We start from the raw sequence: 72,089 nt of genomic DNA, 5'->3' as shown, positions 1-72,089 counted from the left end.
AAATCTCCTATTCTAGTGGCATCTGAAGCTCCCTCTCAAGAAATCACCGCATGGATTTCTCCTCATAAAATTTTACATCCATTCGCACAAATATCATTCTAAGGGATTGTAAATACACACGATAATTGTGGGGATTTTCTTTGTAACCCACAAATACCCCCAACTCTGTTGTATGCTCTAGCTTCTTCCTTGATTCTTTGGAGACATGGTAGTAAATAGAGATTCCAATGATCCAAGTGGATCTTGGTGGCCACCCGCCTATCCCACTTGGACCCCCACTAGTGTCTCTTTCTGTTTTTCCGTTTCCTTAATTGTAGCATAATTTACTATTTTTGGCAGTTATTCGGGTCCTGAACTTCTAGAGTCGTTTTGAGGCCCTAAACGAAATTTTTTTGGTAAAATTCATCTAGTGATTTCTATGGAAATTGCATCAACAGTTGTATTCCTTGCAGAGATATTTCTAACGAGGTATCATACATGTCAAACGAAGATAATATGGCCAAGTTATGACCTCGAGAAGTTGGCTACCCAACTAACCCCAACGAGGCCCATAAATTTTTTGTGTTACATCTCCTCAGGTTAAGATTTTGGTTGTTTTGGGTTTTCTCTTATTGTTCAATAATAAAAAGGCCCTTGAGCCTAATTGTAACTCAGTTGAGAGGCATGTAGCGGCCACATCTCTTCTCAGAGATAAGATACCATCGCCCGAGCTATCTTATTTCCATTCTGTTTGTAAGCATAGTTCAGTATTTTTCTATTAATGAACTGAAGTGTTTTTCTATTACATCTCTATATTTATGGTTATATATGTAATTTGTTGCGTTTCTATTTAAATTCGGATCACCAAAAATACTGAAGTGAGACACATTCAACTTCCTCCCGGAGAAAGCCTCCTTCGGTGTAATCATGTCCAAAATCCGATGAAGACTCTGATATGCAAATAGATTGTTGTGTTGCATGCCTCAGCCAACCAATGTAAAGGTAGGCATTGGTCATGTAACATCGCCCTCATTTCTCCCACAATTCTACGGTTCTTTCTCTCATCCACCCCATTCTGTTGTGGGTTGTGGGGTGTTGTCAACTCTCATCGAATGCCTTCTTTTGCACAAAATATTTTAAATTCATTCGATATGTACTCACCTCCATTATCTCTCCTAAGATCCTTCACCTTCTTGTCGGTTTCTTTCTCAACCAGTACCTTAAATTCTAGGAACTTGGAGAATGTCTCATCTTTATTCCGCATGAAGAAGATCCAACACTTCCATGAGAATCCATCAATAAAAATGACAAAATATTTGTGTCTTGTAGTGGAAGCTATTGAGAAAGGTCTACAGACATTAGAGTGGGTCCTTTCAAGTACTGCATGCGCATTGTTGTCCCGATCATGGAATGTGGATTTTGTGTACTTGCCCAAAGTACATACTTTGCATACATCATGTTTCTTAAGTGCTCCTTTCGGGAGGCCTGTGGTTATATGCTATATGATCTTCAAGGCACCATGATGCAAATGGTCAAGTCTTATGTGCCAAAGTTCACTAACATCACGGCTTTGCACCTTCTCTTCCTTTGTGCTTAATGCAGCACAACCTTCCACATCTAGCTTATACAGGTTCTTCACATGATCTCCGATCTGCTTCACCTGTCCCGCGACTATGTGTCTCAAGAATTCCTTTCCTTCACTGAAGATCACATCATAACCACAGTTTTCAAAAATTGCAATAGAGACAATATTTTTCTTTAGGCTCGGAACGAACATGACACCCTTGAGCCTAAGGGGGGAGTCTGGCTCCCTCTAAAAGGTGATTGTACCAATCTCGATCATTTTATACCTTTTGTCGTCCTCCATCTCGATGTGCATCTCCAAATTTTTTTCTTCCAAGTCGCTGAAAAAATATCTACACCCTGTCAAGTGGAACGATGAACTAATTCCAAGTAACACATGCTCCCCATTACTGTGATGGTCATGCATGCAATGAGGATAAAGTCAAGCTTGAACTATGAATCCAAGGCTTCACCTGTTGCTCCTCCTAAGGTCTTCTTGTGTGAACACTTCATGGCATAGTGCCTGAATTCATGACAATGGAAGCATTTAATTCTGGACAAATCTTTATTCTTGCTCCCTCGACTGGATTCTGGTTTGGATTGAGATTTCTTCCCTTTTCCCTTCTTTTCCTTTCCATCCAAATAATTTTTCTCTTCATCCTTGCCCTTGGATGAAGTCCCATCTTTGGTATTTCCCCCTGTACCAAATCGTACCATAAGCGCTCTCAATTCAGAAGTTTCTCCCTCCCATTCACCGAATCTTGATAGATATGCTAGCCCTTGGGAAGGCCCAGAAGGACTAGGATTACCAAGTATTATTCATATATTGTTGCACTGACCCCACCAAGTTCATCATGACATTGTGTAAACTTGCTCAGATACTACGAAATTATGTCATTCTTCTACATCTTGATACTTCGCAGTTTATCCTTGAGCATCAACTTCCTGTAGTCACTATTATTCTCAAACAATTATGTCAATGTTTTCCACGTTGCAAATGGAATTTTTTTTCCATGGATATTTGAGACAACGTGATCTCTTACTCCCTCCAAGATTATTCTCCTCACCTTGGCTACATCTTTCTTCCACTGAGCAAGGTTTTAGGCATCCGATGCTTGTGCTTTTGCAACATCTAACTTGATTTATTCTAGCAATCCATTGTCATCCAATACCGCCTCCATGTGATCCTTCCATGAAATAAAATTAGAGATGCCTTCCCAGGCATACTCTAGCCTGAGCCCATTGAAGGCCATCTTCTCATCTTTGAATAAATCCTTCTCACTGAGCTCCAAAATCAAACCTCCTGAGAACAACTTCGAATTCCTGCTCTAATGTGAATCCTCCTTTGGTACCATGTAGAAATTACAATGTAGATTTGCAACTGCTCATGAAGTTTTAATAAAAATCACAAGACACAAACCTACTCTACTGATCTACGGACATCAATTCACAATCGAAAACAAAAAATTTAGACATGAAATAAAAAATAACATGCATGCAAAAATTATTTTTCCTAGGGAAAGAAAATTGCTAAAAACCCCAATGCGTGCTTGCATTAAATCAGAAGAATAGAGATGTATTACAATTCCAAGTGCATAACCTATCTCTCTGCTCACTGGAAAGCTCTGACCCATATTTAGTCAATTTTTTCCTTAGCTTGAGCTCTTATTTCCTTGTGTTATTCCTTGATAAATCAGGCCCCTATTATTTAGGAAATTCCTCAAATTGATTGTGCAAGTCCTCTAGGTTGATCCTTTGACTGCATGCAACACTTGTACACTCAATACTAGTCTACAACTGATGTTACACTACCTTGTAATATCCACCTCAACTGGGTGACTCAAATTCTCTACATGCACTAGCTATTTTGGGATGCTTTATTAGTTAACTGGATGATCACTGAGTTTGACTGAAGTCCCACTGCGTAACTGACCTTCCACTAGTCCCTCCAAAAGTTGGAACTAGTTTAACTGAAAATAACCTAGTATAACTGACCTTGATTGCTACAAATTAGCAATCATACATGTTGAACTGAACTCTAACTCCTCCAACTAGAATTTACTGAGTAAACTAGGTGACACAAGCAATGTCACACAAGTTAACATCATCCAAGTTGTTTTATGATGTGGAAATTCGAATTTTCTCAATTTAATCAAGGCAAAATCAAATTGAGAATTTATTGTTGCATTTTTCAACAAAAATAGTAAAGCACATCCCTAAGTTGATTACATAAGAGCATGATAAGAATTTAAACAAGTCTGTCTCCATGGAAGAGGTGGCCCATGTAGTAAATGAGATGCCCAATGGTAAAGCCCTTGATCTGGATGGATTTACTATTGACTTCTTAAAGCATGCTGGAAAATAGGTAAAAACAACATATATGAGGTGGTCATAGATTCTCAAAATTCAACAACCACCTGAAAGCTCTAAATTCGACTTTTATCACCCTCATACTAAAGGAAGATAGGGAAAGCACTCCAGAGAAATTTAGGTCAATAGCCCTCTATAATGTGTTATACAAGATCATATCCAAAGTAGCAACCAATAAGATGAAAATGGTTCTCCCATTTCTGATCTCAAAATAGTCTGGGTTTGTGGAGGGAAGGCAAATCCTAGATAATGTGATTCATGGGCATGAGATTTCCCACTCTTTGAAGAGCCAGAAAAAGGCAGGGGTGAATATACAGCTAGATTTGTCAAAGGCTTATGATAAGATCAACTAGGAGTAAATGGAAGTAGTGCTAGGGGCGTTTGGCTTCGACAATCAATGGATCAATTATATTATGGATTTGATTTCATCACCCAGTTTCTCAATTCGGTTAAATGGAGCTCCGAGGAAACCTTTTTTTCCCATCTAGAGGAATCTGACAAGGGTACCCTATGTCACTTTTCCTGTTTGTTATAATGATGGAAGACCTAAGGAAAGTGATCTTTGCTACTAACAAAGAAGGTGATATAAGGGGTCTTAATCTACATGAAGAAGGCCAAGCTACAACACATCAATGTTTTTTTATGATACCATGTTGCATTGTATTCCCATTGTAAAAGAGGCTCACACTTTTAAGCTCATCTTGGTCACTTTCGCGTCAACTTCGGGTATGGAGATAAACTGTTCTGATTCAATGATTTTTTTCTTTAACACTCACATTGTTATCCAGAGAAATTTAGCTACTATCTTAACTTTCCAAAGAAATGGAAGGGAAGCCATGTTCTGGGATGATGCGTGGCAAAAAAAATATAAGCTAAACAAGGAGGAATGGCATCCCATCCAAGAAAATATGAAAAATCAAGGTTACAGAGAATTCTACCAATTTTGGGAACGTGGACTAGAAAATAACAAATGGAGACATTGGAACCTTACTATTTTTTAGCAATCAACCTAGAACGACCAGGTTGTTCAACGTTTATCAAAGGAAATGACCAAGCGAAGAATTTTGTTTAATGAGAACCAGGACTAGCTAAAATGGGGGAAAAAGAAGGAGGGAAGTTCAATCTTAAGGAAGCCAAGGTATATCTCAGTGATGGACACACTGGTATAAATGACCCCACATGGAGAAAATTATAGATGTATGCATATTGGCAAAAAATCAAAATTTTCTTGTGTCTGATTTCACACAGGAAGGTTCTAACATGGGACGATCTACTTATTAAGAGAGGATTTATAGGAGCTTCATGGTTTTACCTCTATGAAATTACATAATAGAATCTCAACCATCTATTGAATACCTACAACTATATGGAGGTATTATGGGACTGGATGACTCTCATCTTTAGGCAAACATGTTGGAACAAGGAGAATATACAAGAAACAATAAGGAAATGGAGATCGCAGTGTACAAAAAATGAGGTGGTGAACCTCACCTAGAATTTGGTACCGGGTTTCATCCTTTGGGCAGTGTGGAAGGAGTGCAATCGACGAATATTTCATGATAAGAAGCTCCCTGTTGACAGCCTAGTGGAATAAATAAGGTGTCAGCTAAAAGAAATAGTAATTAGTAGAGGAACTCAACCTTCAGAGGAACAACCATCCCCCCAGGAAGCAAGAATTTTGAAGTACTTTGATCTGGAATATCTGAGTGTGCAGGGGCACGGGCCAAGAGAACGTCATATCCAGTTGGGATCCGCAGTCTGGTTGGATCTCCCTAAAGGTTTCCTTAATTTGAAATTTGATGGAGCGTCTAAAGGGAACCCTGGAAAAACAGGGGATAAAGGAGTTATACGGGACCAGATGGGCAAAATATGTAGATTATATTCATAAACATGGGCCATGCTTCAAACGATGCAAAAAAATTCCAAGCCTTGGAGCACGGGTTGGAATTGTTGGTTCGAGAAGGAATGGTAAACGCCACAGTCTAAGGATACTTATCATTAGCCATCCAAGCAGCATGTAGGCTTCAATGTGGCACATAGATTAGAAAAGTAATACGAAATTGGCGCCTGGTCCAGTTAATTCAACGCATACAAAAACATATGGAGGTGCTGAAAACTACGGAATTCACCCTAGTCTGAAGATCAACGAATACACTAGTGGACAAGCTGGAAAATGAAGTGGTAGAGAGAGTTCATACGCTAATAGACGTGGCATGGGAAGATCTATCAGATGGTTAACTAAAGGATGAAATTCATAAATTGGCGGAGCAAGATAATTCCACGTAACTAAGGTGGGATGATAGAGAGGAGGTGGGCTTGAATCAGGACAGCAACCCACCTGACCATGTGAATGAATAAATCTTAATAATGGAAAGGCAACTAGGGTGTAATTATGATGTGAGAAGGGAGACGTGTAACATAACCAACCCCTTGTTCCAGTTGAAGGAATGGGGTATATAAAAAAAATTCCTCACTTTCTTTCTTTTCTGACTTACTTTCAGCGCTTCCAACGACCATCGGGATCAATCCCAGAGGTGACCTCTGAATCACCGCATGACTGCCGGCGAATCCTATAATCACTTAGCCTGTTTAAGCCCTTCGCTAATGGCTCAACACCATTGGTCCCATTTCTACGTGAAATGACCAAGGACCAAGCACTAAGGCCGGAGCTCCCAAGCCCGACCCTCTTATCTGCGCCTCTTCTTATTCCATTGCACCCCTGGTCAACTTCTACACGAAATGACCGAGGGTCTGGGCTTAGCCCGTAGCCCATCTAGCCTAGCACATTACTTTGTGCCATCTTTATAACCCATCGGGGACCATCTTCTGGGCCGACATGTTCCATGGGGTCCACCACTTGTGCTTTGATTGGTCCTATATGTCCGCCCATCTATCCTCCATGTCTCGGCACTCATTAGTTGACGCTTTCACTTGTGCACCACTAACATCCCGCCAACCTCCAACTAATCAGGATGACGTCGAGCCGATGTCACCTACCACCACCATCCCCTTAGGGCCAACCATATGTCACCACTTGTCATGTTGCCAAAGAGGGGAGACAGGATCGACTGAGACCTTTGGTTTGCGCCAACTTCCTTTGATAATCAGAAACAAAACCATTGGGTTCTCAAATCCGACTCCAACACACTCCTAAGAGGATTGTGATTTTGGGAGGGGTACCCCTCAGAGTTTATCTCCTTCGTTTATCTACATGATCCACTGGGAGGAAACCCACTTCCGGGACCACAGAGCCTAACAATATTGCCATCTCAAGGTCCATCGAAATGTTGTCGCATGGCCCAGTGCCTATCTCTTGGCATTTTCATTTTGTGCCCCCCTTTTTATCATATTGGATGATTACCTCCAAACTAATCTTTTGGGCTTATGGGGATTATAGGCCACCCCTCCAACCAATGGCAAGACTACCAGGCACACGTCATTTTTCCTGCATCATCCTGACGCTTTATTCTGGCACTTCCATCTATTGCTCCTTTTAAATAGCCAGGTGGGGTCACCCCTTCTCACTCCCCCTCGCTTGTGATTGGTGCATGTGAAGGCTCTGCCACATCATCTCGCTCCTTTCTCCATGCTCACTTTTGTCTGCACTCTCATAAATGTTATGGGGTGATCCCAATAGGATGACTTGTTAAGGGGACCACCACCGACCAATAATATGACCGTTGGGCTGGCATGTTAGTCAGCTCATACCAGCTAACATCATCCCAGTGGATGCCTTACTATGTATGTTTGTGCTTCCTCTGAGCTTGAACCTATGGGATGAATTGTCTTATGGTCACCACCTCCAACTAATAGCAGGGCCATCAAGCTTATGTGTCGATCAACTCATCCCACCAACTTTGTCCCGACTAATCCCTTGGGTAATGCAGATAAACTTTAGGGATGGAGGTTTTGGGCTACGTTAGCGCCCCTTATCCATTGGCAATACAAGTGAAATCTCGATGGCCAATATGTGGCAGCGATGACTAGGGTTATGCCTGGTTAACAGATGAAGTTGTTGGCTTCATTATAAAAGTAAGTCTCTGCCCTCTTCCACCGCAATGCTACACATAGTCAACCTCAACCATGTCCTGACCATGGGGACCTTGCCAAGTCTTTTGCAATGCGCCAAATTTGGATTTCATTGAGCATCATAAGAGCTTACTCTAGCGCTTTTTCAAGCACCTTCCACTGGTTATTTCAGCCATGATTATGCCTTAAAGGTCCCGCGGACCTCCAGATTAGTACTACTGTTCAATACTAACATTTAGGGATTATTGAGGTGCCCTAAGGTGCTACCCCTTCTAAGTTTGGGCGAAAGTCACTCCAAGGAGTTCCCTGCCATTTGGCATTCACCACATTGATGTAGGGGATTCCAAACATGTTGACCCAAACGCTCCTAATGCCCTTACCTACCACGGACTTGGTGTGGGTTCCTGAAGGGTTCCCACTTCTCTTGTCGCACACCAAGGGTTATAGACTCCATGCCAATGCTGCAAGAAATTATATGGCACCAGTGAAGGGTTTCTAGGGCATTTGGCTATTGACAAGGACTTATAGTCCTCATCACTAGAGTCCCTGGGGCAATAATGGAGACTACTGAAAATGCAAGTCTAAGAGGCCTCTTATGCAAGGGTAAAATTCGTTAAGATTGTGAAAAGGAATTTCCTTGGCATCAACACATAGCTCACATGCTGGTGCACATTCTAGTAACTATTATAAGTTGTAAATGTGCATAAACTTCTACAAATGTAGACCATGCCCACAAGCATCCTCTATGTAACTATTATTCATTAATAAAAGAGGTTATCATGCCAGTCTATCTACAAGCATCCTCTATGTAACTATTATTCATTAATAAAAGAGGTTATCATGCCAGTCTATCTACAAGCATCCTCTATGTAACTATTATTCATTAATAAAAGACGTTATCATGCCAGTCTATCATATTTTAGTTTAAATCGTTGTAGATCTTTTCTTGTCTATCATATTTTAGTTTAGATCGTTGTAGATCTTTTCTTATCTATCATATTTTAGTTTAGATCATTGTAGATCTTTTCTTGTGCCCTGAAGGCTTTACTATATATATTATTTATTCAGCGACAATATATCACATTCATGACTTTATTGGCACACCAATCTAACCCAGAAATGTAACCTAGCCTTGTTTATTAACTGGAGACATTGCATCTTATATCATATAGGAGCTTAAGGAAAAATGTAGTCATATATTGTCCTCCGCAATACCATGCCCAAAACAGGAAATGAAACAAACATTCAATTTTAGTTACACATGTCATTTCAATCCAGAAGGGAAAACATATATTTATGTATATTAAGTATGGGGGTTTACGCAGTGCATTATATTAGATATCATTTTGGGATTCAACTGCGTTAAGTAAGTCATTCACGTATGACCATTTCCATGAGAGGTAGTCGTAACTGACTAATTTCTCATGATTTTTGAATAGTTCACTTAGCACTCATTGCATCGGGTGATGCTCACAGGGGTGAAGAAGTGGGATTGAAACTAGTGAAATGTGGAGAACGAATCACATAGCATCAATCATCACTTCCGGGGCTTGCCCCCGGTAACCAGGACTTCCCAGGAGGTCACCCATCCCAGATCTCCTCTGGCTCAAGCGCACTTAACTGTGGAGTTTTTCCCCACAATCAAGCCCACTTAGCTTGCTACCCCATTTGCAAAACCTTAGCAAGTATTGTGCCTCATGAACCATTCAAGTAGAGATCCCTTGACTCTTTTTGAATTTAAGTATGGGGGTTTACGCAGTGCATTATATTAGATATCATTTTGGGATTCAACTGCGTTAAGTAAGTCATTCACGTATGACCATTTCCATGAGAGGTAGTCGTAACTGACTAATTTCTCATGATTTTTGAATAGTTCACTTAGCACTCATTGCATCGGGTGATGCTCACAGGGGTGAAGAAGTGGGATTGAAACTAGTGAAATGTGGAGAACGAATCACATAGCATCAATCATCACTTCCGGGGCTTGCACCCAGTAACCAGGACTTCCCAGGAGGTCACCCATCCCAGATCTCCTCTGGCTCAAGCGCGCTTAACTGTGGAGTTTTTCCCCACAATCAAGCCCACTTAGCTTGCTACCCCATTTGCAAAACCTTAGCAAGTATTGTGCCTCATGAACCATTCAAGTAGAGATCCCTTGACTCTTTTTGAATTTAAGTATGGGGGTTTACGCAGTGCATTATATTAGATATCATTTTGGGATTCAACTGCGTTAAGTAAGTCATTCACGTATGACCATTTCCATGAGAGGTAGTCGTAACTGACTAATTTCTCATGATTTTTGAATAGTTCACTTAGCACTCATTGCATCGGGTGATGCTCACAGGGATGAAGAAGTGGGATTGAAACTAGTGAAATGTGGAGAACGAATCACATAGCATCAATCATCACTTCCGGGGCTTGCACCCGATAACCAGGACTTCCCAAGAGGTCACCCATCCCAGATCTCCTCTGGCTCAAGCGCGCTTAACTGTGGAGTTTTTCCCCACAATCAAGCCCACTTAGCTTGCTACCCCATTTGCAAAACCTTAGCAAGTATTGTGCCTCATGAACCATTCAAGTAGAGATCCCTTGACTCTTTTTGAATTTAAGTATGGGGGTTTACGCAGTGCATTATATTAGATATCATTTTGGGATTCAACTGCGTTAAGTAAGTCATTCACGTATGACCATTTCCATGAGAGGTAGTCGTAACTGACTAATTTCTCATGATTTTTGAATAGTTCACTTAGCACTCATTGCATCGGGTGATGCTCACAGGGGTGAAGAAGTGGGATTGAAACTAGTGAAATGTGGAGAACAAATCACATAGCATCAATCATCACTTCCGGGGCTTGCACCCGGGCTTGTAGATGCATGAGAGTACTTATCTTGTGATGTTTGGGCAGCTAAGCTTATTTATCAAGATTACCAACCCTAAGTACGCAGTGAAACTCCCAAGGAAGTAAGTTGAAATTCCCGAGCGACTGACCTCCTCAGACCTATTCGAATCAGTGTCCCTCACTCAGCCCATTTAATTTTTTAATAATTCAATTACATGATGAGATAAGATGGCCAAATAGAGCCATTCATGGTTTGGTTGTTACAAGATGTATCTGCACCGCAAGGACAAAATGACGGTTGATGATGGGGAGGAAGGGATTCCCATCGTAATTGCTCATCATGCAGATCGGCTTATTAATAAGAGAGAGCGGCGAGAGGAGTGGGAAGGTACATTGTCAAAAGGGGTGGCATACAGGAGCAGGGTAATGGTGATTATTACTTTGTAAAGACCGCAAGGAGGGGCGAAGATAGAGAGAGTGCCTACAGGTACACACGAATGAACAGTAACTTCGCTAGCAGGTCGGAGATACAGAAAATGGAGAGGGAAAGTACTCAAACTTCGGTAAGGCAAGGCAAATCATTGACATTTCCTTTAAATCATAGTTGGGGGACAAGCATTTTTTACCTAAGGCAGAATGTTGAAAGGTGGTGGGGCTGTGAGCTTGAGATAGTAGTTCCAGCGAGAGAAATCAAGTTTTCAGGGAGTGCAATGGGAAAGGTTCGAAGTGTGGGGGGTAGGTCAAGGGGCAGACCCTGAGATGATGCACAGGGCATTGGTTCCAGCAAGAGGTCGTGCATGGAGGCGGCAGCAAGGGTTTTTGTTGTTAATTACCATGTGATAGTGTCGCAAAATGAAAAGATAGTTGAATTCTGGGAGAATGAGGTTCGAAGGCAACGAAGGGTTGTCCCGGATAGCAAAAACGAGGAGAAGTTGGACTGGATTATCAATACCGGGAAATCTGGACCGCAGACGACTATGTATCATAAAACTTAGATACTGTGTGGCACGTCAAGACTCTGGTGCGGAAGCTGCAAGTGGAGGCAGCAGAGAAGAGGGCCAAAAGGCAGCTTGAGACAGAGATTCAATTAAAGGATATAAACCAGCACCTAAGTGGAATTGAAGAATTTTTTAAGGGTTTGACGAATATAGAAAAACTGCATGCTAGTAGAATCGGGGACGTGAATATTATGTTTGCAATATATCTTAAGTATATTTGCAATGTGGATATCACGTTGGGGGAAGAAAAATGGGCTTCGGCCCGTCTGAGGAAATACAAAGTTCGTGAGGCCAGCGAAATAGGAGCCCATCCACCGCTTGCTCCATTAGCTCCAACAGCGGCTCCTGTGGCGGATCCGAACGCGGGATTAGAGACAACCTCAACCCCAGTCAAATGAGGTTTGAGCATGGGGAAACCTTCTTTCAGTTGATCATGGTGGAGACTAGTTTTATTGTTAATACTGTCTTTTGATTTTATAGGCAATATAGTAGTTCTTTGGTAAAGGCTATGTCTACAAAACAAACCTGGCAAGATACTCAGATAGGGAGACCTGCCAATTGTAGTAGGAAAAGTCAATTTTTTGAACTGTATAAGAGATATTAGAGATAGAAAAATCTGATGGTATGTCTGGATAAGAGTGTGATCAAGACAATTTTTTTTGTAGCTGGTCTAGTTTCCAATCTGGCAAACCATCTGCCATTTTTGTACTCTATGTTTATTTAGTAATATAATGAATCTTTGCCGACTTACCAAAAAAATAGTTGATAATTAATATGCTTAATTAATATATTCACTTAATATAAGTAATTAATTAATATAGTTATAATATATTAATATATGACTTTAAAAAATTTATTAAAAATAATATTAATTAAAATTTAAAATAAAATTAAGGAATTTAGTACTTAAAATAAATCGAAAAATGTCTTCGGTCACCAAGGCAATGACGATGAGCAAGTCTAGTAAGAAGTTGGCCCAGATGGAAGAACAACATGATGCACTTGAGAAGAAATTAAGGGAGAAGCATGCATAGTTAGAAGCATAGATCAATCAAAATCACAATGTTATACAACTGGATCAAGCAATGTTTAAGACATTGGTTGGCAAATATAATGCTAGATTACACGTTTTTCTCCGTCAAAAAAACACATCCAATCTAGAACAAAATGTTTATGAAACCTCCAATTCACCTAACTCGCCTCACATACCAGACCCACCTAAATGTACCTCAAACTCCGCCTAACATCCCACCTCCCCAAGCAAAACTCGAATTGTTAAAATTCAAGAGGAACAAAAACAAGGCTTGGTTCAACAAAGCAGAAGAATATTTCAAGGTTTGTGACATTTATAATGACGATTATAAGATTAGATATGCATCCATCCAACTGGAAGGAGATGCTGCAATTGACGATTATAAGATTAGATATGCATCCATCCAACTGGAAGGAGATGCTGCAATTGGTACATGTGGTGGAAAAACAGCAGTATATGCAACAAATTTAAGGATGAATTCTTCAAATGATTTCATGGCATGAAAGAAGAGGACTTTTTCACAAAATTCACCAGGTTGCAGCAATAAGAAAATGTGGATGAATTCACACGTGAATGGGAAGCAATAGATACAAGAGTATTTGGATTCTCAATAGAACGTTGGGTTGATCTTATATTACCAAACTCAAACCATATCTAGAACAAGTTGAAGAAAAAGTTGTAGAGAAGAAATATGAAAGACAATTCTTACCAAAATTTGATAAGACCTATTCACAACAAAAAGAAAGCCATTGTCGATTTTGTGGAGACAAATGGACATTGGGACACAAATGCATGGCCCAATATCGAAAAAGACTATTACTCTTCTGGCAGCAACTCTGAGGGGGAAATGAAAAGAAAGAAAACAGTTTCCACAAATGTGGAAAAAGATGGGCAAAAAGCTATTAATGTGTAACCAACCACACATATCACTATAAAATTATAGATGGGAAGGAAGTGCAAATTGTCACTGAAAAAGACATGGTGGAGACTGATAAAGATGAAAACTCACCAAAAATGTCATTAGAGTCAATCACCTACATAACACAAACTCCTAAGATAACTCAAAAGGAATTATTACAAGAGACCCAACCCCCTATAATAACTCGTTATATTATATTACATGAATCCACTAACCCTAAAGACTTGTATAACCCAATAAAAGAATTCATCTTTTATCTAATACAAGTTATACATGTATAAAGGGCGCATCTTTTTTAACTAATTTTATGAAACTCATCTTGGTCATCATCAACCTTATTTTAGTCTGAATGAGATTATACTCATGTTGGTCTGCTCTAGATTCAGTGTAGATTTCAATTCGCCATTTGATATATCTATTACACGTGTCTTAGCCTTGTACGCAGATGAGTTCATTATTGCAAGAAATCTCACAGTTCATGATGTGGTGTGAGAAGATTTTGACCCGTGAAGATGGCATGATATATTAAGGAGATTCGCAGACTGTTGATGCAGTATTCCTTATACAAAAGGTTTTCACCTTGAAGGTCCTAAAAAGGGTTCAAAGCACAAAAGGAAGCAGTTATCCAAATTCATTGGCTATTTAGGTTTGTGGATCAACTGTTTGAACAGGCCTTTGGCAAAGGGGAGATTCCAAGTGCAGGAGTATCTTGTGTTTGGTAGATAACACTTTCCTCGATAAGTGAAAGTGTCTAGAAAATCACCATTAATGGCTACAGCCAGCTAAGACGAACCAATTGCATGCAAAGAATGTAGGGTGGTATGGGCTCGTAGAGATTCGATATAGAAATCTGCACAACAGCATTAATGATGGAATAAGTACAAATTGTAGGCATAGCCACAAAGAGGGTACATTCAATATCTCCCTCCAACAATAATGATCCAGTTTAATGAGGGTGCAATGGAGGAAAGCCTTAGGACCAAATTGCTATTGAAACTATCCACACTAAATATTTGCACCCTAGGTCTAGTTTATTGTTGTTCTGAACTTCGGAAGTTTCAGTTTTTAGTTCTAGTTCACTGCAATTTTATTTTAGTTGAAGTGCTTTGCATTTGGGAAGATTCCAACAATAGATAAGGCATAAATCCCTAGAAGAGAGATGCATGCAACCATACTTACACTCTCCTTGGGTGGGCACACTTTCCTAGGAATAGTTCTTGCATGTTAAGGACTTTAACCCCAGGGCCAGGAATAGACCTAGAGTTTCAGTGTATTTGAAAATTGATCCGGTCTTAGATGAAGGCTATTTTTACCTAGAGACAATTTTTCAGTTATATGGAGTAAGCGTGTAGGCTTCATTCATTCAGTTTTTCAAATTGAAGTAGTGGGTGAATGATAGTTTGAAGATTTCAGCGTGCTTCCTATTTTAACAAGTAATACACAATGATGTGATTTGAGTTTTAGATCCATAAACTACTTGTTACTTTCTTCAAGGGGATGCATTTCAATACCTAGTAGATTTCAAATTGCACCTTTGTTAGATATATTGGTTTTCTGTTGATCCTACGTAGGTGGGTTGGATAAGATCACTAGCTCTATTACCATGTGCTAAAGAATTTCAGCACTTTCTTTGTGCAATTAACCATTAGATGACTTGTCTCCTCAGATTTTTTTAATTTCAAAACAATGCTTCCATAATCTGACCATTGGATTCATTTGAACCCCTTGATTGTTATGATGATGCTCTCAAACCCTTGCTCAAGTCTCTCTCTATGCTCTCTAAGCCACAAGTATATCTCACATTATTTTCCTTGCTTTAATTGAAAGAGATAATTTATCTAATGTACCAATCTGTGTAATGACTTGTTCCCAAAGATGTAACGGGAGATTCATAAATCTCATCCACATAGATGATGATGTTAAATTCATTGTAGCTAGACTAATTCGTGATACCATGGCTTCATAAACAGAGTGGCTCTTCCCAGAAAAAGGTCCTTTCTCCTAAAATACACTGCTTATTTTAAAAGTTCATTGAAAAAAACTGTGAAGAAGCCTCTAGTCAGAAACTTGCTGGTATCCCTTCATCCAATCTGTCGATTCTTATCTACCAAATTGCAGCTATTTGGTCGCAAACCTTTAAATCTGCACACCAAATCTCTTTTTTGGAAAAACTGGATGCTTGATTCAGACCTCCTTGAAGGAAATCCTTAGGACCAAGGTGCTATCCTGAGTAACCACAATACAAATACTTGCCATGCCCTGACTCTTGACAATGTCTTTGTAATTCTTGGCTTTGATGGGAATTCAAAGCAAGGAAACAAATTTCAAGGGCTAGTGGTCTGAGGCAACCTTAATCCAAATCCTGTGACAATATCAACTATCACACTTTGTAACTGCCCTAAGCCTACTACAGCAGATAGAACGCCAGTAACACCATATCAGGCCTATTCAACACCTTTGTTGTTTCGGAGCTTACACAAGCTGAGACGACTCAAGGATTTCTTAACAACCACAAGGATCAAGCCCTATTTATTTGTGCATGACTTTACTATGAAAGAAATGTGAAAGTTGTAACATTCCTCAATAGGGAAGGGGTTCTAAAATACATGGAAGCCCTCAATTCTAACTCAGTCACTATCCAATGTCTCAATCATGAACTTAGTCCTCTCTACTAGGGGAAATTACCACTCAAATAGAATAAACCCCAAAAAAGAGGAAAGAAAAAATATGCAATCCATGCTCAGCAAAGGCATTATCAAAAAAATTGCAAATCCTCATCTAATGTGATAGCTTGCTTCTTTATTTACAAATTTATTTAAACAAAAAACTGGAAGTTGAAAGGAGAAGCCGTTCACAGGTTAAGATTTCACTGGAGCTAGCCATTTTCAAATTCATTTAAACACTTCACAGTTATTTCATACTTAAGGTCCTTGTGTGGTACAGGATAAATTAAAATGGCGGATACTTTGAATCAAACATAAACAAGACAACTTTATGTTATTGCAATGTTCTCTTGACATATATATTGACATTGCAGGTACAAAAAAATGTTGTCATATCTTGATTGTTCATATAGCATCCAGAGGTAGATATAAAAAGCTGCCCTTCATGGGTTTTGGGTATCTGCCAGGGGATTGTCTTTCCATTTATACTGACACTTGTTTAATTAACGTTATTGCTTTCTTGCACATAACTTTTCTAAATTCAAATCTGTTTTGCTTCTCTGAATTTTCTCAGGTACACCCTGTACAATAAGTAATATGAAAGTTTGCATAAAGCAATTACCTAGGTTTTTGTTTTATGTACGGCTTGTAAGTTTATGGCAGCATCTTTTAGAAATTTTCAAAATATCGTGAACAAAAACTGAGAGCTGTTCAAAAAAGTTGGCAGAAACAGAAAGAAGAAATGCCATAAAAAAACGTTCATAACCTGGATCAACAAAACCCTCATAAACTTCATAACCTGGATCAACAAAACCCTCATAAACTTCATGACCTGGATCAACAATCACTCAGGAGAATCCCCCAGAATAAGCAGCCATTATGGGTTTTTCGAAAGTTGTTATCCAATATCTGATACATGTAAAGAGCACCCGTTCAACTAACAGTTCAAAAAGTTAGGTCTTTGTTTCTCTCCCTTCTAAAGATTTGAAAGACAAATAGATCCAAGCTGCTTGATCACTAGTTCCTATTGGATCGTCACTTCTCTACTTATTCAGCCAAATTTCAGTTAAATTTTTCATCAAGTTCATTGAAATTGGCCACCACAATAAAAGTTTGGTACCAAAGGAGACTTTCTCCGCTCCCTTCATGTTCTTATCACTCGTTACAAATCATTTTTTCCAGCCAAATATTTCTTCCATATATGTACAGGTAATTAAAATATTAAAAGGTCAAATGTTTCAATAAGTTAACATCAACTTTATTTGTAATAGTAGATTTAATTAGGCATCCAGTTTACATATAATCAATTTTTCCTTTTCCTTCCATCATTCTAAAAATAAGAATCCAGGGGATGAACGGCAGCCCATGTAATTTATGGACAAAATACACAAGCCCACAAAAATTGCTCCGTGCCTATTATTTATGAATCATGAACCAAAAGAAAGTAGACTGAAAAGCAAAGTAGAATATTTAACAGATATGCACGTTCATAATTCAGGCTCTATTTATTGTCATAAATTAATCCATGCATCTTCTTACATTGATTGCTCAATTCAGTAGCCACTTCATAATTTCTTCACAAGAAATCTTTACAAGCAGAGAATATTTTCCAACAGAATATAGAATAATATAAAATACATCAATTCTACATTGTTAACAGCTTACTAGCAGGATCTAGAGTTCCCAGCAGAGAGGATCAAGTATTGATGCCAAGTCAATATTTAACTCAGTGGAACAACAATAAGAAAATCTCGCTGATCTCTTTTAAAATTTGAAGACCCTAAGATAAATCACAAAATGAGACCCACAAAAGTTTCTAGCTACAACAGCCGCCTTTCTGTGGAAGGGGCTGTCCTTTCATTTCAACAGTGTTTGCTTTCCTGTTGCCCTCTGTCAGTTGACTTGCCATCCTGTAAAAAGCCAATCAGGGTGAGATGCCAGAGATTGTTTGTCAGTCAAACATTCAGAAGGCCGCATTTATTTCCAAATAAGCTTCCTAGTGCAATAAAGAAAGCATTTTCACATATTAACACACATCTAATTAATCGCAATCAAAATCTGACGGATTCTAAGACTAGACTAAAATTACAGCACCTATACCTCCTCTTTACTTCCCCAGCCATGGTAAGAAATGCTTGTTCTACATTAGATGCATCTTTCGCACTTGTTTCTAGAAATGGAATCCCCAGTTCATCTGCAAAGGACTGCAACCTCCGAAGGCATCAGTAGAGAGATTACTATTAGAAAAATTATTCAAATGGATATGAACAGGAACAATGCCAGACAACCTCAACCAATAAAAGTGTCCATCAAGCACTGCTGAAGGATACCACTATGACAAATTAATTTTAATCTTTACAAAACATCAAAAAACATGCTTAAACAAACCAGAGAAAAAATATGTATATGTATTAAAAAGGTTTTTATCCTAAAATCATTTGCATCCGTATACCTTTGCCATTTGCTGATCAACAGCTCGTTTCTCTGTCAAGTCACATTTGTTTCCTACTAGAAGTTTGCTCACATTGTCACTTGCATATTTATCAATCTCACTAAGCCATTGCTTGACATTATTGAAACTGTCCATATCTGTCACATCATAAACAATCTGTGATAGCCAAAGGTTAAATATCTATTAGCGTCAAATAATATATTAGAGAGGTACAGGATATACACCATTTCAGTTAAGCATAATGATCGCACTCCATGGAACTCGTTTGTAGCTTTTTACACTGGATCCAAAGGCATATTTTTTGTTTATAACTTTATACATGATTGCAGTGTCTAAAAGATCTAATACCAAATACAGTTCACTGTTGCTTACAATGATTCCGTGAGCTCCACGGTAATAGCTGCTTGTTATGGTCCTGAATCGCTCCTGTCCTGCAGTATCCCACTAAATAACCAATGAAATCAGCAGGTTAGCAAGTGGTCAGTGTCAAAAACATATCAGGCTCAAGAAACAGCCATATAACAAAGCAGATTTTGTTAATTAATGGGCCTGTAAAAGGTATGGTCCATTGAGCTTGACAAATACAAAAATTTAATCTCGATAAATTGGGCACATCAAGATCAGCTTATCAACAAGGTAGACCCTAGCAAAGGCGGAAGAGAGCGAAAATGGGTTCGTCACAGACATCGCAGCTGGTTATGGACAACATTCTTTCACAGTCTCTGAACAAACAAGTTAAGCCGGAGAAATCATGGCGGGTTAAAGCTGGAAAAAAGGGCAAGAAAAAAGACAAGTACCGTGCTCAGAATGCTGAGGTACAGGCCGCCATGTCAGTGGGAGGAGTGGCCGCGGCCGTGGCCGCTGTAGCGGCTGCAACGGCGCGTTGTCAAGACAATGGGGGACAGTCGAAGACGAGCATGGCCGTGGCATCGGCTGCAGCCCTCGTTGCAGCGCAGTGCGTTGAGAAGGCAGTGTCCATGGGAGCTGATCGCCGGCAACTGGCTTCTCTTCTTATTTCTGCTGTTAATGTCAAGACCCCTGGAGATATCGTCACTTTGACAGCCGGAGCAGCCACAGGGTTCAGTCAGCAAGTTGTTGTGGATCTGCGGTTCAGCGCGAGGAAAGATGGGAATCTGGTGACGTCCGAGATGTGCCGAGGCATCTTGAACACGCTCACATGGAGACTCGATGTTAAATGGGGGAAAATGGAGTTTGCAGACAAAGTGTTTGAGAAAAGTCCTGAACGAAACGCTATTGATTGGAATGCATCGCTTTCTGGTTCTGTGAAGAATGGGAGAGTGGACGATGTACTGGAGTTGTTTTGGGCAAAGACTGAAAGAAATGTGGTCTCATGGACTACCATGAATACAGGACATGCGCAGAAGGACTGTATGGACAAGGCACTTCTGGCCGGAAGCAAGCAGCGAATCTGCTCCTCATTCTCGCCAGACTTGCTTGCAGAGATTCCTCTTTTGATTCAGCCAGATCTGTTGGAAGAATCTCAGGAATTTCAAATCCAAGTCAAACTACTGGGAAAGACAAGGATGCATTGGGTTCGAGCAACAGATCTAGTCCAGGATCTACTGCAAAAACTGGAATGCCAGCTGGGGATCCCCTCCTCCCTCATCAGATTGTTATATAAGGGTAAGCAACTATTGAATCCCCTACCTCTCTCTTTTTACAGCATTCATAAGGACGCCTCCATCGAGGCTTCTTTTCGTTTAAGAGGTGGTTCTTTTGGGCAGACCTCCTCTGCCCCTTTTTTCTCTTACAAAGATGCAGCTAGCAAAGACGCTGCCCAACCTCAGTCTTCTTCGAAAACAGCCCATCCAAACGAGGCTCCAAAGCCTTTTTTGGTAGATAAATCAGAGGAAATTCCCTCCCTCAATTTCACTCATCCTGAGATTGAAAATCGTTTACAGATTTTCGAAGAATCGGCACTCATCTGCAGATTTAATGGGCTTTGGCCTCGCACAGCAGATCTTTACCAATGGATCCACTCCACTTGGACCAAAAAAAGCAAGATTTACTTATGTTCAAAAGGATTCTTCATTGTGGTTTTTGACTCAAATGAAGATTACCAGAAGGCCTTAATGGAAGGCCCTTGGTTCTGGGGTGCGGCTGGGCTCTTTCTCACCCCCTGGTTTCCAGATTTTGACCCTTCTACAGCAGTCATCACCAAGCTTCCCATTTGGGTCAGGCTCCCGAATCTTCTAGCTCATCTATGGCATGCATCTGTTTTCATTGCCATTGCAGAATCTTTGGGACGGTACCTGGCTGTAGACAGCTCAAGAAAGGAAAATGGTCTTTACACCTACGGCAGACTTTGTGCAGAAATAGACATCAGTAAAGGACTACCGGATCAGATTAATCTCAAGATTGGAGATTTCCATTGGACTCAAACCTTAGATTACGAGAACACAGCCTTCAGATGCCGCCATTGCCATCAAACGGGGCACCTCCAAAATACATGTTCTCAGTTCCTCCAAAAAAAGAAGAATCTAAATCGCAAACCCAAATCCAAGCGCTGGAATCCTTGTGAGCCTCCCCGCTCAATGTACGATCTAGATTTCTCTAGCTCGGGGGAGGAGGAAACTGAAGATGTTTTGCAGAATGATGAGGCTACAGTAGCAGATGTGAAGAATGATGTGATTCCGATGGACACTCCCTCGGATGCTCCAGCAGCATCCTCTAACCCACAGCTTTCTCAGAAACGTACTCATTTGTCTTCTTCCTCAGATTCTGACAAGGAGATTCTGCCGCCAATGCAGAATAGTCTTCAGATTGTCATGGCTCAGCCAAACTCCTCGGGGTGGGTCAAAGTAAACAAGAAAAAAGGCAAAAAATATCGTGTGGCTGGAAATGACTCCTCGGGGTAGTTCTCTGAGCCGAGTTCTTTCTTTTTGTTCTCCTTTGTCTACTCAGTCCTTTCATGGAATGTCTCTTAGCGCGAGGTGGTTAGCCTTTCACCGATGGCTCCCTTGCTTTTCTGCTTCGCTTGCTTGCAAGCTTGATTGTACTATACTTTTCTTTTCTTAATAGAATTAGTCTTTATTCAGAAAAAAAAAAAGATCAGCTTATCAACCCAGTGTTTTAATCAGCTTGGCATCGTAAAATTTTCTACGAACAACATGGCCTTTTGCGTAACAAAATTCTTTAGCACCTATGATGTATACCACAACTGGAAGGATACTAAACATTGATCCATCTTAACACAGGACCTGTTAAGTGCAGAGTGGGAAATATTGTAAGCGAGATAATAACACAATGGCTCTTACTTTTAATTTTTCATTTTGAAGTTATGGTCAATAAGAGAAAAAAGACGTTAGCTCTTTTCATCATTTTGTGGCATTACATGACTAACACAGACAAGAACTTTTAACCTTGATACATTGGGCACATCAAGATCAGCTTGTCAATTTGTTTTTTAATCAAATTGGCATCGTGAAATTTTCTCAAGGAAAACAAGGCCTGTTGAGTAAACTAGTTATTTAGCACCTATGATGTATACAATCACTGGAAGAAGACACTAGCATGGATCCATCTTGATTATTAACACCAGATCTATTAGTCATAAAAAGGGAAATATTGTAGGTAAAATAAATAACATACTGGTTTATTTTGAAGGTATCTTCACTAAAATAAAAATTATATCAACTCTTTTTCATTTTGTAGTGTAACATGCACAGACACAAACAGTGTTGAAAATAGCCTCCCAGCCAGGTTGTACAGCTGCCAGCATCTTTCTTCTCTTGGTGCAATATGTATATCTGTGCAGAATGAAAGTTCAAATGATGTATACAATCACTGGAAGAAGACACTAGCATGGATCCATCTTGATTATTAACACCAGATCTATTAGGCATAAAAAGGGAAATATTGTAGGTAAAATAAATAACATACTGGTTTATTTTGAAGGTATCTTCACTAAAATAAAAATTATATCAACTCTTTTTCATTTTGTAGTGTAACATGCACAGACACAAACAGTGTTGAAAATAGCCCCCCAGCCAGGTTGTACAGCTGCCAGCATCTTTCTTCTCTTGGTGCAATATGTATATCTGTGCAGAATGAAAGTTCAAAAGATGTATACCAAAGCTGCTACGAATATATTTGTGTACACAAGATGTATACCAAAGCTGTTATGAATATATTTGTGTACAGGTGTATGTGAACTGAACTGCTGCATATGTAGGAAGTGTGCAACAGATGCAATGAATGCAGATAATGCAGAGAATAGCAGTCACTGACATAAAGCAACTTTCAATCGAAAATTAAGGCCTGCAAAAATAGTAGGGGCATATCACCAGAGGTATATTCACATCAATCCTACATAAAACAGTCACCCGAAAAGAAACACAAGGCACATGTCCTAGAACAACATATTCCCCTTAAATTTTTGCAGCATTGTGTGAAAGCAGTTGATTAATTGTTTATTCTCCATGTAAATATACAATTTGTCGACAGTCACAAGCTTAGGCTAAACAGTGATAGTGCCTTTCAACACAACAGATAAGCTCATACTAACAATTCGAGAATTTTGGGCAGTAGAGATTGGATGAATGGGAGAAAAGAGGAGAAACCCCTGCCTTACTCTCACAGAAGCAGCTCCCGGACCAAAACTTAACTTAGGAGGGAAGAGCAAGGAGGAATTTGCATTGAGGCTGAGGGATTGAGGCTGGGGGCAAGGCCAGACACCTCTGGTGCATCGCAAAGGCAGAGGTTGGATGGATGGTAGAAAAGAGGAGAAATGCCTGCCTTAATCTCACAGAAGCAGCTCCTGGACCAAATCTTAGGAGGGTTTCAAAAGCATGAAGGGAAAGGATGCTAGTGGCACGGAAGAGCAAGGAGGAATTTGCATTGAGGTTGAGGGGCAAGGCCAGACACCTTTGGTGCATCGCAAAGGCAATCTTGTGTAAGGTAGGACATGCAGCAGCAGCAGTTCTTAAGCATGAGCTGGTTTAAGGTGGCAACAAGTCACCTGCTTCTATGTAGATCTTGGCATGAGATGGCAGGCTTCTTCTGTTGCAGGTCACTCCAAAGGGAATGATACTAGAGAAGATGCCTCTAGTCATGTAGTGATGTGGAATGTGATGCCCATTTCTCCTATCTTAGACTGTTCATGTCTACACCACTGGATGCCAGAATTACCCTATTTGTATGCACGCATCAGTGGGGACATGATCTAGGATGCCAGTTCTGTCTTGGTTACTGTAGACACCTGTGGATCTGGTTCAATATCTTTCTCCCTGGTAGCTTAGCTATTGCATTATGCTCTCAGTGTCACGCTGCTCCCTTTCAGGACACCCTGTAATTTTGTAAAGGGAAGTTTAGTTCAGTCTACTAATGTTTGTGTTTGAGGCCATGTTTCTTTGTGGCACGGGCCTCAATCCGTAAGAGCAAGCTTTGCAGTAGATTGGCATATTAGTTCAAAGTTCGTCTTGCAGGATTTGCAGGTCTTGGCTTTGAACCCATAAGCTAGTCGGTAGCGCGTTTGTTACATGCCCATTTTTTTGAAATATGTACCTGTAAATTATTGTTTTATTAATAAACATAAGCATCTTCCAAAAACAATACTTACAATTTGAAGCTTGATTGCCTTGCCATCCAACTCAATTGTTCTGATTTTCTGTTCAGCATAACAAATATTCTACATAAGCTCTAAAACACTATTTGCGGAAAATATTTCTGAGGCATGAAAGGGCCATTTCAAAGCACAAATCCATAGCATAGCCTGATTAAAAAATTTCAGATCTTCAGCTTACAAAATCTACACCAATGGTGCTGATGTAACTGTCCACGTATGAATCATCCTGTAAGAGAAACATATTGCAAAACGGCATGAATCAATAGCCCAGCTATATTTACTGTAGAAAAGCGTAAATTCATGAAAATTACACCATCCTTCAAATCATTTTAGCATTCAATCCGGAGCAGGAAATCTTACCGCAAACCGCAGTAGCAAACATGACTTTCCAACCCCAGAATCACCAATCAGCAAAAGCTTGAACAAGTAGTCGCTACACAGCACAGCCAAGGCACATAAGTTAGTAAGGAGGACACAATGCAATCACGGAATTGAAACCAATTTTGTTTTCTGAAAGACGTGAAATGCATAATCTCATGTTCTGGACTAACTGCCCTTTTTCCAAACACGCTCGACTCAAGTGAGATTAGAAAAAACCTACCCTTGAAGACCAATTTTAAACTTCGGTAATATCTGATAGATCGGTTTGATCTAGGCCAATTTTAAGAAATCTACATTGCATTGCAATAAGAAGACTTTGCAAGCTAAGGCATAACAAAACCCACATTTCTCATGCTGAGAAAGGGCAGACTGATTTCTATAAAATCATCTATAGAATTAAAGCAACATAGAATACACATAAAATAAAAGCATTAATTATGTTGAAAACAGAGATGCAACCCAACAAATGCAAAAGCAGGAAAACATGCATAAACTGATACGACAATACCTGTAAAAACAAAGTCCGGAAATGATGAAACGAGCCATTGGAATGAGAGATCCCCATGGAATCCATCAGGGAAAAAGGCTAGAGGGCAAATACAGCGAGTGCAAAGCACTGAATCCCCAAAAGAACATATAGAAACCCAACAATTGCGAATCCCTAATTTAAATACCCTAAAGCTTCCTTGCAAATTATTTGACTGCAAATGGAACCCCCATAAAAGAGCTGCAAAGTTAAAAAGCGAGAAAGCATGCATTGAAAGAAGGGTATCTTACTATTCCGTAGTCATTTTGAAGCCACTCTTCAGCTGTACACAGATCTGGAAATGGCTGACGAAATGAAATGATTTGCAGACTCGAGGACGAACTTTCCGCCCTCTGAAATCCAAATATAAACAAATAATCAAGAGCGAGAGTCAAAGCATTATTATTAAGCTTCAAAGGATTTTGGCACTAATCAAGGGCTGATGGAGGTCCATGGATTAAATTATATTGCCAGTAGGTTGCTTGCCGACAGATACGATTCTATAAATGGAAGAAGGCTTAATTTATTACAAAGGTCCCACAAACACAATTCCTTTGAGTGTGTTTTATTATTAGGCATGCACATGGAACAAGAACCCTCCATTGGTATTGGAGATTCACTTTCCAGTTGGCCATTGGATTTTATAAACTGTTTGTTGTTATTGATAGGTTAATCTGTTTCTGGTTTTGGTATTATTATGGTTGGTAGATTTGATTTGATGTCTTATGAGTAATGTGAGCAACGTAGGGTTATCATTGCCAGCTTTACTAAAATAAAGGTCGGCAATGTAGATTTATAAGCACAAGTTAGCTTATTATAATGATATTACCTTATCGTATAAATTATTTTTTGTATTTTCATTAGTAAAATTTATGAAAATGATTGTGAAAGTATTAATAAATTATTTAATTTGGTGGGTTATGTTTAATGATGGAGTGCAATTATTTATAAAAGAGAAATTTTGAGGTTAGTTTTTTATTCATTGTTTTTTTTAAATATTGTAAGTTGTTATTTGATGTGTTTTTCTAATATTAAATGCGGGTGATTATTCATTTTATTTATTTTTATTTTTATACTAATTCTATGATGAGGTGTTAATCGAGGAGGATAAGTTTGGGGTTGTTGATTGGGTTGCTTTGGTTATTTTGATAAGACGTTTATATTAAATGTATGCATATGCATGTAAATGAATGGTTTTATTTTTATCATGTTTCACAACATGCAGAGGAGGAATGAGGGTTAGTACATCTGGAGGTGGAGCAGAGCTAAGGGGTAATAGCTCGACCTCCTAGAGAAATTAGATTGTGGGGGAATGTGTCTGAGCATGTTGCAAATTCCTAATGGCATTTGGCACAAGGCGAGAGATATTTATCCACTTTGAGAGAGACTTTGGGGATAACCGAATATAGGGCAGTTCTGAGAGGTGGTGGTTTCGCAAAGAAATTAGTGGCAATTCTGCAAAGCTCGTGTTTAAGGAGATATTCAGGCTGCGATTTCATGGACGCCCCCTCAACTATCACGCATGGACCTTCTTTAGCTTTACACTCTTGGAGTTTAGCGGCTATCACCCACGGGGTAACTCTAAATCCTTTCAATTATCATTGTAAATTAAAATTTTGTATGCAATTTGGGTTTTGGCATTGGTAGTGTTGTATGCTTGCATAGTTTTATAGTGTTTTGTTAAGAGTGGAGTTGTTTAGCAGTTTCAGAGGCTTTAGTAACTAGTTTTGTAGAGGGGGTATAAAAGTGGTCTTGTTGTAACTCTGATATCAATTTTTGTATATCTAACCCGGAATATTATAGATCTGATATAAAAGTATAAAATAATGCAAATAAACCCAGAAATAATATGAAATGATACTTTATTGATTAAAACCCTTAAGGTAGGGCAACACCATACATTCACTCCTTAAGGAAGGAGAGCACTCCACAAGCCATATGCCTGTTCATACAATAATACTTCTCTTCATCTCCCTGTGGAGTCTCTAGCCTTTATATAGGCCTCATACATACAATACCATGCATCATTACCATGGTTCCCTCATACCATCAACTAATACCATGGGCCCATTACATTATTATTAACTACTTGTGGTCCCTTGCATGACATGGGTTAACCACCTTATTTATTACTATGGCCCATCCCATTATTACATTATTACCTTGGGTACCACCCTTGGTACCCCCTATTATCCCCCCTAGGTATATAACATTCCACCCCCTTAAGCATGTTTCGTCCCCGAAACATGGGAAGAACACAAATAATAAGATCTACTCAAAAGAGTAGTCCACTGGTACCATGCACGTGCATCTAGCCATCCAAGAGAAAGGTGAACCCTCGATCTCACTGGTGCCTCGCTCGCTTGAGATGGAAGTTGACCGTGGCAGCTCTTCTGTGTTGATGTGTAGTGGGTGGATCGTCTCTCCTTTCTATCCATCATGTGACTACTTGGTTTCCATGATGGTTGTCTTGCGGGGTGATGTGGGTGATGATATGTTGAAGTTTTAACCCACGATGGCTTTTGCTTGACTTCACCCTGCTGTGGTGCCTGTTGTGGTGTCTTCTTTTTCAATATGACTTCAACTACTGAGCCCTCCTCTGATGTATCATCACCTGTAGCCTCTGTTTGTGTTTGATTGTTGATCATCAAAGGCTCATCATCTGACGTGTCAGTCCCTTGAACATCTTCTGCTTCAGCCTCCTTGGACTCTACCTGCTTGTTAATGGAAATATCCTGTAATGTAATTTTCTTCTTTTTATACCAGAGCTTCAGGAATTTCTTCTGCACATTAATATTGGTAGTACCCACTAATTCCATCCAAGGGTATCCCAAAACAACATCCATGTTATTCATATCTGAAGCATAAAAATCACCATGAAACACATACTTATCCATAGAAAGCTTCAAATCTTTATAGATTTGAACATCCTTATCATCAACCTGTGTATGTTCAATTTGCTTTACTGGGACTTGCAATTTTTGTGCCAAATTAACACTGATAAAATTATGTTGACAACTAGGATTGATAGAAACAATGATCTTCCCTTTCTGAATCAATCCATGAACCTGCAATAAGGATATACCAGTAGAAATAGACCCACATGTTTCTCCTTATCTTGTTTTCTGTCATGAGACCATCTGTCTAAAAGTAATTTTTCAAATTCTTTATCCGACAAGTCGTCCAACTATTTGATGCCAAGTGATCTCCACCATCTGTCAGCCTCTTCTGTCAAATTAAGTAGTACCATACCTTTCCAACATATGCGATATTTGGACTTTATTCTTTGTATGAATTCTTCAATAGTAGGACCATCATCTTTTCCTGTAAACCTTTCCATGAAGAGGGTTTGAAAAATTCGCTTACTTGAAATAGTCACAGTTTATTCAATATTGCTCAGAATCTCTATTATAACCTGTTTTTGGAAATGGAACAACCATTCTGCATCTGCCCATGTGATAGAAATCCTGATTTAGACATTGGAATTTCAGAACTGCGCTGCTACTCTCCCGCCGTCACCCCAAAATTTCTGAAAAAAGAGCTGATTTTAAATCAGCGATATCTTCCTCATCCGGACTCCGATTCGCCTGATTTTTTTTTTGAAATCAGGTGTTTTGTCACAAGGATTCCAGATCTACAATTAGATCTTACAGATCTGGCACCAGGACGTCCAGATCTGCGCCTCAAATTCGCTGGCCCTAAAAATTCTCTGCAACCTACTGATTTTTAGATCAGCGATATCTCCTTCATCCGGACTCCGATTCGACCGATTTTTTTTTTTGAAATCGGCTATTTTTTCACAAGGAATACAGATCTGCAATTAGATTCTGCAGATCTTGAACCAAAACGTACAGATCTGATCTGCAAATTCGCCACCCGAGAAACCCTGCAAAAATGAAAAAAAAAATTCTCCACGGTTTGCCCAAGAAAGAGCTCTGATACCACTTGTTGTAGCTCTGATACCAATTGTTGTAGCTCTGATACCAATTGTTGTGGATCTAACCCGGAAATACTATAGATCTGATATGAAAATATAAGATAATGCAAATAAACCCAGAAATAATATGAAATGATACTTTATTGATCAAAACCCTTAAGGTAGGGCAACACCATACATTCACTCCTTAAGGAAGGAGAGCACTCCACAAGCCATATGCATGTTCATACAATAATACTTCTCTTCATCTTCCTGTGGAGTCTCTAGCCTTTATATAGGCCTCATACATACAATACCATGCATCATTACCATGGTTCCCTCATACCATCAACTAATACCATGGGCCCATTACATTATTATTAACTACTTGTGGTCCCTTACATGACATGGGTTAACCACCTTATTTATTACTATGGCCCATCCCATTATTACATTATTACCTTGGGTACCACCCTTGGTACCCCCTATTATCCCCCCTAGGTATATAACAGTGGTTTTGTTGTGTAATACTAGCATTGAGACCCTACCCCTGCGTTGCACTGGCTTCTCCTTGAATTTTAAATTCTCCTACATTTTTTGTGTTGTCATTACACATGGTGGTGGATGCCCTGTGTGTTAGTTGGTCTTTGGCCCGTTGGTGTTCCCTCAACTCCATCTAACTGTTGTCTCAGGCTTTTTTTTCCCTTTGTCGCTCAACCTTTAATAACAACCTAACTTGTGTAGGAGTCAGGTCACCCAATTTGTTAGTCATTATGTAGAGACAAGGATGCAAAGTCAACATGGGGGGGAGGGAGGAGGCTACGTCCCCCAGGGCTGAAACAGAGCCCAATAGGATGTTGCAACTTTCCATTTGGGTGCCCCCCTAAGGTTAGAAATGAAATTCGACAATTTGAAAATATGGTTGCTAGAGATAGGAAGACTTTCTTTAATCCTGAGATTATAGAAGACGTTGGTCAATGGATTCTTGTCCCTGGTCGTACCAAGGGCAAGAGGAAGCAATATTTTAGTGTTTTTTCTTTATATTGGCAAATAAAAACCTTGTTGGGCAGGGTCCTTATAGAAAAGAAGGCGGATAGATGTAACATTTTTACAAGCCATGAAGATGTCAAATGGGTTTAGAGAAATCAACAGAGTGCCTTGAAAAAATAGATGTTAGGTTGGAACTTATTAAGCACCACATACAGTGTGCCAACACCTCCAGGCTCAAGTGGCAAATACCCAACACATATTACTTCATCATAATCCTAAGTTACATAATGTTTTCTTTTAGTTTTTATTTTGTGAACTTGGCAATAGATACTTTAATTTTGCTCAGATTGTTAATATTGCTAGAATTTTGCACTAATTATTTCATAAGTAGGTGGTTTAAAATATTTGGTTTCACATTGAGCAAATTGAGACTACCTACTGATAATTAACATAGTTAAGATAAATAGCTAACTGATGTATCTAGAATTTATGATTTTGTGATACAATACAATATTAATCTATAATATATATAGATAATAAAATTTATTCTAATATTTTAATATAAAAAAATTAATAAAAAATTTAAATTTATTGAAAATAGTTGTAAAAGTGAGTGATTTGTGACCTTAGTAGGCAAATGATGTTTGTAAATTAATGGTTCATGATTTTGGCATATTCTTGCAACTTGGATTCCATATCTCTATTGAATCCCTTGGTTGTTAAATGTGACATTAACCAATCGAATTGAAAAGGATGTTTTATTGATTGAATTGAAAGGAATGATTTTGTTTTAAAATGGTTTTGTAAAAAGAGGGAAATGGTGTATAATATTTTTTTTTGAAAACATGAGTATTATTATTTTAATAAATATTGGTAAAAAAATAAATAAATGTTGATATATTAAATATGAAAAGAAATTTTAAAAAAATTGAGTTTTAAGTTAGATTTTTATTTTTATTTTATAAATTTATTTAATCATATTGAATTTGTATTTAATATGGGTTTATATTTATACTAGTTATATATAACACTGAATTAAAATTAAGATTCAAAAATATATATTAAGTTGTATATTTGTTTATAAATTTAAATGATTGGTTTAATTAATTAGTGGTATTGTTGTTTGTCGTAGTCTAACTAGACTACGTTTTTCCCCTGAAAATCATAGAAATTCCAGCCATATTTTGATAAAATGGGGCAGGAATTTTCTAAATCCTAGTTATAGTTGTCAATCCACAATATTTTGGGTGCCCTAGAGGTTTTTGATGGCGCTGAATCCATTTCCACCATCAAAAACATGATTTAAACATTGTCACTGCATGGTTTTTTGAAAAAAAATTACCCTGATACCGGCCACTTTTGGCCATTCGGACAATTCCTTCGCCTCTGCAGATGACTCCTTGTTGTTTTAACAAGATCAGCAACACATCAAGGGAACTTTAGAAAAAGGAGCTAGAATTTAGGAAAATTAAAACACACAATGGGAATGATATCCTCTAGTGAGTACATAATCACAAAGGCATGTTTAATTCAAAGGAGGCATACTACATACTTGCAGGGAAAATGGAGCAGAACGAAGAAAACAGATGGAGGAAAATTGTGGAAAGCCCAACTCTGGACCAAAATAATGACCTTCATATGGTTGCTCTTGCAAAATAAAACATTAACCTGGGATAAATTACAAAAAAGAGGATTCCAGGGGTCAGCTCTATGCTACCTATGTGCAACAAACATAAAAACAACTAAACACCATCTAAATGGATGTCAATTCGCTTCGGAACTATGGGACAGGCTAGCAATAATATTCAAGCAAATTGACAAGAAAAAGGATAGCATACACTCCGCAATTGAAGAATGGCAACCAACACCCTTCAAAAATATTATCATAAACAGAGCATGGCAACTCTTCCTAGGATTCATTTCATGGGAAGTATGGAAGGAGTGCAACAGAAGAATATTCAAGAATAAATCTGTGGATTTAAACATTATCTACCACTCGGTTTTGGGAAAAGTAAGGGAATCTGTTCTAATCTCCTCATGGATAACCCAGGACTGGGAATGTTCAACAAGGGAATCCATTCTACTTAGACTTCTAAGATTGCAACAATCTGCATATGTCAATCAAATACATGTTCCTCCTATTAAACACTTTATTCCAAATAAATGGCTCCCCCTTCGGATGGATTCCTAAAGCTACACTTTAATGGAGTCTCAAAAGGTAATTTGGGGCTAGCTAGTTATAGAGGAGTCTTTAGAAATGAGAAAGGTCAAAAAATTCCAAAATGGCTTTAACCCAGCAAATGTCACCAAAAGTTGAAGGCTTCTAGCTAGTTTAGAAAGTATAGCAAGACAACTAGCTAAAATTACTACCTCCACTCTACTCCATGTATAAATGGAAATAAGTTGGTTGATAAACTTCCTAATGTAAGATTAAACTATGACAAGGGAGTTCTAGACACTAATTGGAATCAATCCATCCTAGAGCGACTCGGGTCTACCAATCAGGCAATAGCAAATCAGGATCATAATCCCCATGAAGGGTGTGAAGGAATGGCAGCTCACACAAACTTGGGATGAGACCCACATGCAATGAAAAGGAAGGTAGGTTGCCCTTCATTTGGAAACCTGCATGCAAGGTCATATGCCACATCAATAGAAGCAAACAAGGGAACCAAAGGAAGTTTGTAGAGCAACAAAGTTGGATCATGTGAAGTTTGGAGAGGGTACACTCAACTCGAATCTTGCATTACAAAGGAAGGTCGACATTCATTATGGGAAGTAATGGTGATAAAAAAGTTAATAATGCCAAAAGGTGGCCAGCTGAGTATTAGACCATAAGGCTTGAATATTGGTGCATGCATATATTCATCCAGCCATGGAGAGCAGAGCACAAAGCTAGAGTTGTTGGTCTGATAAATTTGATCCATAGAACTATTATGGCATGGGGGTATGTATCTTCTCCTTGGTGGAAGCTTCTTCAGGGGAATCACTCCAACATCGGAGCCATCTCACAATGCCTTCAACAATTACAGGTTTGAGCTTTTAATCATCCAAATCTGGAATTTAGTTTCAGTTTTAGAAATTCTTGTCAGTGGTTTGAATTTTATCTCTAACTTTGTGGGTTTTTGTATTTTTATCCCATCTATGGGTTAATCATCCTAGGGGTCTTATTTTTCCTCAAATCTAAATTATTGCCTCCCTCCCTATCTTCCTTCTTTTCTCCCCTATTTCCCTCTCACTCTAATCCTCTAGGATCCCTCTATCAATTTTTCCATTCTGGGTTCACTCCCTTAGACTTTTCTCTTCTACTACATACATTGGTTCTTCCCACATTTGTCAATTCCCATTTCTCTTACATCAATACCTTTTTCACCCTCTCAGGAAATTCTCTCTTATTCTATCCTCTGCTCTCAGTTATTTTTCTACTTTTTCACCCTATTTGTTAGAGTGGTTCTTTTGTATTGGTCCATCCCCTTGTTTTGTTCCCTCCATTATGGTTAGATGCAAATCATCTGGGACTCAACATTATCCATGCAGTTATCCAAATAGATATTTCTAATGTGGAAGAACAGGTCAAGAAATCATGAAGATTCATCCCTAATAAACACATAGAGCAGGAGACCAAGGAATGGATACCTGATGTTAGGAATTCTATAGTTACTAGAACAACCTCCTACATGCAATCTAGTAATCAGTGCTGACACATAAAAACTTTAATGGGAGGAGTCCTCACAAACAGGGTAGACACATAGCAAGAGTTAATCATATGCATGGCAGAACTACTCGAGAAGCTTGATAAACTTAACATAAAGGTCACACTTATTGGCAAACATGGATTTTTCCTCATTTAATACTAACAGAGAGCCACAACCATTAGGCCTAGAGGACACTCCTGCAGAATGAAGACGAGCAAGCCGACATTATGCAACAACATTCTACTTTAATGTTGTTTTTATGTTTTTAAGTATAATATGCTTTTTATGTTACGAACATTCTCAAGTTCTAGTTACCAAACCCTCACGTAGAGAACAATATTGCAATCAAAAAATTTGAGCTTATGTTACTGGTCTAATTTCCTAAGTGTGAGACCAAGAGTAATGAATGGAAAAGGTTTATTATGAATTTCATCCATGACACAAACACAACACAAACATGACACGTTCGATCCATGATTGACTATAACAATTGAATAATGATTCAAACAAGACATAATAAAAAAAAAAAAACAACAATAACAATTTTTTTTAATTTTTTGAATGTTGTATGAACAATTCAAAGGTAACATAACTATGATGTAAAATCACAATGCAAGAACTTGTCATGCAATAGCAAAAAAAACTTGGCCAAGAGTCTAAGGGCTTAATGATGCAAATTAACAACACCACAACCCCATATTATAGGAGTGTATTATCCTAAAGTAGCATCAATAGACACTTTAAATATTATTGCACTGAAATAACTAATTGAGTTTTTTAAAGTTGGACAATATGGTACACCAAATCCATCTTGATGCATTAATGTGGAAAAGTTGTTCAATATGCATCATAAAATACAAAAAAAAAATAAAAAACAACAACAGCATGACAATGATAGAGTTTTAAATAATAAATATAACACATTGGGGTGGCAGGTGTAGTGGTGGGGGCGGGTCATCACAGTCCTTGGAGGGAAAATAAAAAATTTCTTTGCTTGAGGCCTTGGTATTGTATTCAATAATCAAGCAAAAACATTTGCATGGTGGCAAGTACTAAAAATAGCCAAAGGTATTAATGCTCAATTATTGATTATGATAAGAGGTTTCAAGGAAATCATCAATCACACGATTTATAGCTCAATGTTAGCAACCAACTCCTAAGTTTCAAGAACTACATGAAGCAAACAAGAGGAGAGAACCTTAAACAAAATCAAATGCTATCACATTCTGCAAGAGAATAATTGTGAAGTAGATAGGTGGGAAAATTATGGATCAACTCTAAAAGAGGGAGAGCTTATTGTTAATGGCATACCTAATCAACAAATCATCCCCTAATTAATTATGGTTATTGGAACATGTATTGAGCTATTAATTTATCACATGGCTCACAAATTAGGTCCCCACCTCAAACATCTAAACAATGGTGAGAAGAGACATAAGTCTCTCCTTCATATGCACCAAGTAGTGAATCTGCACACTTATGTTGAGGGTGTTTTTTTACTCAAGTTCATGGTGGGATAATGATCTTGTCACTTGAGATGTGTCAGCAAAAAGACAGGTCTCCTTATGTGGTAAGAAACTATGTGGATTTATCTCGATTAGTGTTTGGTTTTTTGTTGGCTTGTTGTAAGTTTGCAAGTGAGCCTCCCCTTTTTTCTAGCACAAGGACATTGGTGGTCTCAGGATGTTTTCTTTTTTAGCAACATAGTATAGGGATTCTCCTCAACATTTCATTTGAAAATTCTCCAATCCTTTAATCCACTTACAGGGCAATGTCCTTAGCGCTTGAAATTAAGGCATTTGAGCTCACTTGGGAAACAAGAAGCATGGAGCATAATTTGGACTATTGGCAACATGATGCATACTACAACAACATGTGTTAAAAGTTATAGTGGGTGTCTAATGGATTTTGAAGAACTCTAATAAATTTGTAGAGTCCCCAGAAGGCATGAGGAACATATCTATTACTACAAATCCTCTATTTTCACTGTGACAACTAAACTCTATGAGATAGAATGCTAGGTTGTGTCCCATATGATGGAAATTATGGGGTCTCAAATTGAATTAAAGTAACATTTGGCAAACTTGGAGGCAAAATGCAATATTTTAAGAAATTTGGCATTCAATTTGAAGAGGAGAGACTAGTCCATGGCCTTAAGCTAAAGAATCTTAGTCAATTCCCCTCACACGGAGCCAAAGAAGGATGAAATAGTCCATCAACTTAATGAAGGAATAGAATTTAAGCATTAGGACCTTGAACCTCTTGGTATAAGTCTAGAAGAAGGGGTGGCAGGAGTAGGGAAGAGGTTGTAATTTTTTTCCCTAGAGGGAAACTATAATTTCATATTCATGGGGCTTGGGTTCTGCCTCAAATAACTAGGTTGAGACCTATGGTCTATTTCAAGGTCTTCTTCAGGTCTGTTATCTTAATCACAATAAAATAATAGTGTTGGGGATTCTAATATTTCAATTCACCATCCTAAGGTTGGCTCCAACCTTGAGGATCCAAGACTTGGTATCCTTTTGAATAGAATTTAAGTTTTTTTAGACAAACATGAGATGGATTTGAGGTATTTCATGTTTTGAGATAGAACAATTTTGAGGTTGATCCTTGGGTGGATAAGGAGACAAGATTGAAGCAAAGTGACATTGTGGTTAATGGAAGACAAAAAATTTATCCTATCCCTAATGAAAAGAGGTAAAAAATCCAAATTCAAGTGGTGACATGCATTTATGACGTGTGTATTGCTATGTGAGGAAAGCAAGAAAAGGTCATGGTTTAGTAATATGAAACAACATTGGGTTATCAACTTATGGCTAGCACTAAGGGCTGAAATAGTAGGAAATATTTGTAGTTTGAATACAGTGGGTGTAATTTTTTTAAGACTTAAGTTTATCCAAAGTCGTGCTTTATGGATACTCATGTTTGGGAAGTGGCAATCCACTTATCCTTTGGATGTGTAGTCGAAAGGATGGAATATGACAACCAAAGAACATAATGATACCATTAAGGGGCGGGATGCCATGGATAAGAAAAGTGATGAGAAACAGAGTTTGTTCCCATATGGGCAAGATGAATGTAAGGCTAGATTTCTTAAAATTGTGGAGGTTGAGGCTATTGAAGCTAGGATCAAAGGCATGTTCTATGATTTCCCATTGTTTTGGGAAGTGGATACTATTTGTTCTTTTATGAGACAGTGAACCAATGAGTTGTTAAGGCATGACAACAAATTATGATAGTGGATTAACCAATAAAACATGATAATATTTATGTCTCCGCTCAAGGTATGGGTAAATGTAAAAGGGGTTATATTTAATCAAATCTGTGTGTTGACATTGTTAATTTTATTAGTCATTTTTCTCAGAGGTTCAATTCTTCTAAAATTGGGTTGGAAACCTCTAAAGTTGTTAATTGCATTTGACTTAGCAAAGAAAAGTGTAGAGGTGAATTTAATCTAGTTTGTTGGGTAATAAAGGTTGTGTTGGCGACTTTGGTAGTGTTGATATTCGATGGTCATGGATTGGAAGTGGACATAGAGGAAAGATTTTCATAAAGGCTACAAACTTAGTATTGGAGTGTGGGCGCTAATTCTACTCAAGTCTTAGAGGTGGTAGAGATTGAGGGTGCAATCATAATGCAAGGAGGAGGTGCTAGTGGATGGTATAGTAGAGAATACATATTGTAGATAAAAATCAGGTATAACGAATTAGCCTCGTCCTTAACTATGATTATGGAGCTACTAATTGATCAAAAGACCCATATACATCAAATAGATCATGAAGCATTAGAAAGCATATGGAAGACTTGCAGAGCAAATTGGCCCATGGCTATCAGGACTCCTTCCAATCAGACAATTTGGTGAACAATGAACATTGTTGTCTTCCGAATTTGAATGAACTAGTGGCTCATATAATGGAGCAAGATTCGTCGAACAAAGGCACCAAAAATTGGTGTAGTAAATTTTGGAGGTTAAATTGGGTATGTTTTGGGTTTATAGTGGAAATTGTATACTTATCAACATTATAAGTTGCTAGGAGAAAATATAGTTAACAATTTTGTAAGTCAATTATCTCATCAAGAAATTTCAGAGTCTATAAGGCATGAAAGTTCAAATTGTGTGCTAATGATGTATTACTGCATTTCCAAATACATATTTATAACATAAAATGTTACTATTACAATTAATTTGAAAAAAGAAGTCAAAATAACTAATGACTATATATATATATATATATATATATTTTGCTATTTACGAGGTTTTTCAAGACTATGGAATTCTTATACATATACTATAGAACATATAATATTAAGAAAAAATGAATAACTTTATTTAAAAATAAAACCAAATTGCAATGAATATTTATTTGAATCTTAGAGTGATTATTTTAAATATTTATGAACAATACTATAATGTATATTTTTACTAAAACATCAAATATAATTTTTACTAATATAATCTTACCCAATTCTTCTTATAATTATAAGAAAACGCATACATATTTATTTACAATATCAATATGTACATATTTAAGATATTTCAAATGCAAAACTTATTATTTTAAAGATAAAACTCCAAATTAAATTATTTTTTAAAAAATCTAATTTATAAAACAAAATATTTTAATTAAAAAATATTCAAATATATATATATATATATATATATATATATATATTCACATAATCGGTTGCTATTTATATTTCGAAAAAAATTGGGAGACTGAGCTCCTGTGATACAAGGCTTTGAGCCCGAAGGCGAGGCTAGGAGATGATTAGGAGGACAAAATTCCCCTTTGCGTCTGTCATTTCTGACTTTTGGAAAACAAGAGCAAGTAAAAATTCTAACAAACTGAGACAAAAGTAAGCAATATCTGCAATACATCTTTAATCTATGTTAATATGGTTGATCTGGTATGCTGTGGATTCTTCTGGCTTGCTATCAACTTCAGCATTCTTGAGAATTGAAGAACTGGTGTTAGGTGCATTCCTTTTCTCCATCATGTACTTCAGAATTTCGATTGATTCCTGAACATGGCTGCATTTATTGGCTAGATCATTAAATTGTTCCTAGAGCGAGGAGACTCTGTGAAGGAATAGGTTGAGATCTGCTTCATATTTCTCACTATTCAGTCTGGCATGGGAATCAATTTTAGCATCCAGAAGTCTTTGATGTGCGCAGATTTGCTCTAGTTCCGCCTGTAGATCAGCACAATGCAGGCAGTCTTCATTTCTTGCCATATCGTGGATGTTGGATGTTGTCTTACTACTCTGATTGGAATGAGAAAGACCTGGCAAGTATAAGGAATCCTGCCTTGTCAATGGGGACAAAGAAGGACTAGATAGGAGATCGCCCTGAGGATCAGAGGAGTTGAGGGGAGATGCAGGCGAGGATGAAACGGAGAGCAGCAACAAGCTGGGGAGACAACGGAGACCAAGGTCCCAGCCAAGCAGGGGATCGAAGAACAAAAGCAGAGGATCGCATAAAAGACCAGTGAAAAATCGGTGCGCTGGAGAGAGGGAGGAAGCTCGAATTTATGGGATGAAGACCACAGAATAGGAGGCGCGGAGTCACGAGAGAGAGGAGGAGGGGATCACGGGAGTGAGGGGATCGAGGCAATCGAGACAGAGTGGAAAGGGCAACGGGACTGAAGGGAGGAGAGGAAATCTCAATCAGAGATTTGGCGGAGGTATAAAGATGCAGGTGTCGGTCAGAAAATCCCAAGAAGATGCTGCAGAGGACAGGGTCAGATGAAATGCCACAGATCATGATGGGGAATTTGGTTATGGGAGATGATGATGGGACTCAACATTATTGCAGAGAAGATTTCCTTTGGGTTTGCAACAAGCTCTGTTGGCACAAATGTTAGCTTCTTTGTTGAGAGAACGGAGCACATGGAAAAATCGAAGTTCCATATTTTGACGGGTTAGTGCTTGACATCTGTTAATCGTTTGTTGAAGGAAGATATTGGATGCCTTTCGATTGCAAACCATGAGACTGATGATAGTGGTTGAGTCTCCAAAAATCATCGCTTTGCTAATTCCAAATTTTTGGAGTTGATTTAGTCCTTGAAAGAGGGCAAGAGCTTCTGCCTTGTTGTTGGATAAGGAACCCAGTCCCCACTCATAAGTGGCTATAATGCTACCGCTGGGATTGTAAATAACTCTGCCTACACCTACTGTTCCTGGGTTGGATTTAGAAGCTCCATCGAAGAAGAGATAGTGGAGATTGCTGCCTCGGAGCCAGCTTGAGAATTCTTCTTCTTTGGTTCTTATTTTCCAACTATGCTTGGGGATGCCGGACTGGATGCTGGCATTACTTTCTATCTGATTGTTATTGTTTCTATCTAACAAATAGCCGATAAAATCCCTTTCCTCAACACAGAGGCCAACAACATCAATTTTCTTCAGATTTTTAGCAGAAATGGTTTCTAACGTTAAAATTTTTGCCTTGCTGCAGAGATGCCTTATGATGGTTTCCTTGTCTTGGAATATCATATGGTTCCTTGCCAGCCAAATTTTCCACAGAAGGGCATAGGGGAGAGCATCCCAGACCCGTTTGGCTATATTGTTCTTCTTATGCTGCCAAGGGTAACTCTTCTTCCAGAGATTCAGAACCTCGCCAATGGAGTTTTGGGGATTCCATGGGAGATGGTCGTTGGGGGATATTCCACTCCAGCAAGAAATTGCAAAAGGACAGGTGATAAAGAGATGCTGGATGGTTTCTTTTGCTTCTTGACAGTTTGGGCATCGAGAAGGTCCTGCTATACCTCTCTTTTGCAGATTATCAGTGGTGAGAATTTTCCCTTTCAAGAGGGTCCAGATGAAGAATTTGATTTTGGGGATGGCCTCGGACTTCCATACAATTTTCCAGTGTGTCCAAGCAGGAGCAGGATGATCTTTGTTGCACAAATATTGGTGGCCAACTTGAATTGTATAGTTAGAGCCTGTAGGATCCCATCAAAAACTGTCGATGTCGTTTTTAATAATGGGGGCAATACTGTGGAGGTGAGTCTGAAGGTTGTCGAAGCTCTCCTTAAGATCTATGGGTATGGGTGGAAAATTCCATCCCATCCATATCTGCGAGTGGGTGTCCCATTGCGAGATTTGGTCCAAATAATGTATTCCTTTGTTGTAAAGAAAGAGAAGGATTTTATCCGTACCTGGTTGACTACTGATAGATTGATTCCCCATTATTTTGTCTGCTCCAATTTTGATACTGCTGCCTCCCTTGGGGACCTTGGAGGTGTTTTGGGCCAAAAAAGGGATTGCTTTTTTGCATAGTTTCCAAATTTTTGAACTGTTTCTAGTGGGTATTTCGCAGTCCAAAAGCTGTTGTCTTGGGCAGCTTAGATATTTGACTTCTAGCACTCTTTTCCACCATGTTGGTTGTTCACTGATTAGTCTCCACACGATCTTGCCTCCAAAAGCCAAATTTGAGAGCTTGGGAGATCTAATTCTGAGTCCTCCACAATCCTGGCCTTGGATTACTTGCTTCCAGCTAACAAGATTGAACTTCTTTTTCTCATTTCCCCCCCCTTGCCAAAGAAAATGGCGGAGAATACTTTCCATTTTATTATGGAAGATGGTTGGAGCCTGCATTAGTGTGAATTGGTAAAGTGGAAGAGATGAGAGCCCTGATTTTAGGAGAACAAGGCAGCCTGCCAGGTTAAGCCATGTAGAACCCCACTGTTGCACTTTCCTCTTCATTTTGTCTATAATTGTGTCCCAGATTTCAGCTTTTAAGGGCCCAATGCTCATAGGCATTCCCAGGTAAGTGAAGCATTCCCAATTTAGTTTGCAAGGAACCCCAAAAGTGTTGGCTATATTATGGAGGGTTTGGGCTGTTGCATGCCAACCATAGATGCAGCTTTTTAAATGGTTGATCATGCCTCCTGAATAACTCATATATTTGTCTAGAAGAGCTTTGAAATGACGGGCTATTGTGACAGACGCCCCTCCTATTAACAGAGTGTCATCTGCAAATTGGGAATGATTTATGTTTTTGACTCCATTCTCGAACTTTATGCCAGTGATGAGACCAGTTCGCCTCTTGTAATCTAAAGCTTTGCTGAAAGATTCGGCCATCAAGATAAACAGGTAAGGGGAGAGAGGGCAGCCTTGTCTCAGCCCTCTCGAAGATTGAAAGGGAGGTCCAGGCCTACCATTAACAAGGGGGGAAATCCAAGGCCCCGTGATACAGGCTTTGATGAGATCAAGGAGGGGCGCAACAAAGCCCATTTTCTTAAGGACAACAATTAGAAAGGAGTGCCTTACCCTATCGAAGGCATTGGCCAAATCCAGCTTCAGGATGAACCCTTTTTCTTTTCTGGAATGACTGGAATGAATTGCTTCTTGAACAAGAAGGATTGAATCAGATATTTGCCTGTTGGCCAGAAACCCACCTTGATTTTCAGAGATGAGCGAAGGAAGATGTTACACAAAATATTGTCACCATGACTTTTTGCAGTCAGTGTGAGTCTATCACCACTCATACTGTCCTCCTTTGCAAGTCTTAAACCTCAGCTCTTCATGTCAAGCCTTAAAAATGAGAGAAAGTCCTTGAAAATATCTAAAACTCTAGTTCTGCACTTTCTCTTAGCATTACCTGCGGTCCCGCACCCCTTGGTCATGGTACCTGTGGACTTGCGCACTTTGTCTCTAAAGGAATGGGTGTGGACTCCTGTAAAAGTCAAAAAGGCACAAGTTTATCATTAAAAACTCACTTTGGATTAATTCTGGAGGCTTCTAGAAGGAATCTTGAGGTGGCAAGTTCGCTCCCAGGTGGTTCATGCATCCCATAACTAAATGAGCTAACCCCTTGATGAGAGGAGGTTATCCCTTTGAAGGACTCTATCCCTTTGAAGGTGGACCTGGTAACTTCCCTCCTCTGCACTATAAATTAGGCATTGGGCTGGTTGCTGAGGAGGTTGAAAGATGAATATTTTTGAGGGTAAATGCTGTTGGAATTTAGACTTCCTAATTGAGCTTGAGAGGAGAGATTACATATCTTTTGATCTCTTTGGGAAGAGAGTGAAACTTGTCAAAGTAGAGGAGATTCTTGCTGGACCCTAGGAGGAGCTTGTACAACATCAAGGCACCAAGGTTGTAAAGTTCTTCTTTGTTTAAAGTTAATACAATTAAGTTCATTTTTCTCAATAAGCTGTCTTCTATGGTTTATTTCATGAATTCCTTGATCATCATGATAAATATGGTTTATTATATTGGCTATGCAGGTGTTATTTGATGTGTGCTTGTTTGTGTTTGCAGGTCCTTTAAAAGGAACTCATTTGGACGGTCGAAGCGTGGCTGCCACAAACTAGCGTTGGACTTGAGGTAGGGTCTAAAACATCTCTTGGCTTTTATTTATAAATCACAAAATTTAGAGAAAGATAGAATTTGCTTGTCTTGCTTGTCGCTAGATATCTGTAGATACTAGGGAGATCAGTCTTGTCCTCAAGAACAATTTATATGCCCGACAGAAGAAAGGTTTGAGGCAAGAAGCTAAAATTTTTGTGAGGATTTTGTAAGAGGAGTTGCAAAGAGAAATGGGCTGGAAACGAGGGAAGGTCATGGGGCGATTCTTTTTGGGGATGAGGGCTAGGTAGGTGGAATTGGTATAGCCTCTGATTTTCCCTTTGCGCTGGATCCATTTCATCATTTGGATAAGATCCTTTTTAATAATTCCCCAGTGAGCTCTATAAAAATAGATTGGAAAGCCATCTGGTCTAGGAGCTTTGTCTGGTTGGAGAGCTCAGATGGCTCCTCTTATTTCTTCTTCTTCTATCTCCTTGCTCAAGTTGCATTGATTTCTTTGCTAATCCACTAGGAAGGTATTGCAGTAGGTATGCATAGTCTTCCTCTTCTTTAGTTTCTGTTAGGAGTGCTCTATAGTGATCTAAAGCTGCCTATTTGATAGCACCTTGGCTGGTTTGGAGATTTCCTTCTTTATCTATGATAGAGGTAATGTTGTTCCTGATTTTCCGAGTTGTAGTTTGCTTATGGAAAAAAGCTGAATTTTTGTCTCCTCCTTTCAGCCATAACTGCCTAGACTTGATTCTCCATTTCTGTTCTTCTTCTCTATTGATGCGATATAGTTGACAATAGAGTTTGTCTTCATGATCTTTATCTTCCTGCTGAAATCCGCGCTCCTCAATTGTGCTATGGAGGTTCTCCAATTTGGCTTTGGTCTCTCTTTTCTCTTTTTTCGGCTCCGTGTAGCAGCTTTTTGCCCAGTCTTTTAGAGCGTATTTGACTCTTTTAATTTTTCTTTCCCAGATGTATCCCGACGATCCTTCTATGTGCTGCTGCCAACTGCTTTGGATAATATTTTTGACTGCTAAGTTATCATTCCACAGAGGACTGTACTTAAAGGGGATAGGCCCCAAAGAGCAGTGGGTTTCAAGAACCAGAGATGTGGGGTAGTGATCTGAAGCTGTGAAGGGATGGATGAAGGCGTAAGCTACAGAGAAGGTGGAGAGGAGGGAGACATTCACCAGGATTCTATCCAGCCTTTCCATGATGTTGTTTTTTCCCAACCTTCGATTATTCCAGGTGAATCTGCGGTTTTTTGGGGCTACATCAATGAGGTCGTGGTCCTGCATGATAGTCTCCAACTAGTTTCTGTAGGGGTCTGAAGAGAAGCAGCCTCCTCGCTTCTCATTGGAGTGCAAAATGAGATTTAGACCCCCCCAGAATAATGTTACTATTTTCTTCTTCATCTATATTGTCTTTAAGAGTGCCCCAGCATTGCTCCTTGTCTCTATAATGGTTTGGAGCATAAACATTATAAATGACTATCCTTTGATTATTTATAGTGCTCTCCAGAGCAGTCTTTATCCAGTGTTGATTGATTGTTTATGTTGTGATACTCCAAGTGTTTTGATCCCAAAGCGTTGTGATTCCCCCTGAGGCTCCTCTTGATTCACAAACGCTGCCTTTGTACTGTTTATGATGTGCTATGATTTTTTTCATTTCTTGCTGCCCTTGCTTTGTTTCTTGGACTAATACAACTCCTGGTTTCTCTTGATTTATTAGATCTTTTAAGGCAATTATTTTGGAGGGGTGCCCTAGTCCCCTACTGTTCTAGGAGAGGACTTTCATCATTTCATGTGGGGGTTATGAAGAGTTGCTCACCCTCCCTGCTCCTTATTTGCTGTATCTTTGTTGATTTGTCCCAAGATGTAGGACTCTATGGGATTCTGGGTGCCCATGGCTATATCCTTCTGGGTATTTTCATCTCTCTGCTGCTTGGCGGATTTCCTTCCTGGCCCATTTCTCTTTTGAGTGTCTAAGGTTGCACCATGCTCCTTTGAGTTACTTCTGGTGATTCTAGATGAGGGTGGATCAGGAGGGAGGGTGGAGGAGATAGTCAGAGGGAGAGGGGATTCAGGGGTATTGGTTTGAGCCACGGAGGGGGGATTATCCTCTGGGGGAGTGAGAATATGGAAAGGGTTGGAGGACGAAGGAGGTGGATGGGGGAGGGGCTGGTCCTGCAGGGGTAGGGAGGAGTTAGAGAGGGACGAGGTGGATGGAATGGGTGGATTACGAGCAGAGCTAGCTTCTGGGTTTGGCTTGGGGGTGGGGGCTGCTTTCTTTTTCTTAACTGGTTCCCATTGTTCGTCTTGCGAAGTATTCTCTACATCAACTAATTTAGTGCAGCGATTAGAAAAATGTCCATATTCATGACATACCTTGCACTTGAAGGGAATTTGTTCGTAGTCCAATTGCTGAATGTGAGTCCAGTCATCCACCTTGAGCTTGATGGCCTCTGGAAGTCCTTTGCCTAGATCTACTTCTACGCATATGCGGGCACAAGCCTGCATGTTGTCTTTTGGTTCACTGCGGTCAATGTATCTGCCCACAGCGTTCCCAATAGCTCGGACCGATTCGTCTCCCCAGCAGTGGAGAGGGAGGTGTGGAAGCCGAACCCAAATAGGAACAGTGCTCAGAATATCCAACTCGGGATCGAAGTCCGGAGTCCATTTGTTGAGATATAGACCTCTTGAATCCATGAAATAGGGCCCATTCCTGAATATCAAGTCTTTGTCTTCTCTTGTTTCAAAATGAAAGGTAAAATACCCTTTTCCACAAAATCGAATGGAGATTTTGCCTTGTATTTTATCAGACCAATTCCTTTCAACCCATCTTTGTACTATTTTCGGTGATGGCCAGAGCCTAGTAAATTTCCCAATGAGACCTCGTTCTGCTAGAGCAAGAGTGGCCATACGAGGTAGAGCTGGGGGCAGATTAACTTCCTGCAAAACGTCGAGCTTCTTCACGAACTTGGAGATTGTTGGGCGAGGCCTCTAGGGAGGTAAGGACCTGACCAGAGCTGAGAAGGCCTGTTGAGCAGCGGCCACCTTCGGAGGGGCCATGGCTGAGAGCCGAAGGCCGAGGCGCGATCAAGTCGGCTTGACCTAGCAGGGGTGCGCTCGGGGGATCCGCTAGTCGCAAAAAAATACAGAGTTATCTGAAGATTGAGGATATTTTAAAATATATTATATTTTTATCAATATTAAAATAAAGTTAAAAATAAAGCAAATAATTTTTTTATTTAAAGTTAAAAATAAAAAATTTATTTACTATCTTCTGTTTCATTTAAATATATGTTTTTTCATCTCAAATTCTCTAACAATTTCATCTCTAATAACTACACTCATCATATATTATAACATAACACTCTTCTATAATATAATATATTTTTAAAATGTTTATCATTAATAATTTTTAAATTAAATTAAACAAATATTTAAAACATAAAAATATAATAGAAAATTTAAGAGGTAGGGTACTCATTAGATGGCGACGACAGAGTTGGCACAACCACACCCTGACACGGGGTAGGCCCTCTGCGGTACACCTGGTACCAGGCTGCAGTTTAGGTCTATTCCCCTGCATCTCCTAGACCGTAACTAGTCGGCAACCCCCGTTCCTTTGCGTCCCTGCTTACCTCCCGCAACAGTGACTGAACTATCGTTTTCGGTTTCGCGCTATAGGGTTTGGTCCCCGCCTGTGTCAGTTACTCCGGAAAATGGCGGCAACTGGCATAACCCCCAGGGCATCAATGGAGATCGACCTCATAGATTATTTTGAGGACCCCCTCAAGGGAAGCTCCATTTTCGGTAGGCAGACCAGTTTCGAGGCATACTTCCTATTCAGCAGGGAACTCACCAAGGTTATTGCTTCACTTTCGTCACTTACGGGACAGCCCGGTCCTGTTATCGACCTCCCGAAAGTACCTGTTACCTGGCTGGCATCAGCAGTGACGCCAATCCCCATTCATTTTTCCTCCAGACTAGCTGGCTCAGAACAGGCGGCTGGGTCATCCGGCATATCCTCCCTCCAGCCTTCGGCAACCTCTCATTTCCCATCTCAGTCTCCGCTCGAAGAAGCCCCGCCCTATTCTGCTCACTCTTCCCCACCCTTGGAGTCTGCATAGACCTCTAGTAGTTATACAAACGTCCCTCCCCTCCCAGACACTTTCCCTACTGGCCCAGCTCTGTTATCTCCAAACCCTAACCCTAACCCTAACTCTCCCAACCCTAATCTTGAAGAAACCCTTGAGGGGGCTGAGGACGTAGAGCCTACTCTCAAGAAGGAGCAAAGGTGTGTCAAACCTAGGGCACATGAACTATTCATCGATTGGGAAGAATACTTTCAGTGGCAAGACACCATGGATATGGCAGCGACGGTCCAGGTAGGTAGGGTCAGGGGCAGAAACTACACCGCGGCGAGACTTAAGCAATGGGTTGCGAAAATTTGGGGCCATCACTTGGTTGATTTGCCTATTGTTCAAACATTTATTCGTGGTTGGTTCGCCCTGCGTTTCGCGTGAGCATAACACACCAACTGGGTCTTATCCTCCTTCTGGCACATTGAACAGGCCTTGGTTATGTTAAGGATATGGAGTCCGCTATTTGATCCAGACAGAGAACAACTTGGGGTGGGGCCAATATGGGTATGTCTCCCTGGTTTGCCTCTCCATTTTTGGACTGAAGATATCTTCAGAAGAATTGGAAATTCTCTGGGTACATACCTATAGTACGACAAATCCTATTTCTCTATGGGGGTCATGGCCTATGCACGGCTATTGGTTCACCTATACATTAGGGGAGGGTTACAAGAAAAATTCACTCTTTTATGGAGGAACTATAACCGGATCCAGATTCTAGACTATGAGGGGGTTCCCTTTCGTTGCAGGCACTGCGATAAGGTTGGACACCTCTATAAGGATTGCCTTCTCCTCGTGAAATCAAAGATGGGAAACAAAGGGAAGACCTCATCAGCTAGGGGAGCTCAGCCACAGGCGGAACACTCGGATGGGGCCAATTAGATGGACACTGGTATAGATGGATCCAGGCTGGCCTTGACGACTCCGAAGAAGCACGAGAAAGCACCTCTTCGACCACCTTCACCTCTGTTGACCAGGTCTAAGGTGGTTGCTAGAGTCGCGCTATCTTCGGGTATGTCCAATCCTATCCCTTGCTCTACATCTATCAATTATTCAACTGCACATAAGGATAACTCTAAGGGATCTAGGCAGGACCTAGATAAGCCTCGTCCCTGTCTAAGCCACCTGGTCTGCCCCCTCAATTCTCATGTACCTGTTCCTTCCCAGATTGCCGCCACAACCTTAACGGAGACATCAAAGGAATCAAAACCTGGATCTGACCCTGACCCCCACCAATATCATCTCTGATTGCATACTCGATCACCAATGTCGGATGCTATTGGCATTGGACTTATCCCTCCCTCCTCCACTCCGAAGCTCCCCCGAGGCAGACCTTCCTCCCTGTCAAAAGCTAAACAGAAGGCAGGTATGGAGGTGGCCTCCGTAAAACAACTTTCACTCGATAGGGTCCTTAGAGCACAGAGCCCTCTACAGGAGTCTCCCCCATGAAGGTTCTCTCCTTCAATTACAAAGGGATTGCTAGTCCCGAGAAAAAACTAGCGCTGAGGAGGCTTCTCCAAAAGGAGCCGATTGATCTGGTCTTCCTACAAGAAACATTGGGTGCGGCCGATATCATTTCCCCTCTAATGGAATCTATGCTCCCAGGATGGCATTTCCAAGCCATTGATGTTAATGGCTGCTCGGGGGGCATTGCCCTGGGATATAACCCTCGCTTAATAAATCTAATGGGCACTTTGGGGGGTATAGGGTTCATCGGAGCAGCTGGGAACTGGGATTAGAATGATAAACATATATAGGCCTTGCCATCATCTAGAGAATTTCTGGGAGAGGATTTTGGCAGCCAACATATTTCAATATGATAATATCATTCTAGGAGGGGACCTTAATTTCTCCCTAGGCTACTCGGAGTCTTGGGGTCACCATGCTCAAGCCGACCCCTTAGCAATTTTCTTTGAGAAACTCCTTGATTTGCACAATCTCATTGATATCCCATCTGCCAAACTAGCCCCAACCTAGAGGAATAAAAGAAGCGGGGAGGACAGCCTTGTCAGGGGACTGGATCGATTCCTCATCAAGGAACAATTCGTGGAGTAGGGTTTCACTTATCGCCAGTGGGTGGGATCTGGCGGACTCTCAGACATCTGCCAATTTACCTTTATATCCGGGGCAATATTAACAACCCTCGAGCACCTTTCAAATTCAACTCTACATGGTTGAAAGATAACTCCTACATCTGCCTCATCACAGACTTTTGGAAGGCCCACCCATCGGCGAGCAGAGGGAACATCACTGAAGGGTTCATGGCCAACCTGAAGGAATTGAAGAAGCTATCCAAGATATGGGCTCACAATAAGCGGTGTGTTGAAGAGCATCTGTTAAATGAGATCGAACTAGAGATAGCCAATCTAGAGGACAACAGTGGGGGCACCTTCCCTTCAAATGAGCTCAGGGACAAGCTCACTGAATTAACAGTCAAAAGAGGAAACATTCTCAAGGAGAGGGAGGAAACCTGGAGATTGCGGAGCAAAGCTATTTGGCTGAAGGAAGGAGATGATAATTCCAAATTTTTCCACAAATTTGCTAATGGAAGGAAGGTCATTAATACCATATGGAAACTAACAAATGAGCAAGGAGCTGAGGTAGACACCTTCCCTCACCTGGCCTCCCTGGCTACCTCTCACTTCAAACAGGTCTATCAGGCTCCCCCTAATGCTACCCTAGCAGAGGTCATTAGAGTAGCACAATTGTTCCCTCGGTTCATCGAACATGCAGATGATATAGAGCTTAATAGAGAAGTCAATTTGGGGGAGCTAGAGGTCACTCTGAAATGGTTTAAGAAGGATAAGATCCCTGGTCCAGATGGGTGGTCAGTAGAGTTCTACTTGGCTTTTTTTGAAATCCTCGGACATGATCTGCTCAAGGTTATCGAGGAATGTAGGATGACTGGACGTATGCATGAGGCTATAAACTCCACCTTCATCGCCCTCATCCCCAAATCAGACAATCCATCATCCTTCAATGATTTTCGACCCATCTTCCTATGCAATTACCTATACAAAATCATATCCAAAGTCATTGCAAACCACCTTCACCCCATCTTATCCAACCACATATCATCCTAACAATTTGCCTTCCTACAGGAGTGTCAGATTCATGAGGCCATAGGCATAGCTTAGGAAGTACTGCACTCCATTCAAACTAAGAAGATCAAAGGTATGATCCTCAAAGCTGATCTCTCAAAAGCCTTCAACAGGGTAAGCTGGCTTTATCTTAGAATGCTTCTTACCCACTCAGGATTTCCTATGGGAGTCATTAAATGGATCATGTGTTGCATTACCAATATATCCTTTAGTGTACTGATAAATGGGGCTGCATCTCCCTTCTTTGGCTCTGAAAGAGGTCTTAGATAGGGGTGCCCATTATCTCCTCTACTTTTTCTCCTAGTCATGGAAGGACTAAGTAGACTGATCAAGGACATGCACCATAGAGGTAGACTCTCGGGAATCAGGATATCGGATGGATGCATGATAGCACACCTCTTTTTCGTGGACGATGTACTAATGTTACCAATTGGAGGGATAGGAGACCTCATCACCATCCACCACACCATCAATCTTTTCAAAACTGCTACAAGCATGATCATTAATAACTCTAAGTCCACCATAAATGTATCGGAATGCTCCCCCCATGAGATACACTTTGTTATACAAAGGTTCCTTTCACCCTGACCCAGATAGATGGATGCCTTCAGTATCTCGGATACAGGGTGAAACCACTCGGATATAAAATTGTGGACTAGATATGGTTGATCTCCAAGCTTGAGAAAAGACTCAATATATGGTATCATAAGCATCTCTCCAGAGCCGGAAGATTGGTGCTCATCAAAGTGGTTATAGAGGCCACCCCTATTTATTAGATGTCCCTCGCATGGATCCTAAGAGGCATTCTCAACCGAATACAAAACCTTTGTTGCAGATTCCTGTGGAGAGACAAACAAACAAGAAGGATATATGCATGGGTAAGATGGGATCTTCTGTTTATCCCTAAGAAATGGGGTGGCTGGGGTATAAAGAAATTGAGGGATTTCTCCTCAGCATTGGCGGCCAAGCTAGGCTGGCAATTAGTCACCACCAACAGTCTCTGGACCAAAATTGTAGTCGCTAAATATATTGCACCGTTAAGGCCACTGGACTGGCTGAGATAAACAAGCTGGAACAAAACTAGGGTCTCAAATATATGGAAAGCGATTCTAAACTCAATGTCTCTTATTTGGGACGGCCTAACTTGGAGAATATCTGATGGGACATCTGTTCGAATAGGTCATGACCCTTGGATAGGATGTGGGAATGCACACCAGCTACCTGAAGGCTTACTCCAGAACCTTAACGAGAAAGGAATTACACACATAGTGCACATTGCGGACCAGGAGAGATCAACCTTCCTGCACCAAGCTTGGAAGTCAACCCATAGCTTGCTCCTTCCTTTAAAGTGGCACCAAGATTGGAGCACTTACACTACAGCTCTCACTGAATCTCACATTCGAATAAGAGAAGGCGAGGATGAGGTTACATGGGCCATCGCCAAAAATGGTCGGTACTCCCCAAAAGAGGGGTATCTAAAACTGGCCAATTGACACAAGCCTCAGCACATAGATACAAGGTGGAAAGGAATGTGGAAGCTCAAAGCACCCCCTCGAACAAGATTACTCATGTGATCCATACTGAAGAATAAGGTGCCGACAGGAGACAACTTGAATATAAGAGGGCAATATGAAACTTTCTAGTGCTGCCTCTGTAAGGATAACACTAAATCTTTGGATCACCTCTTCCTCTCCTGTCCCATCACAATAGATCTTTGGAAGTCCATTCTATCTCACACACTCTCATCCATCAGTTGGAGGGGTCAGACCACCAAGGAGGTATGGGCAAATTGGTGGTCATCTGTATCATCACCCAAAGCTAGGAACCTCCCCTTACTAAAATCTAGATAGCTAGGAACCGCACCATCTTTTAGGACACCGCCCCCACTGGCCATCCATCATAGCCAGAATAATATCCGACTACAGTTCACTACCCGAGGATGAGGCCGCCTCTCCACCCAAAAGTATCATCTCCGAGTCCATTGATTGCTCGTAGCCTTGGGCATATTTTGATGGATTAGCACAAGAAACAGGATGTGGAGGTGGGGCTGCTCTATATATTTCATATTCACATTTCTATCATATTCAAATGGGACTTGTAAATGGCACAAACAACTTTACTGAACTCATCACTGCGAAATATCTCATACAATTTGCAATTGAAAAGAACTGTCATAATCTACAAGTTTTCGGTGACTTGAAAATTGTCTGCAACTGGATTAATAAAACATCAACATGTCATGCATTCACATTGCGACATATATTGGATGAGGTGCATAGATACATCACATACTTTGACAATTTTGCTTGTCACCATATCTACAGGGAACGGAACACACTCGCTGACAAACTTTCCAAAATGACAGCGATCAGGCCATGCAACATCTGGATGATCCAGGAGCAGCGGGGAGGAGAATAGTTCCAGTACTACCACCGTCCATACATGGACCAGGCAGATCAGGCTCAACAAGAGCCTGAAATCATTTGATAATTGACTGTTTATTTATGTTTATATTTACTATGCTTATACATAATCAGCACATGTTCTCAGGAGTACTCTCTGCGTAGAGTAACAAATTTTGAAGTTTATTTATACAACACTTTATTTAAAGACTGTCTCCCTGCGTGGAGCACATATTTTTGGTTCTTAAATTTTGGACTGGCACACAGCCACTAAATTTTTCATATGCTCATAGCATCTACAACATGTAATTTTCTTATCTTAATGAAAATTACGATTTTTCCAAGGGGAAAAAAATAGAAAATTTAATAATATTATATTAAAAAAAAAAACCTTTTGGTAGTAATCACATGGGAGAAGTTTTGTTGACGCATTTCAAACCGTTCAGTGTGGTTCATCATTAGGACAAGATGAATCACATTATTATTTTTTAAATATTTTAAATTGAAATTTAATTTAGGTAAAATTAAAACTTCAAAATCGAATGATGTTTTTTGTTTTTTATTTTTTTGATATTGAAGTGGAACATTGTTGTCACAATGTAAAGATGGATCGCTATTATACCTAAGCACAGGTTCATCTAAACTTCAGAGTTACCAAGATCCAAGAGGAATCAAATCTCTCAAGATATAACTAACCTCAATAGATTTGATTCCTCTCATCATGATTGAGATTGGATCATTATATTATTTTTCATCCATCTCGATACTTTCAAAGTGGAAAAAATGGAGGAATTAGCTCACAAGACGATTTTTACCAGTGGGACCCAGTTTGGTAATTTGGGGTTTGAAACCTTTTGGGAGAATTTTAAGGCATTAAACAATGTTTTTTGGGGATAAAAGTTTGTTGCTTTAATGCATAATATTTTTTCCTATTTACACACAGAGATGTTTCCAATGACGCAAGAATTGCCTCAATTTGAGTATGTATTCAAAAGTTATGCCACTCGGAAGTTCACCTTCTTGTTTTCACCACCATAATTCAAGAGGATACTGCATCAGCCCCCATTTTTCATGAAAAGGGGCTAGCCACGTGATTATCATGAAAAAGACTCTAGAAGAGTACATATTGTAACTCTGGTATAGAGTTGAGGTAGTCAAACCTAACCACTAGTAAGCTATCAAGTTTTGTTATAACTAGGCCATGAGGAGGAAAAGTAGTTCCATTATTTTCGAGTGCCTTTGTTCCATAGATGAGAAAAGAATACTCAAGAGGGATGAGAGATAGAGCATACGAATAGGATTTGTGCACTATAGTAGCCCACAAGTTGTAGGCCATACTTCTTTATACTCGTAGCCATTTTCTATTCAAATAAAGAGAGCAGAGCGACCTCACCTTCCAGTTGGGTTTTCTCCGGAAAGGGTTTCCCAGGTTATATCTTGTGTCAAATGTGTTTGTGAGTTTTTATTTCATTGTTCTATATTTATGCATAATTTTAATTTACATGCATATGCAATTAATAGTAATCTATAGATCCAAAAATCTAAAGAGAAATACAACCCTAATATTGTAGATTTTAGATTTTTAAATATATTTTTATCAGATTTGTTGTCACGAACTGTCTAGTGGAATATCCACGTAAGTTTACATATCATATTGGTAGGAGATCAAGATTCTTTGGGTATATTGTGAATATTTGTAGGGGATCTAAATCCTAAGCCAAAAGTCATAAAACCCTAATCATGACCGACAAATCTATGAATAACCCTCCTGATCCTACTGAGGAGAGGTTTTCGTAGGTGGAAGGATAAGTGCATATATGAGTCATAATTTGAATCTTATCATGTTGGATTGGCGTAATAAGGGGTTACTTAGAGAATATGGGAGTTATAATGTAGAGGACAGATTATAGGGGAGATCAAGAGATCAATTAGAAATGGAGAACCAACCAAAGAAAGGACCTGAAAGAGATCAACCCAGTTTGAGTGTCGTGAACCATTCATAGTTCCTATTCAAAATGGAAGCAAAGGTTGATATCAAGTCATATCAAGGTGAGATCGATGCTTTGAAGTTGAATCATTAGTTGTAGCAATTAGAAGTGTATTTTGGTATCCATCATATAGAGGAAGAGTATAAGATTTCATTTATGCAGTTGAAATTAGAGGGGCATGCACTGACCTGGTGGGAAAACCAGATGAGGACCTTGAGGTTGGAGGGGTATCATCTAATGACTAAGTGGGAGGACCTAAAAACTCTAATAAATGGATAATTTTACCCTATTGGGTGTGTAGATGACCAGTGGATCTAGTGGCACCACTTCAAGTAGAAGCGAGGGTATAGTGTACAAGAGTACACCATAAAATTTAGAATGATTGCAATGATGTTGGGTATCTCTCGAAAGGACCCAAATACTCCTCAAGTATCTGGGGAGCCTAGATCAGTGGATGAGGCTTGTGTGCAGGGACAATACTTGGAGAACATAGGCTCGAAGAAAGGGAAATCAAGTAGATTGAAGTAGAAGGATCAACAGGATGATTCTAAGGAGGGGGAGATAAAGTGGAAAGGGGAGAAAGATAAAAATATAGTAGCCATAACACACCAATGCAAAGATCCTAATAGCCACTGCAACCACTACAACATTGGCAATCATACAAAGGAGAAGTGTCGGAACCTACATCTAGAGCTTAACCAAATAACAAAAATAAAGACAATAAGAAGAACAATCTCATAGCTACCGATTTGAATGACCGGGTTGAAAGCAACTCGAACATGGATGAGAAGATCGTCTATACATTAGTGCAGAAGTAGGTGAATTTGATTATCCTTCAACAACAGGAAGAGAAATAAATGACCAAACTCTTCCATATAAAGATACAGGTCAAGAAGACAAAGATTGATGCTTTGTTTGACTCAGGATTGTGGGTGAATCTCATTGTAGAAAACCTAGTCAACAAATTGGAATGGGAAGTTTGTGATTGCTAGCCCCATATCCATTGGGATGGGTAAATAAGGATGCAAAGTTGAAGGTAACAAAATAGTGCAAAATTGGTAACCTAATCCAAGCGTCAGCACGCTTCGTGGCCTCCTTTGGCGCATTTGGTCAGGGCCATGCTGCTTCCCGAACGTCATGGAGGAACCACACTTGAATCTTGGTGCCAACTCATTCAAAGATATGGTCACTGGTCGACCTCCAGACCAGGAATCTTTCTTCACAAAGTTTGACTCCAGCTCAGCCTTCTGCCCCCGGGAGGAAACTCTAATAATGGAGAAACTAGACAATATCAGCAAAAGGAATCACCTCAGAGAAACAAAGAGACAAAGAAAGGGAAAAAGAAAGAAACTCTCTCAGCAAATGGAAAGGCCCGGACATCCCGTCCTTTATAGAAACAAACTCAACAAAGATTCAGGAGCAGCTATAGGAATAGAGGAAAAAGATAAAGAATAACTGCAACCCCATAGCCAAGAAAATCCTGGAACTAGAAATCTAGGACCCAGGAGTTGCAGTATATAGAGAATACATGCAAGAACATGCATATGCAAATTTATGGGCATATGGCCAATCGAAAAAGCCTTGAATTGGTGGATACAAAGCAAATGGACACCCAAGGGGGAGATAAGACTTCAGCTAGGCTCCAAAGGATTCTTCACAGTAATCTTTGACCTCCTAGAAGACAAAGATAGAATATTTGAAGGAGGTCCCTATTTCTTTAACTCAACCAGATTATACATGAGATTTTGGAAGGACAACTTCACACCAGAAAAGGAGGATTTCACAAGAGTTCCAGTCTAGGTACACCTCTACTCCTTACCAACTGATTACTGGGCTCCTTCGATTTTAAAAGGCATAGGAGACCAGTTGGGGGAGTACATCAAAATGTCTAAAGGAACTAGAAATGGACATTACGTTTCCTATGCCAAAATATGCGTATACATAGATGTCTCTAGAGCCCTTCCAGACGCAATAAAATTAATTTTTAGGGATGAAGTCTGGCTTCAAAGTATAGACTATGAACACATCCCCTTCAGATGCAGGAAGTTCCATGAGCACGGTCATCTCTTCTAAGACTATCCTCTAAACAAAGCCCCTCAATCTCCCGAGCAGGCAAGCAAAAAAAAAGACAGTGAAGGATACACTAAAGTCAACTCCAGGAACAAGAACAACAGGAAAAAGACTATCCCCAAAAAGAATCAACATAAGGAGGCAAGTTAGAACCCTTTCGATGCCTTGAACATCACTCAGGAACAATTGGATCCAAACTATCCAACAGGAGATGAAGCAGGAGAAGAGGAGCAAACCCAAGCAGACAAAGAACACGATGACAGGGATACAGTCAACAGTAACAGAGAAAATGAGCACTCACAAGAGGATATCGAAATGGAGCAAATAGCATTACAAGAAACACCAGAGGAGAGTGCCATAGAAGAAGCACTGGAGGGGGTAGACCTAGCAACCATTGCAGAGGAATGGAAGTTAAATGGAATAAAAGCCATACCAGAACACCAACTACAAAAAATTGAAGGTGCTTACCTCCTCCAAGAAGATTTAAAACTCAAGGCACTCCACCCCGCACAGGAAAGCATCGCATCAAAGGGCATCTTAGCAAACATTCCAATAGGAATATTCAACCTTAAATGTCCAAGTCGAAAAAGAGGCCGAAAGACCATGAGTCAGCTCCTCCAAGAACTGGGAGCCAAGCTAATCAATGAAGGGAAGGTAAAAGCTTTGGCCCTAAACCCCTCTCCATACTTATGAATTGCATTTCTTGGAACATTAGAGGACTAAATAGTCCTGGGAAGAAACGAATCTTGAAAAACAGGATCCTGTTTGAAAATCCTGATATCCTCCTAATTCAAGAAACCAAACTTGAGGCGGTTCACCCATCTCTCCTTCTCAACTCCTGCTTTAAGCCTTAAAGCTTCTTAACCAACTCGGCCACATGTTCGGGCGGGAGGAATTATGACTCTATGGAAAAACTCGAAATTCAATATCATCTCCTCTTTTTCTACCCATCATTCCATAACCGTGGTCTTGAGAATTATTGTTACCAATGAAAGTATCTTCATAACCAATGTCTACGCCCCTCACAAGGTGACAGACAGAATTAAGATCCTTCAATACATCTCCAATATGCTCGAACCCATACATCTCCCTTTCAAAATCATAGCAGACGATTTTAACATGATAACTAATCTGGCAGAGAAGAGAGGTGGAATGAGGAAGTTAGATAAGGACTTAGAGGCTTTCCTTACAACCATAGAAAGCGTCAACCTCATCGGCATACCCACCAACAATGGCATTTTCACCTGGAACAACCGAAGAGGAGGAGATCGACAAATTGCCTCCCAACTAGACCGTTTCCTCCTATTAGAGGAAACCTATCTTACCTCTTGGGAAACAGAGGCACGTATGCTCTTGCAAGTAGGCTCAGATCACTAGCCTATCTCTCTCAAGATCCAAATATTCAATGGTCCAAAAAATAATCCTTTTAGATTCGAAGCCTTTTGGTTGGATCACTTGGAATTCCTGGAAAAAATGAAACAATGGTGGACCAACCCTCCCACCAGATCTGACAACAAAATGTACACTTTCCAACAAAAGATAAAACATATCAAAGAGAAAATCAAAAAGTGGAGCAGAGAATCTTTTATAAACATTATCACGAAAAAAAATAAAAAAATAAAAAATAAAAATAAAAATTGGAGCAAAACATCATTAAAGAAGGGCTCACAGATAACAGCAAGTAAGAGGAACAAAGATTACAACAAATCTAGGAGGAAAGAGCCATCCAGGAAGAGAAGTTGTGGTAGCAAAAATCCAAAATCAACTGGCTGAAATGTGGGGAAAATAACACTGTGTTTTTCCATAAATCAATGATACATCACAAGAGAAACAACAGAATTCTGGCTCTAAAGAACCGATATGGACATCTCATTCACTCTCAAGAGGAGATGGAAGCAGAGCTCACTCATTAATTCATCTCTCTTCTCAAGGAACCTAGGAATGACCAGGATCAGGATATTAAAAAAATTACCAACCACATCCCCAAGATCCTCACTGAAGAGAATAATAAAATTCTCCTAAGAAAAGTGTCCCTCCAGGAAGTGGTTATGGGGATGCCCAATGGAAAAGCTCCTGGTCCAGATGGTTTTATCATAGATTTCTATAAAGCTTGTTGGCCCATCCTTAAATCTGAGGTCCATGCCCTTGTGGAAGGATCTCGCATTCATAAGTTTTTCCTAAGAGCCCCCAACTCCACATTCCTCACTTTGATTCCCAAGGGCAAATTAGCTGACTCCCTAGACAAATTTTAGCCTATAGCCCTCTGCAATGTCATTTACAGAATTATCTCCAAAGTCCTAACCAATCGGTTGAAATCCATCCTGCCTCTCTTTATCTCTCATCATCAATCCGATTACGTGGAAGGCATGCAAATCATGGATAATATCATCCTTTCTCACGAGCTCATCCACTCTCTCAAAATCCAAAAGAAACCTGGTATGATGATTCAATTAGACATGTCCAAAGCCTTCAACAAGATAAGTCGAGATTACACGAGACAAGTTCTGGCTGCGTTTGGCTTCCCCAAAGATAACATCAAATGGATCATGGCAATGGTGTCAGGCGCGTTTTTCTCCATCCTCGTGAATGGTTCCCCTTCGCCACCCTTCCATCCTTCCAGGGGTATCAGGCAGGGGGATCCTATCTCTCCCTTCCTCTTTGTCATCATGGTTGAAGGGCTAAGTTGCTCAATTACTATTGCACTGCATGCTAACAAGCTCTCGGGTCTCCAGCCTCATGCCTCTACTCCTCCCTCCATGCACCAGCAATTCATGGATGACACCCTGCTCATGGGGCTCCTGACTATCAGAGAAGCTTCCTCTTTCAAGACCATTTTGTCTTATTTTTTTGCGGCCTCTAGCACCTCCATCAACCCAGAGAAATCCAAGTTGTTCTTATTTAATACCCCTCTGCCTGTCCACAAGAACATTTCTAGACTCCTGGATTTCCCCATTAGCACCCTCCCCTCCATCTACCTTGGTGTCCCCTTGACAGATAGGCCACTGGCCCGAAAAACTTGGGAAGGCCTGATCAACAAGATAGAAAATAGAATTTCCAATTGGACCTTCAGACCTCTCAATTTGGTCAGTCGTCTCGTCCTTGTACAATATATTTTACAGGCGATCCCACTCTATCTGTACTTGGCTCTGGCGGCCCCAATAGTGATCTCCAACAAACTCAGAAACTTGCAAAGGAATTTATTATTGTGAGGAGCAGAGGAAAAGGAGAAACGGGTTCTTGTTGATTGGGAAAAAATTTACGCCCAAAAAATATGGTGGCCTTGGGCTCAGAGACATCGACTTCCTGGGGAAGGCCTTAGGAGCCAAAACTCTATGGAGATGGATTGCAAACCCTATCTACCCTTGGGGAATCCTTTGGAAAGCTAAGTATACCCCTTCCCTCTCGCAGGAACAAATTATTAGGCTTAATGGAAGCATCAAAGGATCAATAATCTAGAATCAAGCGTGGGAGAATAGGGCTATCATTCAAAAACACAGTTTCTGGGAGATTGGAAATGGAGACAAGGCTCTCTTCTGGGAGGATGCTTGGCAACAAAGGTCTGAACTTGATCAAGATCAATACCAACAAATCAAGACCGATATGCAAAATAGAGGTAGGACCAGAGTTAGCCAGTATTGGAAACCAAGGGCGGTTGGGGACAGATGGAGAATCTGGTTGGATCAAGAGGACTGGGCTCCCCACATTAATCCTCAGGCTTGGTCTGATCTCTCATCAGAACTTCAAAAAAGACAAATCCTTCATGACTCCTCAGAGGATAAAATCCGATGGGGAAAAAATTTGTCCGGTCACTTCAATTTAAGAGAAGCCTATAGATACATAGCCAAGCTTGATCAACTTCAACCATACCCAAAATGGAATTCTATCTGGGATAGAAAACTTTGGCCTAAAATTTCTATTTTCTATGGCTTGTTCTGCATAGGAAGATCCTAACTTGGGACAATCTAAGGAGAAAAGGCTTCATTGGTCCCTCCAAATGCCATCTTTGTCAGCTAGAGGAAGAAACCCCCAATCATCTCCTGAATGAATGTCCATACGCGTCCAAACTTTGGGACTGGGTATTCTTGGTCTTCAATAGTTTGGATCGGGATCCCTCCTCCATATAGAACACCATCGCGAATTGGAGACCTTCCTTCTCCTCTCATCCTTTGGTTAATCAGGCATGGAACTTAATCCCTGGTTTGGTCTGTTGGGCCCTATGGAAGGAACACAATGCCAGAACTTTCTGAGGCATCTCCACTCAGGAGGAAATTATATTATCTAAGATCAAAAGCGCAATTTGGGAAACAGTGGCTTCTTCCCCCATTCAGACTTCCAATGCCCCTCCCACCAATTCAGAAGCGAGAATTCTATCTATGTTGGACCTCCTCCATATTAGAGTTCTCGAAGTCTCTTCCCCCTCCAGGAATGATAAACAGAAGGACATATGGAGGCCGTTGGAGTTGGGGCACCATTAAGCTTAACTACAATGGTGCAGCAAAAGGTAACCCGAGCCTCGCTGGTTTTGGAGGTGTCTTTAGAAACTCAAAAGGTAGAATAATATGGATTTATGAGGGTAACATAGGTTCAATAACAAACAATGCCACTAAACTACATGCTCTAGAAAATGGCATTACCATCACGCACCAACTAAAGCTTAGCCCTTTGATCATGGAAGGAGACTCAACTCTAGCCACCCAGATTGGTAAAAAACTTCAGTAGGGTATCGAGGTGGCTAAAGTCTCAGACAACTGGCGCCTAAACAAAATTATACAAAAAATAAAACACAAAATAGACAGCATGGCAGGCCTACACTTTCAGGCCATTAGAAGGAACGACAATAAGCTCACAGACATATTAGAAAATGAGGTTACAGCGGGGACCCTTTAGCTGAACTCTAGGTCATGGAATGACCTGGATGATAGTGACATCCGTCAGCACTACGCAACTATTAATGACAAAGACAACCATATTACCGAACAATAACTGTTCATGTACCCTCCGTCAAATCAAGGATGATTCTAAGTATTGGAAGAAGGATGATAATGCAGCGCATATGCCCAGACCCATCCTTGGCTTTCCAGATGTGCTGGCCTTTCTTGCCACCTCCCTCCTCCTCGGCGTGGTCGCTGCCATCCCATCCCATATTCTCTATAAGGTTGCTTCTCCTCTTCCTCATCTCTGTACTTTGCACGCTTCCCCTTCCCGCCCCCCTGTCTCTGCTCCATGCCTCCCTTGATCCCTCGGCTTCTATTTATTTCTCCGTCACCCTTCTACCTCCCATCATTCCCTTTTCTCTTCCTCCGTTCTCTAGGTCCTCTCGCTCCCCAACCCCTCTGTTTCTCTCATGGCCTCGAAGCGTAGTTCTAGCCCTGCATCCAGTCATGGGGGCGAGCGTAGTCGCGCTACCTCCCGATGGAATTCTCTGGGTTCGCCCCCCACTACTCACGCTGAGGCCTCCACTAGGTACACAACTTTGAAATTCGCAGCAGCCGTCAAATCGGAAACTCAAGAGCGCATCGCCAATCTTGAAGCCCAAGCTAATGTTCTTCACAGAGCGGTCATGTCTGAAGAAATTGATGCAAACTTCGCTTGGATCCCTGATCTTGCCCTCACCAAAGCGCGTGAGAATCTTTATGTGCACACCATAGAAACATGGTGGCAAATGAAAACAATCATGGGTCTTGCAAATGCAGGAGCAGGAGTAGCGCACTAAGGCGCTTAAAACCAATATTGACAGTCTTACTGAAAAGTTTGTTATCTTTGTTGAAGCGGTCCACCATTGTCGTTTCATCACCCAGGAATCTTTGCAGTACACCGTCATCAGGAAGAAATCGTCGGCGAAATTCCACTCAGTTGTTGATGGCTCACCACGTATCAAGAAAGAGACCATTGGAGCCTCCTCCAGTTGACTAAACACCATTGTGCCGTAGGAGGGGAGTACTCAAAAGACTCCCATTAGCCTAGACGAAGACCCGTTTACCACCAACCAAGAATGAATACGAAAAGCTCTTTTTTGTCTCTTTTCCCCTGTAGAGGCCCGATTGAAGCAGACTACTCAGTCTCAGAAATAAACATCCTAGGCCCAGTCTGGATAGCAATGACTATGTCCTATATTCTCTTTTTTGAGTCTATTGTAAAAATGGTACCTGTATGGATCCTTGACATTCTCCATTGTATCTACCATAGGCTACAAAACCCAATTTTGTCAAAGTTTCAATGTAAAAGGAGAAATACTAAAGCCATAATAGACTACTTTGTTGGTCCTTATCACGAGTTCTCTCCCCCGCACAAACCAACCAATGTAATTACTCACTTCTTTCAATAATATATTATATCTTATTCACAAAAAAAAACAAAATAGTGCAAAATTCTATTTGCTATTAGTGTTGATTTTATTGATGAAGTAGAACTAGATGTGGTTCCCCTTGATTATGTAGAGTCGTCTTTGGAAGTTCCTACATGTACATGTGAGATGTAATATTCATGTAGAGAGCCAACCAACATCGGCCCGTTAAGGATGGAAAACCATTCACCATCAATGTGCACAAAGGCATGTCAAAAATTTCGTTGGTAAGTTCCAACCAAGCCAAGAAATTGATCGGTTCCTACAAGAAGTATGTTTACTATTTTTAAGAGAAAATTAGTTTGTAGAAGAGTTCATTGTTGTTTTCTTTGATGCCAACATAGGTTCTTGAATGCTCTTAATATATGTCTAGATTGCATTGATTGAAGCTCTAAATGACAAGAATCTTTAGAATCCCTACATTCATTGACCAAAATGAGAAGGAAGACCAAGTTGTTTGAGCTCAAGATCATTGTCAATTGATTCTTCTCATTGTGTTGATTCTAACAGTAGGTAGCACGTCACATGGTTCCTCTCGGTTGAGGAGATATGGCTTCGTAAATATGAAACCCAATTTGTTGGTCAAGGAACCCCTAAAAGAGATTATGTGGTAACTTATCATTGTAAGGTCCCACCTTACCAACCATCAATAATATAGAGAAGTAGAGGTCACATTAATCACTAATAATAATAATAATAAAAAATTAGCACTACGAACTTAGTTATCATGTAATCATGTCCCTTCATCTATTTCAATATACGCATATAACATAAAAAGACAGGGATAACTTTCCCTTAAAACCAATTCCAAAACACATTTCCTCGCAAGTTTAAAATATGATAGCATATGCTCTTTCCATACTTGTACATGAGCTCTACGTAAGATTGAAAATAAATTCCACCATAATGCCATGTGTGAACGTTAAGCTAGATCAACCTATTTGATCTCCTAGATTATGATAAATAAGATCCACCTATTGACTCTTGATATCACAACTACACAAATATTATGCTTCTATTACAAAAATCACATATAAGTGTATGAGTATTAACCTACCTATAGCAAAGTAGTTGAGGGAAGAATATGCATCTCTTCGTTAGTGAATCTAATAAATATGATATGTTTATGAAATGGAATCACAAAATATATTAACCCAACAACATTTCCAAATTCATCATTTAAAAATTCTCAATATCAATTATTAAGGCAATGCTTCAATCATGATTTGTATAATGAATGTTGCAGCAAGAGCAACTATTGTTACCAATCCAAAAGCATATTATTCTTCAAAAAGTGCCAAGTAAAACAATGGAATTGCATAAATTAGGCACAAGTAGTTGTTTTCTACAATCATTGAAGCACAAGAATGCACCCATGAATGCATGCATCTCAGACGAAACTTATTATGCTCACTTGCACAAAATCCTACAGAATTAGTCACTGTAAAATTGTTTCCAACAACAACCATTTTTTTATGAAAGCTTTAGATAATAAAAGTAACAACTATCCTATTCTCTATTCACACTTCAACAAATTATTAAATTAATTTTCACATTCATACCAAAAACTTGCAGACATAGGAAGCTACATCCATCAAATAATCTATTCATAAATTTCTAGTACATAAAAACTATGGTAAGTAAGACTTTTACTCTAACAATTTATATGCACAAAAGCTACAACCATTTAGGCCTTTTGACAAACACTTTGCAAACATGCAATCTACAACCATTGAGGCCTTTTGACAAACACTTTGCAAGCATGCAATCTACAACCATTGAGGCATTTTGTCAAACACTTGGCAACAATGAATTTGAGATTCTTCTTCAACCTATTTAGCTCATAAAATTCAGAAATTGAAACTTCAAATGTTGGCATCTTAAAACAAGGACTAAACAATCTTAGTTTTTCATCAAAAACTCGACAACAGGTGCACATAATTGACAACAACAATTTGCAAAATCACTCTGATTTACGATCCGGGTTTTGAAAAGTATTTTTTTTACAATGAAATCAAGGGTTACATGGCCTTTAGGCATGGATACCCCCTGATGTTGAGATGAATCACAATAAAATATCCGAAAGATTCAATTCTTTAAAGCAAGAAAACTTTGGATCTCATTTACCACTTTTGTCAAACACATAGCATGCAAACTTTCATCTACAACTCTACATGAACAAAAATAACCCAAAGTTATGCTACTGTGAGTTGTTCATTGAATTTATGAATTTATATGTTCACTATATGAATTCTTGATACAAGTAATTAATCAAACATTTTACAAGTTGCAAAGCTACTTCCCTTTACATAAGTTGACAAACTTATTGCAGCCACTGCTACAATTTGGAAAACACATGGCAGCCCTGAATGCTACAACCATTAATACTTTCTGTCAATTAATTTGCAACAGAATAACAATAAAAACTTACATACAATAAACTACATCCATTGAGGAGTTTCTTCAAACATTTAGTGTGCAATTTTTTATTTTTTTGAGATCTAAGTTTCAACCAACAACCCAATTCAAAGGAAGCAAGAACCATGTATTAAATTGCTAAAAGGGACAATGAAATGCTATCAAACATAGAATATTAGTTTTAGATAATAGACATGACCTGCTATGGACAAAATTTCATTATAAGCAAAATTTGAAATCATTGGCAACACATTCTTCTTTTCATTATTTGCATGTAAATTCTCATACATAGCTGCCAAGAAACTGTTAGCTCATAAATACATAGTTTCTAAGAAGTTGTTAGCTCAGAAATAACTTTGTAAATATTTCATAAATATTCATAATTTTGTAATAATTTAAAGTAGCAATAATAAATTTAAAATCTCCACACTTTAAAACTAATAAGAAACCAAAATTTCAAGAGCATTTATAGATATACCTGACAATGTGTATATATATAACTCGAAAAAGATGAGAGTATGCTCCAACTCCAATGCCCTTACCAACTCATTGTGAACCATCCAGTTTTCCACCCAACCATATCCAGGGAGAACTTCTCCCCTAGAATCCCCGAGCTGTAAGAGCTCACAAGCAATACCAAAATATAGCAGTAGAGAGATATACAAGGCAAGCTGAGGAAGATAAGTTTTACTTCCTCTCAATACCACTCATGTTCAACTCCATTGGATAGAGATACTTAGTAATTTATATTAGAATTTGGCTACTCTCTAAATCTCTCCCTCTCACAATCTTCTTCAAATCTCTCAAACTCTTGGTATCACCATGCACCTCCCCCAAGTGAGAATACATGAGACACATATATAGGAGGAGCAACAAATTCTTGTCATAAAGGAGTAATATGCATGCCTTGTATTCCATTTAGAGGAGTGTAACTCATGCCATTAAGGAGAGGTATGCATGCCTTAGTTAAGGAGAGTGTAACATATGCATTAAAGAGAGTGTAAGAGGAATCTTTTATGACATGTCTTTAATAAGTGTAAGAGGAATATGCAATTCTTTGATGAGTGCATAAAAGAGAGTGTAATGTATTATTAAAAGAGAGAGAGATTTACATAGAGCCAAGAGAGTCATCAAGGAAAGATATGTGAAGTGATTAAGGAGATGAAGGTGACTTGTAATTCCCTTTTAATAGTAATATCATAGCCTCATAAAAGATAATAATAATAATAATATTATAATATTGAGGATTAAGTCAAGATTGAATTATTAGGATTGAGTAATGATAAGTTAAGTAATTTTCCTTCAACTATGCTTGATTACCCATTGATTGAAGGTGACTTACAATTTTTGGAAAGTCATACTTGGGATGTTAGACATGACTTTCTATTTTTAGAAAGTCATTCCATAATTGTCAGAAATGAGATTTTATTAAGGAAATTCATCCTTGATTTGCCCATGAGGGGTATTTTTCTTCTAGACAATAGGGATTCTGCATCCTTGTTGCATACATCTATGTGCCTTAGTAGATTGAGGACTCTGCACCTTGATCTACTCTAAGGATCCAAGATTCCACACTTTAATCTTTTAAATATTTAGGACTCCATCTCCAAATCCTTTTATTATAGATCCAAGCCTCCACGTCTTTATCTTTCATGGATTTAGGATTCCATGCCCTAATCCTTTTATTATAGATCCAAGACTCCACGTCTTTATCTTTCATGGATTTAGGACTTCACGCCCTAATTTCCATGGCTTATCACCTACTCTACTTTGAAACTCCAAGCTTCACCTTAAGGTGCTGATTGTGAGCTCATACCCATCTGATGGTTTGTTGGTAAGGCCTTGCTCCAAGGCCTGCACACATCACAATATCATAGATCAAAGGAATCAAATGAATTTCATAATTAACTTATTCATATTTTACTAAAGATTGTGCATGACTTCCACAGTCATTTTGGTTCTGGAGAAATTACTTCCGCAACCATTTATAATTTGAACATCCTTGTTTGCAAGTAACCATGTCCCCTGCCACATCTTTCTCGATACAATATTAAGCATATATAATCGTACAAATCATGTATCATGACTTCCACAATCATTTATAATTTGAGCATCATGGTTTACAAATAACTAGGTCCCCTGCCACATCCTGCTTAGTACAAGATTATGCATATATAATCATACAAATCATATATCATCCATTAATCATAATTAACCATATGTTCCACATAACCATGATCATTCATGGATCTATGTGTCTCAATCTTGGATCACCATCCATGTCATACACATATGTCCAAACTAGGATACCAAAAGAGAAAACATCGATAATATGCTCTTAACCAAAATCAGTTCTTATACACACAACCATAGATATTATCATAAGCACATAGCAACTAGGTGACCCAAACTAGGTCTATAGCATATAAGCATGTACATAAGTATGTCATGCATAATCTTATATCATTACATCAAAATCACCCTCTCTAAGTGTCACAAAACTAACCTTGCCAAGGTGGGACACTACATACTCCACTCTTGGGCTAAACTTGTCCCGAAGTTTTTCCTATAGCCATAAGATACTTAGTACTTTTTGATTCTCATATCAATAAGGCGTTAACCTTATGTATATTTATTTGATTTCTTTTTCTTCATGCCAATCCGTAGTTTAATGTTTGCTAATTTGGAAGCAACTCCATGAAAACCAAAACATACCATTCTTAATTAGGTAGAGAATATATCCATGCCATATTAGGAATGTTTTGATATAAAATTCCAAAGATTTCTATATCAAAACCAGGCATACAATTTATACTACCATATCAAAATACTATTTTATGTAATTGATATGACATCTACTTAAGTTATCTATAATAATTTGATATTCTACATGTTTTTATTTTTCATAGTCTACATGAATCCTACATGTGTCATCTTCTTGGTTCTATAGTATGTTGAGCTTGCCAAGCTATAAATAGCTCACACATTGGTTGTATAAACAAAAATTATGGTCCATCCCATCTCACAATCAAATTTTCATACAAGAAGCATAAAATCATCCACATACAATTGTCAATGAAACTACACAACAAAACCTGATGTCATATATAAAACCCACTCTTACATCCCACTTGATTTATGTCTTCTCAATTCAAGTTTCCCCTTCTCATTCCATAAGACATCCTTGCAATCAAAATCTTTAGGATCTACCTATAGTTTTTACTAAATGTTTACTCTTTAGGAAAAATCACAATTTGAGGTTCAAGACACCACTTTTTTTTAAAACTAACAAGCTAAGGTTCTATACAATCCTCATTGACCCACTTATGTATTATAAACCATTCCTTTGTTCCCATAATATTCATTATTATTGAGAATCAACTATGAATGACTCTGTTAGAAGATCTTCATTCCGAAAGCAAATTAATGATATCTTTTCGAAAGCGGCTTCTAATAAAGAACAACTCTCATAATTATGCAATTACAATATCTATATTATTGAATCTACCTTGATAACTGTAAGTCAATTTTTTTTCCAACTATAAAATCGCTCATGATTTCTATTCAGTAATTAATCAATTCATTTGGTTTCAGGTCTTATTCCTTACTATTAATACATACGCAAAAACAAGCTATGAAAACCATACATTTCTCAAAATATGAAGAATCTTGTTGAATTTAAATAAGATTTAGACTATCACAAGGGAATTTCTAGCCTAAACCTAAACCTTTTTGTTTTTTATTTTAAGGATAATTACCACCCTCTCAAAAGATTACAACCTTTTGCAGGACTAATAATTACTCATACAACTATACATCCAAACACAAATTGCTAATTCCAACAATCTCTTCCATTCCACATACAAAAAAATCATCTTAGGCTTCTAAATCATGCAAGAATTCGAATTCATCAAAAATGCAATCTCACTCTCAAAAAAAAATGTCACAAGCACATATTCTTGTAAAACAAGAACTCAAATAAGCTTTTCGTTAATCACATACTTTTTCAAATAAAACAAAGTTCTCACCACAAAAAATGTTTATCTTTTAGACATGTTATTCTCTTAACAATTTACAAGTTAATCAAATTCCAAGAAAGTAGTTCATCGAGTTGATAAACAATATGAATTTTGACTCGATTGCCTAACTAACAATATTTTAGAGTAGTTCATGAGTTCAATCCTCATAATTTCTCTAATTAATTTAGTTAAATATAATTCCACCAATATGCAATTGATAAATCATTAAGGAGACTATTATTGCATTTCCTAGACCTAATTTGTCTTAAGCCAATTGGAAAGATATTTCATCAAGTTATCACAATAATATTTTTCTACATTTCAAGAATTTGAAAATCAATTTAATTCTACCTAAATCCAACATATACAAAAGAATTACAATACTAGAGGATAAATACCTAGTTCACACTTGACTCCATATATCAAAATCAATTATTCCAAACATTCTAAACCACCTAATGGTGTTCACTATACCAATCTTAGTATCTTCATTTGTAATAAAATGAAAATAATGGATTTAAATCTCAAGCAAATTCATGTTACGAACCTCTATCCATTTAACTTTAATTACACATAATCAATCCTCCTTAATCATGTCTATGAGATTTCATCAAAATAATTTGTTCATTCTAACCAGAAGAATTACTTAGCTCATAGATATATGTTAGTATGGATTCCACACCCATACCTTACCTGATAGATATATGCTAGTATGGATTCCACACCCATACATTAGCTCATAGATATATGCTAGTATGGATTCCACACCCATACATAACTTGAGGAAAACATAACCTTCAAGTGTTCCTTAAAATGGCTTCCACAACCATTCATGCACAAGTCATTTAAGCCTCTTGTTTATTAGGAAGGTCATACCACAACCTGGTATCTGAGTAATTTCAAGTTATATAATGTCAACCCAAACTACACAAAATCATGTCAAAGAAATCATAGGAATTCCTTTCTTACTCATTAGGAATGTATTCCCAAATCATATTTTAACACACCAAATTAATGCACATACATTACTCGTGAATCTACATTCATAGTTAAAAGTGACATCCTTCAAGGTAGCTTATATTAAGTTTCATTAGTGTAGATAAGAAGAGTCAAAATTAACATGATGAACTCAATCATCATGTTAATTGAATCTTTATCTTACACTTGTTACATATTCCCAAAGCATACACACCAAGGTCATCATACTACAGTCTAGATTAAACCAATATTTTTCTTGGTAGATATGATTTCAGCTAGTAAAGATGGCCACTTATGATAATGATGCATTAAACATATATGCAACCATGCACGCACTCCACCTATCTCACTCATTGATTGACAATCAAGTCATTCACATGCTTGAGTTTAACCCCAACTTTCTCAAGCACATCCTTTCCCAGCTTGTCTTTAAGTCTTTTAACATAGTTCTAATATTTTTCCTTAACAAAAATACAAGGGAATATAAGAAAGCATTTTTTTATTTCATGAGTTTCTAAATGACATAATAATAATAGTATCCCTTATGCAACAAATATGCTTCCAAGTCAACATATGCAATAATTCAACATGCATGCAAAATCAACATTCATACATCATCAACCTACAAGCAAACATGCTGGCCCATTAGGCTCCATTGTTGTAGTTGGCTCTGATACTTAGTTATCATGTAATCATGTCCCTTCATCTATTTCAATATAAGAATATAACATAAGAAGTTATGGATAACTTTCCCTTAAAATCAATTCCAAAACACATTTCTCCTCAAGTTTAAAATATGATAGCATGTGCTCTTTTCATACTTGTACATGAGCTCTACGTAAGACTGAAAATAAATTCCACCATAATGCCATGTGTGAACGTTGAGCTAGATCAACCTATTTGATTTTCTAGATTATGATAAATAAGATCTACCTATTGACTCTTGATATCACAACTACAAAAATACTATGCTTCTATTACAAAAATCACATATAAGTGTATGAGTATTAACCTACCTATACCAAGGTAACTGAGGGAAGAATATGCCTCTCTTCATCAGTGAATCTAATAAATATGATATGTTTATGAAATGTAATTACAAAATATATTAACCCAACAACATTTCCAAATTCATCATTTAAACATCACAAACTCAATTATTAAGGCAAGGCTTCAATCATGATTTGTATAATGAATGTTGCAGTAAGAGCAACTATTGTTACCAATCCAAAAGCATAATATTTTTCAAAAAGTGCCAAGTAAAACAATGAAATTGCATAAATTAGGAACAAGTAGTTGTTTTCTACAATCATTGAAGCACAACAATGCACCCATGAATGCATGCATCTCAGACGAAACTTATTATGCTCACTTGTACAAAA

The 72,089-nt window shown here is 39.1% G+C and overlaps 1 protein-coding gene across 2 annotated transcripts; it reads right to left on the bottom strand.

The window, feature by feature from the left end:
- Window positions 1-17,880: 17,880 nt before the first annotated feature.
- On the bottom strand, window positions 17,881-25,894 carry LOC149145732 (ras-related protein RABD2a-like). 2 transcript variants are annotated; one of them, XM_089450176.1, is made up of 8 exons: window positions 25,592-25,894; window positions 24,794-24,866; window positions 24,612-24,659; window positions 24,428-24,475; window positions 19,219-19,290; window positions 18,847-19,002; window positions 18,495-18,598; window positions 17,881-18,304 (listed from the first exon to the last, which is right to left on the bottom strand). In XM_089450176.1, the coding sequence occupies exons 1-8, from the start codon at window positions 25,603-25,605 to the stop codon at window positions 18,211-18,213; spliced, it is 609 nt and encodes a 202-aa protein (XP_089306302.1). In that variant the 5' UTR covers window positions 25,606-25,894; the 3' UTR covers window positions 17,881-18,210. The 2 variants fall into 2 exon arrangements, with proteins under 2 accessions (XP_089306302.1, XP_089306301.1); XM_089450175.1 differs by lacking the exon at window positions 25,592-25,894 and adding an exon at window positions 25,323-25,493.
- Window positions 25,895-72,089: the final 46,195 nt, after the last annotated feature.

Source organism: Pinus tabuliformis, chromosome X, assembly GCF_031772625.1.
Source record: "Pinus tabuliformis cultivar Carrire ecotype Pingquan chromosome X, CPIR1, whole genome shotgun sequence".
In the NCBI taxonomy this organism is placed as follows: Eukaryota; Viridiplantae; Streptophyta; class Pinopsida; order Pinales; family Pinaceae; genus Pinus; species Pinus tabuliformis.
The sequence above is the reverse complement of the archived record's forward strand: the minus strand, read 5'-3'. Positions and strand labels throughout refer to the sequence as shown.

Bases quoted from the DNA above. Each gene is read 5' to 3' on its own strand.
- LOC149145732 (XM_089450175.1), bottom strand. From the start codon at position 25,360: ATGGCTCGTTTCATCATTTCCGGACTTTGTTTTTACAG. The intron at 24,660-24,793 runs GTAAGATTTCCT...TTTCTCTTACAG, and splicing joins GTTTGCTACTGCGGTTTGCG to GATGATTCATACGTGGACAG. The intron at 18,599-18,846 runs GTATACGGATGC...CGGAGGTTGCAG, and splicing joins TTGATCAGCAAATGGCAAAG to TCCTTTGCAGATGAACTGGG.